This window comes from Lithobates pipiens, unplaced genomic scaffold, assembly GCF_037356315.1.
Source record: "Lithobates pipiens isolate NorthernLeopardFrog02 unplaced genomic scaffold, aLitPip1_a1.2 Scaffold_8, whole genome shotgun sequence".
In the NCBI taxonomy this organism is placed as follows: domain Eukaryota; kingdom Metazoa; phylum Chordata; class Amphibia; order Anura; family Ranidae; genus Lithobates; species Lithobates pipiens.
The window spans coordinates 564,542,337-564,614,425 of NW_027507903.1; the positions used below are offsets into that span (position 1 = coordinate 564,542,337).

The 72,089-nt window shown below is 45.2% G+C and overlaps 1 protein-coding gene across 1 annotated transcript; it reads right to left on the minus strand.

Annotated features, from left to right (window-relative positions):
* Window positions 1-1,025: 1,025 nt before the first annotated feature.
* PTGER1 (prostaglandin E receptor 1) lies at window positions 1,026-43,317 on the minus strand. The gene is made up of 3 exons (XM_077470096.1): window positions 42,998-43,317; window positions 39,872-40,765; window positions 1,026-3,504 (listed from the first exon to the last, which is right to left on the minus strand). Exons 2-3 carry the CDS (start codon window positions 40,676-40,678, stop codon window positions 3,259-3,261), a joined length of 1,053 nt encoding a protein of 350 aa, XP_077326222.1. The 5' UTR covers window positions 40,679-40,765; window positions 42,998-43,317; the 3' UTR covers window positions 1,026-3,258.
* Between the last annotated feature and the right edge of the window lie 28,772 nt (window positions 43,318-72,089).

The following is a 72,089-nucleotide window of genomic DNA, read 5'->3' on the forward strand; positions in this document are numbered from 1 at the left end:
ACGCTTAAGATTTGACCTCATATTATATGGTTTTGGTAAACTTGAAGAAAAAAGCTACAGAAAATTGTATAGTGTGTATCCAGTTTAAGGGCACAAAAAAATGCTAATAACAGCTTCTAGGAGCTTAAAAAACACTAGTGTGCATGGAGCTTCAAGCCTAATAAACAAAGCTTAACATTTTAAGCTTAGATTTTCACAATGTTTATTGGCCAACTTAAAGTGGAGGGCCACCCTGAAAAAAAAAAAATTAAAAATTACAAAAAAATCTAAAAAAAAAAAATTAAAAAATATATTTTTTTTTTACTTACCAGAAATGCCTGTTGCCAGGTACATAATCCTAATCTTCCTCTTCCTCCTCCACGGAGATCTTCTTTCTTCTCTCCTGGGTAATGGGTCGCGCTGTGTTCTGAGAACTGTGTGTCCCAGAACACAGCGCGTCCCATTCACAAAGCATTAGGAAACGGGCAGTGAAGCCGCAAGGCTCCACTGCCTGTTTCCCTTAGAAGGAATGGCGGCGCCGGGACCCGAGAGCCGAGGGACGGGTCGGCCTCGGGCGGCCGATATCGCGGGCGCCCTGGATAGGTAAGTTGGCTTATTAAGTTAGCAGCTGCAGTGTTTGCAGCTGCTGACTTTTAATTTATTTATTTTTTTAACGGCCCTCCTCTTTAAGTAAGCTCTTGCCATTTAGACGTTTTTCTGCATTACGTTGTGTTTTGTGTTTGTTCAGATTACTAGGGAATCGGAATGCATTATTATAATCTATCCTCCTAATCCTTCTTACCGTATTTTTTCTACCTGTCTTTCAGGATCTTATGCTCACAGCCAACTGCATACTACAATCTTCTTTTCACAGTTGGCTTCCATGAACCCTCTCACACTGCTTCCACTGATCTGCTTGTACAAATCCTCAGTGGCTCAGAGGAAAGCAATGCAACTTTGCAAGCAGCACCCCCTGACTTCAGTGCCAACACACTAACATCTGATACTCCAAGTCCAGGAAAAGATGGATCATAATGCAGAAGAGAGAAAGGAGACACCATAGTTTATTAATGTAATCTTGTATACAAAATGTCGTGCAAGGTGACTTATTTTTGGGGTTTTCTCTCTCTCTCTCTGATATAAGTTTGTGAGGTTCCATCAAATTTGTGAAGGCTTCATGTAGAGCTATCACAAGGCAGCATCTGTAACTGGATCGGATTGTAATCACAAGTGTGATCTTGTCATTCCTACAAAAGTTTGCTCACATTGGCATGGATATTTACCCAGCTTGCCTCTCCTGGTTGAGCTGCGGCATGCTCTAATAAACTCAGTGACTACCCAGGCCACAAGCGCAAAACAGTGTAAAAATGTAGTTGTATTCTATCTGCAGGAAATATACAGTATGCTCTGTATGCTTTAGGCCTCATTCACACGAGGCGTATCCGCTCAACGGAGTATGCCAGCTCAGCAGGAGATCACTCCGTTGATCTCCGCTAAGCTGGCGGATGACAGGTCATTTGTCTCCCCGCAGCAGTCAATGGATGGCCTGCTCGAATCTGCCTGAAAAATGGACAGGCGGATCCGAGCAGGCTGATCGTGTGAAAGGGGCCTAAAGGAAGTGTGTGATGTTTTTGTGTATATGTACAGTGATTATTTATTCTTTTTTTGTTTGTTTTAGGACTCAAAACACATTTAAAACCTTCTTAACTTCTTTAGAATTGTACAGTATTGCCTTTTAATATTTCAAAAAGACTTTTTCTGCCAGCAGGTGGAACTCAGGTTCTTTTTCACATATTTAGTGGGCTCATCCTAGCTGCTTTGTTGAAATAAAACCTGTTGTTTACAGTGCTAAAGTTCAAATTTACATACAGTTGTATGAAAAAGAGCAATGAGGACATCCTTAAAGCAGCCTGCAAATTCTGCCATTAGACTGGATTCACACCTATGCAGTTTTAGTGATTTTTGCATTTTTTCAGATTTGCACTACAATCCATTTACCATGGTTTCCTATGGAACACGTTCTGTAGTGCAAATCTGCAAAATGCAAAAAGCGCTAAAACTGCATAGGTGTGAATCCAGCCTAACACCTGATTTATCAACCATTCTGACAGGCAGAGCTGCTGTCCACCCCTGCAGTGTGGTAGCTTGACTGATCCATCCCCCCTCCACATATTCCTATTGGCTCTTTACCAAGATGGGCTATCTCACTGGAAGGTAGAAGGGAGGTGCAAACTTCAACAACACCATGGAGTGCCAGAGGTCTACGCATCAGAATGGCCTGGCATTTGGGCATGTGGACATAGAGTCTTCTGCAAGTATATGTAAGCATCTTTACATGTAAGCAGGTTTTTTATATGAAATATTTTCTTTAAGTCTCATCCTCTGGTATCTCAAAAAGCTATTGGAGCAGCCTATATTGTCACCATTATGGTCAATGACATGTGTTTTCAGTTTTGTCAAAATTGCAAGTATCTACATTGGATGGAGCAGGCCATAGGTCAGCTGGAGAGATAACACTGGTCAAACGTCCATAAACCCTAAAGGCTATCTATACATGGAGCAAGAACTATTACTATGCAATAATTTCACAGTGTATGGAGTACGAAACATCACATCAGAGAACCTCAGAAGAACATTGTCACACATTAATCTCCAGTATATTGGAGATTTTCATCAAATTACCCATTGTCCTCTGTTAAATGTGCAGAGATAATCTAGCACTGAATAGAAATAAGCCACTAGGGAAAGCTCTTCCAGTAGATACAAAGAAATAATGTGTATGTGAGGTGAGAAAGGGATCTTCTGAGGGTATGGTCATTTCATATATGACCTACTTAAGACTGCAACGAGCAGCAACATTTTATTTTCAAGTCATCAAAGTCTTATACTGTATGTCTCATCGCATGATCTGATTCCTTGATTTCTAGCATTCTCAAGACTACTACCATGCATATTCAAAGTTCTAATGAGGTGTCCAATAGTTTTTCTCTCAAGGATTTTTGCCTTCTTGCGCAAGATCCATGTGTACAGCAAGAGGTTGTCTTCTCTCCAGTGTTCTTGTATTTCGCCTTGTAATCATCCAAGGCCAAAATAGGACACATTCCTTGATTTGTAGAACTGGTTACTACAACCATTCATGGGAAAAATTCCAATGATGTGTGCAATTTTTATTTTTCAAAGATCTTTGCATTCCTGTGTAAGATCTTTATGTACAATGAGCAGTTTTCTCCTCCACAGAGTTTATAAATTGTTCCTGTATGATGTATTGGTGCAAGGACTCTATAGATGGCTCACTGCACTGCGGTCAGAGCTCTGGAAGTCTCCGGGATCCCAGCGGATTGGTTTTCCCCCTCGTACTCGAGCCACTCTCACAAAGATACTGCAGAGATGGTGAAGCACAGAGCGGCGAAGGAGAATATACACCCAGGGGTCTAGGATCTGGTTGCAGGAGGCTAGACGTACAGTCAACAGCAGCCAGTTGGGACCAGGGAGAGGGGTACCAGTCTGTAACATCACCACAGAGACCTGCGGGTAGGAAGACATTGAGAATATAAAAACACGTGATGGAATCTAACACCTCATTAAAAAACATGCAAATGTACTTTTAGAGAAAATTATATGCTATAAATAAACGAGTCTGGGAAGTGTTTTTTTTTTTTAATTATTATTATTTTACTAGGTTTGCTAGGTTTTTAGTCATTTGGAATGGTAATATTAAGCTCTTCTTTTTGCTCCACTTTTGTCATAGACAAATTAAGCCCCATTGCTCAACTTCAACCAAAACGTTTCCTTTTAGTTTTTACAGATTTAGGAAAGGGAAAAGTACTTATGGGGCTTTTATTATTCTCTACTTTCTCATTGGGAAGATTTGGGGTGTTGTGAGGACAGGAGATAATTAGAATAAATCATTTCCAATGGGAATAGAGGTAAAGTACATTTATTTAGTAGAATGGTCTGGGGTTAAAACATCAGTTGGGTTTTTATTGCTTTCTTTTTCCTGTCCTTGTGGCACCCGACCACTCTCATTTTTGTCCTGGTGTCATAAAGACAGGAAGAAAGGGAAATTTATCTAACTGGGACACAGGCAGCAATTAAAATCTGATTCTTATCCTCTTTTTGAAATAAAAAATTGTTTGGGTGGAGATGGACTTTGAGCTCCACTAAAGTTGTATATCGAAGCTGTAATTCATTTAGTTTGATCAGAAAAAAGATAGATATTGAGAACTACACCCAACCTGAGACTTGAGATAGGATACTGTGCAAAATCCATACCTGCTGAGTAAAACAATATAGTGAGAATTAGATCCTATATAGAGAACATGAGGCAGGATGATACTGTGCAGTATCCATACACGTGGAATTAGAACAGAATTAGACCCTGTGTACAGAACATCTAAAGTGGTACTATGCATTCTCCATACATACAGAATAATAACAGATACTGAGAACTATACTGAGTATATACAGAAAGCATGCATTTTCTATCCAGCACATATAACAAAATTTTCAGTATGCAACATTTATATCAGCCTTTTTCTTCCTTCAGAGGTTGCTAGCAATTCCTGGATAATGAATTTATTTCACTTAGATAAGTAACCAATGACACCAATGGTTACCACTTTTTAGAAATCTGTAAGTGGGCACTCTTCTTAATAACCACCAGTATAGGGGATATTCTTCGTCTTGATCACCAGAGTAATGGAATCCCTTGCCAATAAGAACCAATGCAAGGTGAGATTTCTCCCACTGACTGCCAATCTAAGGGGACCCTTCTCCAATCACCTCCAGTCTAAGGGGACCCTTCTCCGCTGACCACCAAAGTAGATGAGCTCTTCACTAACCACCAATGTAAGGTAACAGTATTTTTGGCCATTATTATTATTTGTTTATTTTCATTATTTTTACTGAAATAAATTGTTATATAGAGCAGACCTGAGAGTGAAACAGGTTATGTATGCAACATTCTTTATTTGTTCAGGCCAACAGATACAGATCACTGTAGATATAGTAAATATTAGCAGGGGGTCCTTGAGACCCAGAAGATAGTTCAAGGGTTCCTTCATTTTTAAAGTTTGAGAAAGACTAGTCTATACATAGTGTAAATGTTCTCACTCAGCCTTTTGAAACCCTAAACAGCACAGCAGAAAAAGACTGTCTTGCAAAATTAGGGTCACCTGGGAACTATGCAGGATAAGAGCAGAGTCAGACATCTAGTAAAAGTAAAAAAAAAAAAAAACATAAAAGATTAATCCAGCCGTTTCTCAGCCTTTTTAACCTGGGGGAACCCCTGAAATAGCTGTCATGTGTCAGGGAACCCCTGCTAATATTAATTCATTGGACTTTGTTAGGAAAACGACCCTTACATTGGTGGTCAGTGGAGAGAATGCCCCCCTTACAGACAGCTTTAAAAATCATTTTTGCCTTGCTACTGGATCTGCCAAGTGATGATGGACCTAGATCTATGAAGGCACCATGAGATGGGACGTCAATTAGCCACAGCTCAAGGAACCCTGGTTGAGAAAGGCTGGGTTGGTCCATTATGCGGAGTGACAGGGAGAGAGAACAATGCTGACAATGACTTTTAGTTAAAATACACACATACAACTTAGTGAACTAACCCTGTATGTGACCTGCTATGATCCAATGGGCAGTGCTAATGTACTAACAAATATTTGGGGCCTTTGTCTGCACTTAAAGTGGAACTCCAGCAAAAAAACTTTTTTGTTTATTTTTTTAGAATAACAAGGAAAATGTAAAACTTTGGTCACAAATGAACTATATGTGGCCTGGTTAGGGAGATTTCCACCATTGCTTCCTAGCAAGGAGACAAACCAACAACACAATTGTTTTTATATTAAAGCAAGGGAAGGTAGTAAAAGTGGATCTAATCCAGATAGAAGTGGGGCAAACACCAGAATCATCCCCGGCCAACATGTTGCCACTGCTGAAAGCCAAACCATTCACAAGTACCTTCTGAAAAATCATTACCTCAACCTGCCGTATATGATCAGTTAGCCAGTGTCCACTAATACCTTAAAGAGACAGATAGCGTGCTTTGGGTTTCTTGTGTTTTCTTGGGATATCCTGTTTAACACTCACCTTCCTGCCCACAAGTAATGTTGTTTGGATAATAAATTCTTCAAACACCCGGTTTCTTTAACCCATTATATGCCAAGGACTCAGCATGAGATGAAATAGTACTTGGAAGCTTCCAAAGCAATATGCCCTTAGCATGAAACTTATTTTTGTGTGAACTTAAGGAGTGAGTTTGCTCGATCCCAGATTCTGTTTCTCAAAAAGGCCGAAAGGATTCTTCCATTGAATCCAATGACTCTGCCTTAGTTATATTAAAGACTGTTTATACTACCTAACTCAGTTGTCAGAACTGACAATAAACTTTGTTGGTAGGCCTGTTGAAATGTTGAGTGTGTGTAGTCTATGTTTAAGACTATGTCCACTTGTAGGATTACCTAGTTATGAATCTCAAACTGTATTAATGTGCCTTCGGCCCATGTACATGGATTGTGTTCTACTTTGTTGTTACTAAACAGTGTGATTTACTTCCACTCTTACATTCTCTTTGTGAGGAAATGGTGTTTGGTTGAATGTTGGAACCGTTCCCTGTTATGATGTTTTGTCACAGTGATCCTTTGATGAAGGAATGCCTCTTATGATTATGTTGAAAATATGAACCATTATACCTTTGTCTCTATCGTATGTTTATTGAAGGGATGTTTTTTGATGCAGTACACTCAAAGGGACAGAGGAAATAGGCTCAGCCCACCTTACTTATTTAGGTTGCATTCTTTTTTCTTTACTGTGGGTCAGAGTTATATTCTTTATTTTAAGGGTTATGCTACTAAAATGAACTCAGATTTGTTACAGTTTCTCTTAGAAGGTCTGATGTCTCCCCTTACCACTCTGGACCTTCCAATAGTTCAGGGGTCGGTAATTAGTGACGCAAAGTTCAGGGGTTGGTGATTTGTGACCCAAAGTTCAGGGGTCAGTAATATGTAATGCACAGTTCCGGGGTCAGTGATTTGTGACCCACAGTTCAGGGGTCAGTAATATGTAATGCACAGTTCCGGGGTCAGTGATTTGTGACCCACAGTTCAGGGGTCAGTAATATGTAATGCACAGTTCAGGGGTCAGTAATTTGTGATGTAGAGTTCAGGGGTCAATAGTAAGTGACACAGTTCAGAGGTCAGTAGTAAGCGACACCAATTTTAGGGGTCAGTAGTTGGTGATTTCAGAGGTCAGTAATTTGTGATGCAGAATTCAATGGTCAGTACTTTGTGATACACAGTTCAGGGGTCAGTAATTTGTTACGCAGAGTGGAGGGGGCAGTAAGTTGTGATGCACACTTCAGGGATCAGTAGTTTGTGATGCAGAGTTCAGCGGTCAGCAATTTGTGACGCACAATTCAGGGGTCAGTAATTTGTTACGCAGAGTGGAGGGGGCAGTAATTTGTGATGCACACTTCAGGGATCAGTAGTTTGTGATGCAGAGTTCAGTGGTCAGCAATTTGTGATGCACATTTCAGGGGTCAGTAATTTGTGATGCAGAGTTCAGGGGTCAGCCATTTGTGACACAGAGTTCAGGAGTCAGTAATTTGTGACACACAGTTCAGAGTTCAGGAGTTTGTGACTCACAGTTCAGTGGTCAATAATCTGTGACACAGAGTTCAGGGGTCAGTAGTTTGTGACAAACAGTTCAGGGGTCAGTAGTTTGTGATGCAGGGTTTAGGGGTCAACAATTTGTGACAGAGAGTTCAGAGGTCAGCAGTAATTGAAGCAGAGTTCAAAGTTTAGCACTGACAAATCCAAAAATACTGTTATGTAAAAAAGATTATAGCTGACACCTGTTGCCAGTTAGCAAACAAGAGATTTCCAACTCTGTAACCTGTAAGCTCAGAGGAGTGCATATGCAGCCCTTAGCCAGTCTTCTTCATTTGTTTCTTGCACAGGCCAAGAGAGGCAAAGGAGGGACAACAAAGGAAGCTGTTTGGGCACCTGACCTGTCCTTAGCAACGGATGGTGTCTTTGGTTGGTAGGACACAGGCAATCGACCCACAGTGCTCTGAATACTATATTTGTACTCCAAGCACTGCAGGGACAGAGACAAGTGGCATGTGGCTCCACACAAAAAAAGTCTGATCCACCTGCTTGCCTTAAAAGTTGGGGCATCTTTCAAGCATTTTCCTGGGGCACCCCTGGGGACCTTAAACTGCACCCCAGGGTCCCATGACATCCCTGTTGAGAAAGGCTTTGTTGTGCAAGTGGTCTATTTATAAATGTTTTCACACAAGACTCCCACAACTTTCACCCAAGGTTCATACCTTTTTCTATTTTTATTCAGCTGGTAAAATGTGTGAATCCTGGGTGAACGTTGTGTGAATATTGTGTGAAAACATTTATAAATAGTTTTTATACTAGTTACTGTTGATTAGTTCCAGTAGACTTTGCGAGAACATGAGTTATAAATATTAATTTGTTTGCAAATCCCTTTTAATTTGTTGCGCTAGAGAACTAATACATATTAGTGACTGTAGCATTTCTAAACCTTCCAGATGAGCTTTCTTTAAAAGCAAATGTGTATTGTTTAAGCCTGCTTTTGGTCTGCATTTAGACTAAGGCCGCGTACACACGGGCGGACTGTTCGCCCAACCTTGTCCGCTGAACAGTGTTTGGGCGGACAGCCCGCTCGTGTGTGGGCTTTCAGCGGACAGTTTCAGCGGACAGTTGGACGGACAAAGTCTTTCGGAAATTCCGAAAAACTGTCCGCTGAAACTGTGTTTGAGCGAACAGTCCGCCCGTGTGTGGGCCTGTCCGCTGTACTTTCGAAATGAGCGGACTGTTCCCGCTCGGAAAGTCCGCCCATTTCGAGCGCGTGTACAGGTAGGCGGGGCCCGCGAAGGAGACGTCGCGGGCTCCGCCGCCTGGAATGGGCTTAAAGGGGAACCCCAACGCCGAAAAAAATCGGCGTGGGGGTTCCCCCCAAGTCCACACCAGACCCTTGTCCGAGCACGCTACCCGGCCGGCCAGGAAAGGGGGGCGAGCGAGCGCGCCCCCCCTCCTGAGCCGTACCAGGCCGCGTGCCCTCAACATGGGGGGGTGCCTTGGGGAAGGGGGGACCGCGCGGCCCCCCCACCCCAAAGCACCTTGTCCCCATGTTGATGAGGACAAGGGCCTCTTCCCGACAACCCTGGCCGTTGGTTGTCGGGGTCTGCGGGCGGGGGGCTTATCGGAATCCGGGAGCCCCCTTTAAGAAGGGGGCCCCCGGATACCGGCCCCCCACCCTATGTGAATGAGTATGGGGTACAATGTACCCCTACCCATTCACCTGTGGAATAAAGTACAAAAAAAAACAACACATGGAAAAAGTATTTTATTGCACAGCTCCGGGGGTCTTCCGTCTTCGGGGGTCTTCTCGCCGGACTCCTCCGCTATGTGTGTGTAGCTCTTTTACTAGCGGAGGAGTCCGGCTTTCTTCCTCCCCGCCGCCGGCCTCTTCTCCCGACTTCGGGGGTCTTGTCCCCCTCTTCGGTTCTTCTGCCGGGCCACCGCGCCTGGTCCGGTGGCCCGGTCTTCTGTCGCCGTCTTCCGTTCTTCTGTCGCCGCCTTCGGTTCTTCTGCCGGGCCACCGCGCCTTCTTGTAGCTCTTTTACAGGCGGTGGCCCGGTCTTCTGTCGCCGTCGCCGCCGCCGCCTTCCGTTCTTGTTCTTCTTCTTGTTCTTCTTCTTGTTCTTCTCCTGGAGATGTTGACTCGACGAGCTCTCCGGCCGGAATGCCAGGGACACGCTCCGCTGCCACTTATATAGTGACAATGGGGCGGTGTCACATGGTATATGTCACATGGGTTGGTCACATGGGTTGATGTCACATGGGGACTATGACATCGTAAGGGGGCGGGGTCACCATGTGACCAACCCATGTGACATATACCATGTGACACCGCCCCATTGTCACTATATAAGTGACCGCACAGCGCGGCTCTGGCATTCCGGCCGGAGAGCTCGTCGAGTCAACATCTCCAGGAGAAGAACAAGAAGAAGAACAAGAAGAAGAACAAGAACGGAAGGCGGCGGCGGCGACGGCGACAGAAGACCGGGCCACCGCCTGTAAAAGAGCTACAAGAAGGCGCGGTGGCCCGGCAGAAGAACCGAAGGCGGCGACAGAAGAACGGAAGACGGCGACAGAAGACCGGGCCACCGGACCAGGCGCGGTGGCCCGGCAGAAGAACCGAAGAGGGGGACAAGACCCCCGAAGTCGGGAGAAGAGGCCGGCGGCGGGGAGGAAGAAAGCCGAACTCCTCCGCTAGTAAAAGAGCTACACACACATAGCGGAGGAGTCCGGCGAGAAGACCCCCGAAGACGGAAGACCCCCGGAGCTGTGCAATAAAATACTTTTTCCATGTGTTGTGTTTTTTTTTGTACTTTATTCCACAGGTGAATGGGTAGGGGTACATTGTACCCCATACTCATTCACATAGGGTGGGGGGCCGGTATCCGGGGGCCCCCTTCTTAAAGGGGGCTCCCGGATTCCGATAAGCCCCCCGCCCGCAGACCCCGACAACCAACGGCCAGGGTTGTCGGGAAGAGGCCCTTGTCCTCATCAACATGGGGACAAGGTGCTTTGGGGTGGGGGGGCCGCGCGGTCCCCCCTTCCCCAAGGCACCCCCCCATGTTGAGGGCACGCGGCCTGGTACGGCTCAGGAGGGGGGGCGCGCTCGCTCGCCCCCCTTTCCTGGCCGGCCGGGTAGCGTGCTCGGACAAGGGTCTGGTGTGGACTTGGGGGGAACCCCCACGCCGATTTTTTTCGGCGTTGGGGTTCCCCTTTAAGCCCATTCCAGGCGGCGGAGCCCGCGACGTCTCCTTCGCAGGCCCCGCCTACCTGTACACGCGCTCGAAATGGGCGGATTTGCCTCCTCCCTACGTGGGCGAGTCCGTTCATTTCAAAAGTTGAGCGAACTGTTTGCCCAACCTTGTTCGTCAAACAGTCCGCTCGTGTGTGGGCAAGTCCGCTCATGCAAATTTTGAGCGGACTGTTTGCCCAAACTGTTTGACGAACAAGGTTGGGCAAACAGTCCGCGCGTGTGTACGTGGCCTAAGGTGCTTTATGCTGGATACTTAGGGGAAGTGGAGCTGAACTGTCCAAAACAAGTGAAGCAAACCACAGGAACCTTCACAGTTAGTGATATTTAGACCGTCTACAAGAACTTTGATGGACAATCACTGCATAACCCTTTGCTGTATGTACAGGGTGACATTACCTGCTATTCCCCTATGGAGACATAGACTACTCCTGGGTATTGTTTTAGGGTACCCTGTTTAACTATCACCCTCCTCTACAGAAGTATAAAAAAAATATACTTTTTTTAATAAAAAAATGTCGACATATTAAATTGTATTGGGAGGAAATGTTCACACACAGTATATAGGGTACTGATGTCTTTATATAAATTGGCACAGTCTGCTGGCAGCACAAATAAACTGTCCTTCAGCACTAGAATAAGTGTAGCACCCTCCTAGGTAGGTGCTAGAAGATAGTATAGTTTTTGATCTTTCTGCTTAACAGGAAGATGGTCAGGTAAAACGTAGAGTGCTCTCTACCTACCAGGGAGCAGGATCTATTGGTTAGGTCTGCTCATTGTGCTCAGCTTGCTTGACTGTCCCTCACTGATCCAGTAGGGAGGCATATTGGACAGTGGGAGGGGACTTGACAAGTGAGCGCACAGGCTTTGTTACAGTCCTGGCAACTGGTAGAGGAGTCCTGCATTGCATGCTGGGATACTGTATTAAAGCCCTGAGCACATGTGCTCATGGTTAGTTGAGCCGGGGAACAGAGTCCAGGAGGGAGGGGGCAGCTACCCTCTCCTCCGCGGAGGTGGTCATACGGCATTGAGTTGTCAACCCAAGGGCCCAGAGAGAAGCTGAACGCAGAGGTCCTGCAGAGCTGACTGGAAGGGAAACACCAGGAAGGATCTGATTATGCCTACTGTGAGTACAGATCTGTGTCTTTGGGGCCTGTCGCGTGAGGGCCACCCCTTTAGCTAGAAGAGTCAGTGGATGGGTGTCAGTAAAAGGGATGCTAGAGAGTGTCCTGAAGATAATATAGTGCATCAAGTCTGCTGCTAGTGAGGGCAAGAAGACTTAAAAGAGAAGTATGTTTTTTGTTTTTTTTTGAGATTCATACTTACCTAGGTGGATGTAGCATCAGACCGATGCTGCATCTGTCCCCCGCCATCTCTGGACTGAGAACCAAGCCACTGAAAATTGCTGATTGCTCGGTTCTCTCACCTCCCTGAGCAGAGAGCTGCTGACTGTCAGTGAGTGTGTCTCCTCTCAGCTCCTCCACGCTGACTGGAGCACTGAGCTGTGGAGGGGCAGGGAGCAGTCGTCTCAGAGCCTCTGAGACTGCCATCAGTCAGGGCAGCTGGCGGATCCAGACTTGGCAGTGATGTCAGCGGAGAGCAGACTTTAGACTGCTCTCTGCTGAAAACGGGTCACAGGAGTGCAAAACGAATTGTGACCCAGAGGAGAAGTCCAGCCTAAAAAGCTCAGGCTGGACTTCTCCTTTCATTCCTGCATACCCGTGGCTGTATGGTTAAAGAAGTGTGACTGCATCCACAAATAATTTGGTGAGGCCAAGTGAAAGTTTTCCTTATCCATTGTGAATATTTCCAGTTGGAGTATCCTATTAATCCCTCCCTGCTCCCATCCAAGTTCTAAAATAAAATACAAAAACCCAAATACCCTGGACTTGTCATTGAGTAACGAGCAAACGGGAGTAAGGGTGGGTCAAGTGGAAATGCCTAGCAACCAAGTGGAAAACCTTAGCAACCCAGAGAGAGGCCTATGGAGTCAACACTCAGTAAGCCTTATGGGGACAGTGCTGCATAAGCAAACCAGAGAATATACTGTCCCAGTATTTTACAAGAGATATTACTGGAGGATGACTTCTGCTACAACCAGGGATAGTGACCCTTCTTGGCATAGGCCGTAAATGTTTCTTCTATCTGTACTGACTCCCCACCTCCATACCAGAGTGTACAAAGTGAAAAAGAAGCCTTCCCTGAGCTATCACCCCTCATCTGGAATCTGACCCTGTGCCAAGCATTGTCCTTGACTGGAGGGTTCTTTTCCCTACCACACACTTGCCAGAAGCTTGCCAAAATGACATGGGGTCCCCTATTTAAAAGATTCCCTCACCCAAGATGGCAGCCAAAATCTCACAATAGTTGAGTGTCCAATCAGGCTACTCCCCTCTCTCAAGACACTATACGGAATCACTAAGCAATCAAATCCCTTATGAGACTCCCCTTACCATGCAATAATGGCATGAAGCCACCTACAGGTGGGAAGGCTTACTGCACCTGCTTACAGACCGGAACCCAGATTATTCAACCTACTGTATTCCGAGGACTTTTTCTAATGTTGAAGAATGCTGCTTGGGTGCTTCACAAAGACTTTTGAATGTAATCTGTTGAGAACCCTGGAGTGATAGTATATCATTTGTGTTTACATTGGCGTTCAGAGGCGTCTTACATTGTTCACTGGAGTGAAAGTGAAAGATTCCTTTGGTGCACCAAATTACCATGACAGATCCAAATATATAAATACATCCTCTGACAGTGTGTTACAAGTCACATTCTTGGGAATCCAAGGACAACGTGTGGTTCCCAAGACACTGAGTAGAGAGACGCTGTTCTAGAAGAAAGGGAAGTTTTAATCAAATTGCTTTTCAGAAATGTTTATGTATGAGAACAGAAGGAAAAGTAAGCCATAAACATCAAAAACATCTGAGAGAAGATGTGAAAACCAAAATAACTCCCATGGAATAGCACATAGGACGATACTTGATAAGCAGTTAGGTTAAAAAATTCCACCAAAAACTTTCCACTAGAATAAATTGAAGTACAGCAATGGATTATTTAAATAGAAGACGTTGATGCATTATTAAAATATTAATATGGAGTACAATTTAAAAAAAGATGTTAAATACAATTGTAGAGGCGGCTCCTGAAGAGCATGCGCTATGCGTTTTTCAAAGTTAAAGTTATGCCTGAACTACAGTTTGGCTTGGGTACAATTGTCTAAATTTAGACTTCAGCATCAGTCTGACTGGACTGTGAAATGTTCAGCCTGGCCACAGGGGGCCCTGTCTCTTCTGGCAGGCATGGAACTATGGTCTGGTTAGGTGCTTAAGTTACTCTCTCTCGGGACCCGCCCAGTGGGAGTGGCGCTCTCGCTGTGCTTTTTGGGGTTCCGGTCCAGAATGATGTATTGACTAGGGATGGCCGAACGGTTCGCCCGGCGGTCGGTTTGCGGCAAATTTCGGCTGTTCACGGTCCGCCCGATTGGCGGACTATTGCCGCTGTTCGCCCGGCGAACTTACGTGTTTACTGTGTAAAAAAACTTTGACCTATGATGACACATCCATTATGTGGTACAGGACAATCAATTGAGACATTACAGCACATGGACACTTGGACATTCCCCCTAACTTATAAATAGACCGGATCCGGCGGCCATTTTACATTCTTTCTACTGTCACTATAGGGAGAGGTTGCTGTGTGGAGCAGGGAGAAACTGCAGTGACCCAAATCGCTAGCTATTAGGTCCACAAAAGTTCTTTTAAGGACTGGTATGGTATAGGTGTAGTTCAGGATATAGGTTTGAGGCACTGCTATTCAAGTCATTGTTGCAGCAGATTGTCCTTTGACAGTGCTGAGAGAGGGACAGATAGGACGCTGTGTGTTGCAGACAGGGACAGTCAGTTTAATCATTAGCTGTTACTATTAGGTCCACAAAAGTCCTTTTCAGGACTGGTATGGTGTAGTAGTACAGGATATAGTTTTGAGTGCTATTCAAGTTATTGTTGCAGCAGCCTGTGTTTTGTCAGTTTAAATAGGGACAGACAGGAAGCTGTGTGTGGCAGTGAGGGACAGTCAGTTTAATCAGTAGCTGTTACTATTAGATCCACAAAGGTCCTTTTCAGGACTGGTATGGTAATAGGGTTGTACACGTATAATATTCTTTCTTCCAAATATAGAAAGAATATTATACTTGACTGCTGCCCTTCTGCTGCAGTAGTCCTTTATGAGTATAGGGACTCAGGTACAGTCTGCTAATCACAACCTACTAGTTCCACAAAGGTCCTTCTAAGGACTGGTAAGGTATAGCATAATAGAGTATATAGGGTTGAGTGAGGTACAGTCTGCTAATCCTTAAGGACTGGTATAGGTCCACAATATATAGGGTTGAGGTGCACTACTGCTGACTGCTGCCCTATTCTGCAGCAGTCCTTTATCAGTATAGGGACTGAGGTACAGTCTGCTAGTCACAACCTACTAGTTCCACAAAGGTCCTTATAAGGACTGGTAAGGTATAGCGTACTAGAGTATATAGGGTTGAGTGAGGTACAGTCTGCTAATCCTTAAGGACTGGTATAGGTCCACAATATATAGGGTTGAGGTGCACTACTGCTGACTGCTGCCCTATTCTGCAGCAGTCCTTTATCAGTATAGGGACTGAGGTACAGTCTGCTAATCACAACCTACTAGTTCCACAAAGGTCCTTATAAGGACTGGTAAGGTATAGCGTAGTACAGTATATAGGGTTGAGTGAGGTACAGTCTGCTAATCACAACCTACTAGTTCCACAAAGGTCCTTATAAGGACTGGTAAGGGTGTACTAGTTGGTGTGCAGTATATAGTTGTGTAATACACGTATAAAATACTTGCACATATAGAAAGCATAGTATAGTGCGTTTCCACTGTGCAGCATTGTGATTGCTGAGCGGTTCTGCAGCGATGCTACAAAGAGTGACAAACGCAATCCAAAAAAAAAGTATTGTAACTGGTGTGATAGACCAGTGGCCCCCAAAAACAACAGATTGAAGCAGGGTGCTATATACCTTCTTCCACATACATACTGCACGTCTCTAGAGAGTTTTGTAACAGGGCCATTTAAAAAATGACAGGCAGAGGAAGAGGCAGGCCCTTCCGCAGAGGTGGTAGGGGTGGGCAGGAGCAACAGGCTTGAGCCAAAGTGGGAAATTGCAGAAGGTGCGTGCTATTACGTCAAAGGAAGCACCAGACTTGGTTGAGTGGCTCACTCAGCCTTACTCTACTGCACCCTCCTCATCCTCTCGATCTGCACCCTCTTCTTCACTCTCTGCTATGTGCACCCCCAAAGACACTACCACCAACAACACCACCACCACCACATACCTTCCGCTTGAGTCACAGGAATTATTTTCCGATCCCTATCAAGACATTTCTGATGCGCAGCCACTCTTGGCATTGGATTAGGAAGAGGAGGTAGCAGAAACAGCCACTCAGCAGTCTGACGACAGTACCCAGATCAGTCCAAGGAGGAGGTTGGTCCCCGGTGTTGCTGCCTACTCCAAGATCTCTACTTATAGCGGTGGGGAAGGTGACGTCGATGATGACGTGTCTAGTGAGGTCACGTGGGTGCCCACAAGAGAGGAAGAGGAGGGGAGTTCAGAGGGAGATATGGACCATTAGATAGGGAGGAGAAGCAGGAATAACTTACATTGCACAGGAGGGACAAAGCAGACTGCTAATGTATCAGGAGCGAGTCATCGACCATGTACGGTCACATCTGGCGCTCCCAGGATGCCGACACATGGCTCCGCAGTGTGGGCTTTTTTTAACGTGTCCGCTGCTGACAATAGTGTTGGCATCTGCAATCTTTGCAGTCAACGCATTAGTCGCGGTAAGCCCAACACTCACCTAGGGACGACTGCCTTAAGAAGGCACATGAGCTGCCATCACCGAGCCCAGTGGGAGCAACGGAACACACAAAGCCACACTCCAGGCTCTCACCGTCCAGCCTCGTCTTCTACTTCTCCTTCTCCTCTCTCCTCACAATTGTCCTCCACTCCACCTTCCATCACGCCAAGCTGTTCGAGCATAAAAAAATGATGACGCCGGATAACTTGTAAGAACTGATAGCCCGCCAACTACTGCCATATAAACTGGTGGACTCGGAGGCCTTTTGAAAATTTGTGGCCATTGGAACACCACAATGGAAGGTCCCAGGAAGGAAGTATTTTTCACAGAAGGGCATCCCAGAGCTATATGGCCATGTTCATGGCAAGTGAATGCATCTCTGGCACACAGTGTCGGTGCCAAGATACATCTGACCACAGACACGTGGTCTAGCAAACACGGGCAGGGAAGGTATATCACTTTTACTGCCCACTGGGTGAACCTTCTGACGGCCGTCAAGCATGTAACCCGTGGCACCCATGTAGACTTGGTTTTACCGCCACGGATTGCATGCAGGCCTGGCTCTTCTTCTCCTCCTCCTCCTACTCCATCCTCCTCCCTCTCCTCCTTTTCCGCTGCTAGAGTCTCTTCCGCGGCGCCGCCCAAGCTCCCCAGAACCTATTCAACATGCCAGGTGAGACGTTGCCATGCCGTGCTGCGTCTGTTGTGCCTGGAAGCCAAGAGCCACACTGGCCCGGCACTCCTTTCAGCTTTGCGTTCACAGGCAGATCAATGGCTAACACCGCTCAATTTGACAGTTGGTAAAGTGGTGTGTGACAACGGTGCCAATCTGCTTAGCGCATTGAAACAGGGCAAAATTACGCACATGCCATGCATGGCACACGTCTTAAACTTGGTCGTGCAGGGATTCGTTGTCAAATACCCTGGGGGTCCAGGACATATTGCGACAGGCAAGGAAAATCTCGGCCCATTTCAGAAGATCTTACACGGCCATGGCTTGCCTTGCTGACATTCAGCGGCGACACAATCTGCCGGTCAGACGTCTTATTTGCGATTGTCCGACGCGATGGAACTCAACCTTCTATATGCTTGATAGGCTGCTCCAGCAGAAACGTGCAGTTAAAGTCTAAATGTATGAACTCTGTGGCAGAACAGATTCTGGGGAGCTGTTTTTTTTTTCACTGTGCCAGTGGCTGCTCATGCGCGACGCATGCAGACTTCTGCAGCCATTTGAGGAGATCACCAAACTGGTCAGTCGCAGCCATGGCGCCATCAGTGACATGGTACCTTATGCCTTCTTTATGGAGCGTGTCATTGATCAAGCTGTGGAGGAGCAGGAGCGGGAAGATGAGGAAGTTGCAATGCTGGATGAATTCCCAGGGGGGGCTACTCTATCTGAGACAAGTGAACAACAGGAGTCTGAAGAGGAGTCAGAGGAGGATGGTGCCGGGGCAGATGAGGAGGAGCAAGAAGAGCATGCTTTAAACCTTTCTGGGATCCCTGTTGTTGTGCGTGGATGGGGAGAGCAGAATGAAGAGGACGACATTATCCTGGATGATGAGCAGGAGCCAGGCCACCATACCGCTTCCAGTTTAGTGCAAATGGGGGCCTTCATGCTCCAGTGTTTTAATAGGGACCCCCGTATAAAAAGCATAAGGGTAAAGGACCAGTACTGGGTGGCAACGTACTTAGACCCCCGGTACAAACACAAAATGGCGGAAATGTTACCGCCGTCACAGAGGGCTGTCAGAATGGAGCACTTCCAGGCCTTGCTTCGAGAAATGCTGCATTCTGCTTTTGCGTGCGCTGGCAGAGGAGCAATTCCCACTCCCAGAGAAGGAGTTGCGGGTACCAATCCAACAGCGCCTGCAAGAAGAGGGCGGTTTGAAGATGTGTTGGTGACTTCTGATATGAGGTCATTCTTTCAGCCGACCCATCGACAGGTGTCATCCGGATCCAGCATCAGGGAACGCCTAGACCGTCAGGTGTCCGACTACATCGGGTTAACGGCCGATGTGGACGCTCTGAGGAGTGATGAACCCCTGGACTACTGGGTGGGCAGGCTTGAACTCTGGCCAGAGCTTGCCCAATTTGCAATCGAACTGTTGGCTTGCCCCTCATCCAGTGTCCTGTCCGAAAGGACGTTCAGCGCAGCAGGGAGGATCATGACCGATAAGTGTACTCGCCTAGCTCACGACAGTGTTAACTACCTCACATTTCTAAAAATGAATGAGGCATGGATCTCGGAGGAATTCAACACATGTGACCAGTAGACCATGTATATGTCTATAAACAATTTTTTTAATAGAGCACACAGACCTTCTTTCTTCATTTGGCTCACTTCCTTGTACAAAAAAAAGCACACCGTACTATATGCCCATACCCTCCTGTTTGAAGAGGTTGAGCGGTGTCATATTTCTCCTGGGGCTGCTTATTATGAGGGGCTCCCACCATCCCTGTGCTGTGCTGACTTCCTCCTGGGGCTGTACCTCTGCTGTGCATATTATGAGGGGCTCCTACCATCCCTGTGCTATGCTCATTATGAGGGGCTCCCACCATCCCTGTGCTATGCTGACTTCCTCCTGGGGCTGCTTATTATGAGGGGCTCCCACCATCCCTGTGCTGTGCTGACTTCCTCCTGGGGCTATACCTCTGCTGTGCATATTATGAGGGGCTCCCACCATCCCTGTGCTATGCTCATAATGAGGGGCTCCCACCATCACTGTGCTATGCTCATTATGAGGGGCTCCCACCATCCCTGTGCTGTGCTGACTTCCTCCTGGGGCTGCTAATTATGAGGGGCTCCCACCATCCCTGTGCTATGCTGACATCCTCCTGGGGCTGCTTATTATGAGGGGATCCCACCATCCCTGTGCTGTGCTGACTTCCTCCTGGGGCTGTACCTCTGCTGTGCATATTATGAGGGGCTCCCACCATCCCTGTGCTATGCTCATAATGAGGGGCTCCCACCATCACTGTGCTATGCTCATTATGAGGGGCTCCCACCATCCCTGTGCTGTGCTGACTTCCTCCTGGGGCTGCTAATTATGAGGGGCTCCCACCATCCCTGTGCTATGCTGACATCCTCCTGGGGCTGCTCATTATGAGGGGTTCCCACCATCCCTGTGCTATGCTCATTATGAGGGGCTCCCACCATCCCTGTGCTATGCTGACTTCCTCCTGGGGCTGCTTACGGTGCCGATGTCAGTGCTGTATATGACAGTGCTGGTGTCAGTGCTTTATGTCACGCTGCTGATGTCAGTGCTCTCTATCACGGTGCTGGTGTCAGATCACTCTATCATGGTGCAGTTGTCAGTGCTGTATATCACGGTGCTGGTGTCAGTGCTTTATGTCACACTGCTGATGTCAGTGCTCTCTATCACAGTGCTGGTGTCAGTGCTGTATATCACGGTGCTGGTGTCAGTGCTTTATGTCACGCTGCTGATGTCAGTGCTCTCTATCACGGTGCTGATGTCAGTGCTCTCTATCACGGTGCTGGTGTCAGATCACTCTATCACGGTGCAGGTGTCAGTGCTGTATATCACGGTGCTGGTGTCAGTGCTTTATGTCACGCTGCTGATGTCAGTGCTCTCTATCACGGTGCTGGTGTCAGTGCTGTATATCACGGTGCTGGTGTCAGTGCTTTATGTCACACTGCTGATGTCAGTGCTCTCTATCACGGTGCTGATGTCGGTGCTCTCTATCACGGTGCTGGTGTCAGATCACTCTATCACGGTGCAGGTGTCAGTGCTGTATATCACGGTGCTGGTGTCAGTGCTTTATGTCACGCTGCTGATGTCAGTGCTCTCTATCACGGTGCTGGTGTCAGATCACTCTATCACGGTGCAGGTGTCAGTGCTGTATATCACGGTGCTGGTGTCAGTGCTTTATGTCACACTGCTGATGTCAGTGCTCTCTATCACAGTGCTGGTGTCAGTGCTGTATATCACGGTGCTGGTGTCAGTGCTTTATGTCACGCTGCTGATGTCAGTGCTCTCTATCACAGTGCTGATGTCAGTGCTCTCTATCATGGTGCTGGTGTCAGATCACTCTATCACGGTGCAGGTGTCAGTGCTGTATATCACGGTGCTGGTGTCAGTGCTTTATGTCACGCTGCTGATGTCAGTGCTCTCTATCACGGTGTTGGTGTCAGATCACTCTATCACGGTGCAGGTGTCAGTGTTTTATGTCACGGTGCTGATGTCAGTGCTCTCTATCACAGTGCTGGTGTCAGATGACTCTATCACGGTGCAGGTGTCAGTGCTCTATATCACGGTGCTGGTGATCATCTCCTGCACCCTCTTCTTTGCCTACCCTGACCTTCCCTCTCCTCCATTGCCTTCATGCGCTCCACAGTCCTGAATTGTCACAATTTCACATATAAAAAAAGAATGCTTGTAGTTGTCTATCCCAGATTCACCTCATACATGTGTTATGTCATTGGCCATGTGGTGGGACTATGTGTGCACAGCTAGTAATTATTTTGTGGCTGCAAATATGACCTGTAGGTTTGTAAAGTTCGCCTCCCATTGAAGTCAATGTGGCCCGCCACGAACGTTACAGTTCGCGAACCATCAGCCTCGTTCGCAGTTCGCGAAACGTCCCGTCGGAAGTTCGTCCATCACTAGTACTGACTTCATGGTCCTGGTCCTTCTGACCAGCCACAAGGAAGGCTATGGACTGGGGTGCGGATCCACCCGATTTTGATGTCTCGGCGCTGGCTAGCCCGAGGCAAGGAAACTAAAGGTGGATTCTGAGGTGGTTTGGTGCCGTCTCTGGTTTGGGAGAGACCCAGTGACTTCAAGCATTCCAGGGGAGGACTCTTCAGAAGAAGACTACGTACAGGTTGGTTTCTTAGTAAGAGCCTGGAAGGGCTGAAGTACCCAAGAGAATCCGGTCTCGTGGATATCGCCAAGCTGGCTGAAAGATCCAGGTATCCTATGAGTGTTTTTCAAGTTTAGTTTCCCTACGTGTTCTACAACAACGTCTGTGGCAGAGACATATCTTGTATGTTCTACAACGTCTGTGGCAGAGACTTGTTCCAGAGTAAGCACCTTGTTGGCTGCTAGGCCTTGTGAGAGAAGGACTGTCCAACTTGAGTGAACATCCAGTTGCGAATGGCTATTCTCTGGATGCAGTCAAAGTAAGCAAGTTCTTCAACATTTTGACTTTGACACTAAGAGTACCTGAACTTCCTTTCCAACCCTCTGATCCCAATTTAAGAGACTGTTCATTGTCTACGTTTTTCAAATAAAATCCATTCAAGTGGATCTGTTGTCAGTCTCTCGAGTTATTGGGCCATTTACCACGGGAGGTGAAGTGAGGATAAAGAAGGTAACGGCAAGCCCAAAACTAACCAGCAGCTCCTTTGGGGGTAGTGCTACAAAATGAATAAAAAGGGGAGGTAGAAAAAGAAAGACATCTTGGTTTGGTAACTATCAAGCTAGACATACAAGATAGTTAACAAACCAAGATGAAGAGAGCCATGGATAACGCATAACACATACTTAAACATCAATACTGAGATCATTAGTACACAGACACATGGAGCTTTGGAAAGAATCCAAAGATTATGGGCGCAATGGCAAAGTGAGTGTTAGAACAAGGACTAAGGGAGAGTGATGGATAAAGCAAACAGAATGTTGGAAAGAGTCTAGACAAGAGATCAGAATGAACACAAACTATCAGTGCAATAGAGACAGCAAGCTGAAGCACTCAGTATTAGACAGACAGAACAATTAGAGTATGTCCCACAGGACATATATGAATGTGTAATGGGCTTCATGTACAATAGAATCTAAGGTCCCCAGCCATTTTCATAGCCACATCATAGGAAATTGGAGAACAACATGTGGCTCCCAAACCAGTAGTTTTGAGCCGTTGCTCTCAACTGCACTGGAGAAAAGACAGTAGAAATATGATTTTTTTCATTTACTTTTTTTATATGACAGGACTTTGATGTAAGGAGGACTCCTAAGGTGAACTCTGAAGTTGGGTAGTCTCTGATGTAAGGTGAACTCTGATGGTGATTCTGATGAAAGGGGGGGAACTTAAGGTGGACTGTGATGAAAGGGGAGCGCTGATGGTATCCAACAGTAAGGGGGAACTCCTAAGGTGGATTCTGATAGGGACCCTGGTGTAAGGGGGGCTCTGATGGGGACCTTGAATGGGACTCTGATTTTATGATTGTTTTTCATTACTTTTTATATTAGACAGGACTCTAATGTCAGGAGGACTGATAAGGTGGACTCTAGTGTAAATGGGGCTCTGATGAGGACCCTAATGTAAGGGAGTTCTTATGGGGACCCTGAAGTAAAGCCTGGTACATGCGGTTTGAATATCAGCAGGATCGGCCGACATTTGGACCATGTGTATAGCTGTCCTTCCAACAGAAACCCATCTAAGGATTGGCTTTTGTTGAAGGGACATGCTGGAAAACTAGCATGTGATCAGCCCTTGCAGCCAATGGCTGCGAGCGCTGATTATTGTGTTCTGGTGAGGGGGCAGTCCCACTGTCAGAACACAAAGGTACAGAAGGAGAGATCACTGCACTAACATTGCTTAGTTAGTATAGCCCACTGGGTTGAATGAAAAAAAAACTGAATGTGTGTACCAGACATGGTGGACTCTGTCGTAAAGGGACCTCTGATGGACACTCTAATGTGAGGGAGGCTCTGGTGGGAATTCTAAAGTAAAGGGACTTCTAAGGTGGACTCTAATGCAAGGTGAATTCTGATGGAGATTCTGATATAACGGGAGGGGGGCTCCTAAGGTTGACCTTTATACAGGTTCAACTCTGACAAACCCTCTTTTGGGGAGAGGGGGTATGAGAAATGACCCTCCTCGAACAGGATATTGCACTAAACCTGTAGGTAAACAATTGAACCAGAACCTTTGGTAAGTGGAATAGTATGTTTGATACTAAAGTTGGCTGTGCCTCCACCCAGGAGAGGGCCTCTGTGTACAGAGGGGATCCCCTTGTTGGGAAATGTACCAGTAATCTAATCAAAGTAATTGGGGGAAGAGACCAGCATTTTACCTTAACTATAAGTATAATAGATACACACCAATATGGAAGTAAAATTAGGTAGATAAAGAATAATAACAGTACATACATCCAATGTACAAACAGGTAATATCAGCAAAGAGCCCATCAGGAGTCCTGGTAGAATTGTGCACATATACCTGGGTATATATAGTTATTAACCACTTCCCAACCGGCACACGCCGATGTACGTCGGCAGAATGGCACGGGCAGGCAAATGGGCATACCCGGCCATGGGTCCCGTTGACTCGATCGCCGCAGGCATACCCGCAATTGTCTAACGGGGCGGCTGAATGGAGAAATACCATTGTAAACAGCATCTCCCAGCTCTGCCTAGCAACAAGTGACGCTGATCTCTGCTCCATGTGATTGGAACAGAGATCAGTGTTCACTAAAAGAAAGCCCAGCCCCCAACAGTTAGTAACACGCCCCTAGGAACACTTAACCCCTACACTGCCACCCACTGGTTAACCCCTTCACGGCCAGTGTCATTTACACAGGAATCACTGCATTTGTATAGCAGTGATTGCTGTATAAATGACAGTGGTCGCAAAAATGTGTCAAAAATGTCTGATGTGTCCGCCATAATGTCGCAGTCACAATAAAAATCGCTGATCGCTGCCATTACTAGTAAAACAAAAATTATTAATAAAAATGCCATAAAAATATCCCCTATTTTGTAAATGCTATAACTTTTGCGCAAACCAATCAATAATCGCTTATTGCGATATTTTTTACCAAAAACATGTAGAAGAATTCGTATCAACCTAAACTGAGGGAAAAAATGCTATTTTATATATTTTTGGGGGATATTTATTATAACAAAAAGTAAAAAAAAAATGCGTTTTTTTTTCAAAATTGTCGCTCTATTTTTGTTTATAGCGCAAAAAAATAAAAACCACAGGGATGATCAAATACCACCAAAAGAAAGCTCTATTTGTGGAAAAAAAGGACGTCAATTTTGTTTGGGAGCCACTTCGCAGGACCGCGCAATTGTCAGTTAAAGCGACGCAGTGCCAAATCGCAAAAAGTGGTCTGGTCTTAAGCCAGCAAAATGGTCCGGGGCTGAAGTGGTTAATAAAGATACATTCACATGAATGTTGCAGCAAAGTTCAGTTGCAGGGGCCCCTGTGGATGATTGCAAAGCAGTGCCTGTCTTGGTGTTGGAGACCTGAAGATAGTATCTGCAATGATGGGGAGATCCTTCAGCCGTTCAACCAGCCTGGAACACAGCTTCTCACAGCTTCTGCCAGCTTGTCAGAGATGTCTCAAGGTTGGATGGGAGAGCTGAGTGGTGCTTATGCACCTGATGATTTCTATGTGCTCTGCTTCATTTCGAGACATCTAAGTGACTAATTTTAAGCAGTTTTACTGATTAAGGATTGAAATTACTGCACTTAGCTGCACCCTCTCTTTTTATTTTTATTTTGTAGTTGCTTCTAATCTGTCATGAAACTGCAATTCTAACTATCAAGTGGCTGTCAAATCCCTAACCAGGCTCTAACCTATGCAAATTTTTGATCCCTAAGCTAAAACTAGTTATAGAATCTGAGACCAGAGGGGATAGGTTTAGCTATGTAGCACCCTGGGGTTTAGTCAGGGAGCTCCTCAGTCCTCATAAATTTACTTACCAGCAATATCTTGGTCGATTGATAGATATCTATTGATTTCTCCATAAGTTTGGCCTTGTTGCACTTTTCTCTTCTACCACTAGGTGACCAGGTACTTGGTGGTACTAGATATGAGCAGGACAACCCAAGGTCAGGTTATGAGTATATGGGGTATCTCAGCCAATGGGCAGGGGTTTTCTTGAATCCCTTGGCCTGCTGGGAGAACCTATATATTCGGGGGAGGTCAGGTGATCTATGTTCTGTGCCACCTGGATGGCTGTCTGGGTGGATGTGTGTCGTACGTTCCAGGCTGCTAGGCCAGAGATTGGGCCCATACCAGGGGCATCTGACTGTGTGAGGACATTTCCAGAAGTAAGCGGGCAGCACAGGGTTGCCAGCGGTTACAGCATATCATTACTGCTTACTGACTGGTTGCTAGAGGTTATAGCACACATTTCAGCTCACTGATTAGTTGCTAGAGGTTACAGCAAATGATTTATGCTTGTTAATTGGTTACTAGAGATTACAGTACAGTATTACTGCTCAATGATTGGTTGCTAGAGGTTACAGCAGATCCTCTCCTCACTGCAGGGCGGCATGATATACATATGAATGCCGCCTTTATTTACATATCAATGCCAATGGCCGCAGCTACTTACTTATGAATGCCACCACTATTTACATATGAATGCCTGTTATTTACATGTAAAAACAGGGTCTGCAGGTGAGTCATCTGTACACAACAATAGGGTAAAGCTGGGCAGCATTAGTACCAGCACTTCACACTGAGATATTGGGATACAGCAGAGGACTAAAACTTCAAAGGACAAGGGAATTTAAACTGGGATAGTTGGAAAGTATGAGGCAGCTGCTTTGGGCCCCACAACAATGACAGGGCCCAGGGCAGCTGCCCCTTTTGCCCTGGCTTAAAGAGGGCCCTGTATAGGGGGAGATCTACTAAAACGGGAACACTCAGAATCTGGAGCAGCTGTGCATAGTAACCAATCAGCATCTAACTTCAGCTTGTTCAATTCAGCTTTGACAATAAAAACTAGACGCTGATTGATTACTATGCACAGCTTCACCAGATTCTGTGTGCAGCAGTTTTAGTAAATCTCCCCCATAGGAGCAGAGACCTAGCTATCTGGCAATGTGCATGTAATATATTAACAATAAGACAGAGCCTTGCCTGTCACTAGGATTCAGATCGAGAAGTTATGGGCAGCTACAGTTAAACAGCCAGAACACAGGAACAATTACCGAATAGTCTCTGCTTCTGGCCTGAATAAAACACAGCGGCAGCTCCTGTATGTGGACATGTGGTCTCAGCTCATCTTTCTCTCTCACCAGTCTCTAGGTATTTCAAGCCAGCCTGGCAGTGACAGGAAGTGTTAATACATAATTACATAATGAATATATAGATATTATTTGATTTGCGCATAGCTTTTTTTGGATCTGAGCTTACAATTTGATTTGTTCTGTGTATCATTTATTGCAGAGCTGGGGTTATTTTAATTATAATTATACATAGCTAGTTTATTCACAATTAAAAAAGTGAAGGGCATCAGATCCCCCTACATGTGGATTCTGATTTGAGGGGGGGACACCTAAGATGGACTGTGATGTAAAGGAGCTCTGATGTAAGGGGAACCAAACCTGAGGTGTAAAATACCTATGATCCATTTATGGGCAGATATGTAATGAAAGATTGGATGATTTATTCAAATTTTGATGAAGATACAATTTTCATATATATTGGGGAGCTTAAGGCCCCTTTCACACATGCGGACAGTATGTCCGTATTTCATCCATCTGTTTGCGGATGAAATACGGACATACATGCACCCTATGGGATAGCGGGTGTCTGCGGATGAACATCCACTGACACCTGATATCGTCCGTCTCCGCTATGATCCGATTCTGCAGACAGAGGAAAATCCTATTTTTCTATCCGTCTGCAAGAGCGGATCGGTTGAGCACAGATAGACGGTCCGTGTTCATCCAATCCCCCATAGAGGAGAGCGGAGATCTGACAGGTCGGTCCCTGTCCCTGCCCACCTCTACACTCCCCTTATCAATATGCATTTTCTCCTGTGTATTTCTTACACTGAACTTCTGCTATGATCCCTAACATCCAGTCAAAACCCAGAAAAGCCCCCACATGACTTCAGTATGCCAAATCATGCTGATGTGTGGAACAGCCAATCCTTGCAGAGCAGCAGAAGAAAGGAGTGGGAGGGAATTAAAAAATAATGCATGTCTCTTAGGCTAGTACACGAGATATGTAAATCACCTGTCACTCACAGCAAGAGGGAGGATTTGACAAAGTTTTTCTCTGTTTGTCAAGATTTATCTCACTGAACAATAAGGCTCCATGCACACTGAAGCTCAAAAAAGCTATTTCTGGACGCCAGATTGCTGGCAGAAAACGCTGGTTGAAAAACCTGCTTTTAACAGCGTTTTATACTAGCGTTAATGAGCGTTAATGAGCGTTTTACAGCGTTAGCGTTAATGGGCGTTTTTTATAAAAATACACAGAGGACACTCCAAAAATCCCACAATGCATTGAAAAATAGAATGCCGAACACTAATGAACGAGCGTTAATGAGCGTTAGTCGTTTTTTGCCGCTGAAAAACGGCACTTTGAACGCGAATTTCTGGCGTTCAGAAAAAAGCCCATAAACTCCACTGCTCATTAAAGCTGAAAAACTTCCATGTGTGTATGGACACATAGGCTAACATAGAGTGGAGTTTATGGGCTTTTACAAAAAACGCCCAAACTCCAATAAACTGCAGTTTATCAGCTTCAGTGTGCATGGAGCCTAAAAGATGATTGCTCAGAGCTGGATTAACTCTTTGTGGCAAGACGGGGCTCAAATGATAGGAAATCTTATACTCTACATTATGACATAAAAAAATAAATAATTCGAGTTTATTACTGTCTATTAGTGTTCTGGGGACAGCCTAAAATTTTTGTAGCACTACCCACACTTAGTTAGCTGACAGTCACTGTAAGCACTTAAAAAACACCATTATGGATACCTTTAGCTCAACTGTGAATTAGTAGGAAATAGACACAAAACGATTTAGTGGTAAATTAACTCAATGCACTGGTACGGGTTAGAGTAAGTGATGGTAGAAGCATAAATGAGCATACAGCCTGCCAGACAATGTAATAGCTGTACCAAAGTAACTTAGAATAGAGTTCCGTACCACTAGACTGGGAGTTACTCATGATTCAACAAAGTCAGCAATAAACAGTGGATATAAGCATTAAAGCGGTAGTAAACCCGCAATTTTCTTTTTTTTAAACCTGCAAAGCAAAAGGCATAATGAGCTAGTATGCACCGCATACTAGCTCATTATGAAATACTTACCTTAGAACGAGGCCCCGACATCTGGCCCGATCCACGCCGAGGGAGCCGACATGCTCCCTCGGCGTCTCTTCCGGGTATCGCGGCTCCGGCGCTGTGAGTGGCCGGAGCCGCGATATCGTCACTCCCGCGCATGCGCGCGGGAGATTTCAGTCCGGCCGGACGAGCGCTGCCGGATTTTCACGAAGAGAACCCCCTTGTGCGCATGCGCCGCTGCAGTCAGCGGCGCATACCGAGGGGAATATCTCCTAAACCGTACAGGTTTAGGAGATATTTTTTTTACCTACAGGTAAGCCTTATTATAGGCTTTCCTGTAGGTAAAAGTTAAAAATGTGGGTATACAACCACTTTAACTGCAATGTGAATGATAAAACTATGACTGGTCTAGAGTGCACTCCAGGAAAATGCCAGCGATATGGTGCAATGCCCCCTGATAGGTACCTCTTTGTATGAGCATTAGGTAAAGGTCTCTGTGTAGCAGCTGTAAAGGGACAGTCTTTTGTCCGAACTCCTCAGCCAGCTAGCGTTAGGGCCCAGTTGCACTTCTGGCGCACATGAGAATAGTCCCAGTCAAGCATGCAGGCAGCAATAAGGTTACTAGATAGCTGTATGGTCAGTTCCTAAAGGGTTAAGTCCCTCTAGCAGCAGTTAGTAAATCTTCACAGCAGCAGCTTACCAGTCCTGCCGATATTGCAGCTCACCATCCAGTCACACACAGTGATTAGTCCACTCTATGCACCCAGGTGACTCTGTCAGCATTCCCAAACTCAGCAGATATGCAGCAGTGCTGGTGCACACTGCACAGCGATATGCACTCTCTGGTCTCCCTCACAACAAGAGGCTGTGTCCTACAAAGCCTGAGAAAATGCAGCTCTTTACCCTCCTCCTGGCAATCTTCCTCTGGGAAATGCAGTTCAAAAGCTCTTGATTACAGTAGAGTTTCTCCTCAGAACTACAATTACCACAGTGCGGTGCTTCCTGACTCAGTCTATTAAACTCTTCCTGCTCAGCAGCTCCCTCATTTTGCTGATATAACTGGTAACCACTTTAGCACAACGGGACAGCAGCTACAGAGAGCAGCTGCAGCCAGTGTTTCTGTCACTCTCCATTCTTAGCCAAGCACCTGTTTGCATTTGGGATTTTCTTTTACTTTCACTTTTGATAGAAGTAAACAGAACAAGAAGAGAAAGTGGATCTCCCTAACAGGGACACAGACAGCAATAAAAGCCTAACAACTGTTTTTCTATTCCAAACGCACCCTGTCTGCGCCTTCTCGAAGGTGTACGGAAGGGATCCTTAAACTAGGGGCATCCCATGAGGCATTGTAAAACTCTGACATTCACAGACATGACTAGGCATGATGGGAATTGTAGTTCCTGAACAACTGGAGGGCCATAGTTTGAAGACCCATGGTGTAGGCTGTAGTACGCTGTATGTGAACAAGGCTTTATTGTTATTATTTCACATGCACAGTACCAGATAGCTAGGTCGGTTTTACTGTATGTGTGTGGTTATCACCTTGCAATTTACTATTATGTGATCCTCCTTATTCAAATAGAGTTTATATGCAGCTTCTGTTACCATGGATAACGGTTGTCCTGTCTGGGATTCTTTAGCTAAATTTAGCTCAGGCCTCAGTAAACAACACAGGGCAGGGCCATGTTAGGCATCAGATGAACCATAGGTAGCTAGAGGTCCAGCTGCATGGCAGATAAGAAACTGTTAGGGACTGAGAAGCAGAGTAGATAGGCTGACAATGAGTTCCAGTGTCGCTCACACCATAGCCTTTGTCAGTAAGAACAGTGGCGGCCCGTGCATTGCGGGTGCACGGGCGCCGCCCCCCCGACACCTCTGCCGCCCTCCCTATTCATGTGACTAGCCCCTTTCAGGATGCCGGACACATGAAATACTATGGCAGGGATAGGTGTAGGTGTATTTTGAAGCACAGTATTAGAGCCAGAGGCTCTAATAAGCTTCAAAATAGGATGGGCTTGGGGCGCAGAGAACTGCTTCCCGATCCCACCCTGTTGTGTGGCATAGCAAATTAATTTTCACTATTTTCACACTAGCGTTCCTCCCTGCTAATCAGCAGGCAGGTCAGTGAGACCTGTCTCCCGATTGGCCAAAGCATTAGGTGATCCTGTTGGATGCCTAACGCTTTGGCGGAAGAGGAGACATGACGGAGGAAGCCTGAAGATGAGCCAAGCGGACACAGGACCCGCAGCCACTGCTTCCCACTGAGGAGGATCGCCACTGAGGAAGAGAGCCACTGAGGAGGACCAGTAACTGCCTGCTGGACTGGTTGCAGGGGGAGGTTAGTGAAGTGACAGCCGAGCCTAGCTGCATTTGATGGGTACAAGTGGCTGCAGGTGATGGGCACAAGGGGCTGCATTTGACAGGCACAAGTGGCTGCATTTGATGGGCACAAATGGCTGCATATCATGGGCACATGTGGTTGCATTTGATTGACACAAGTGGCTGCATATACTGGGCACAAGTGGCTGCATATGATCGGCATAAGTGGCTGCATATGATGGGCACAATGGCTGCATTTGATTGGCACAAGTGGCTGAATTTACTGGGCACAATTGGCTCCATATACTGGGCACAAGTGGCTGCATATGATGGGCACAAGTGGCTGCATATGATGGGGCACAAGTGGCTGCATATGATGGGCACAAGTGGCTGTGTATGATGGGCACAGTGGCTGCATTTGATGGGCACAGTGGCTGCATTTGATGGGCACAGTGGCTGCATTTGATGGGCACAATGGCTGCATTTGATGGGCACAGTGAGGCTGCAATTGATAAGGGGGGGGGGGGGTGTCAGTATTTTTCCAGTTTGTTTGCTTCCCCTAAAAATTTTGAGCACCAGCCGCCACTGAGTAAGAAGCTGCATTCAAGGTTGGTCGAGTGTCTGTTGAAAATCGCCACATCACCACTGACCCAGCATTCAGTTCTTCAAAACCAAAACATCCGCTGCACATGAAATCATCTCCCAGGGGCTCCTGCAACTAGACTTTTGTTGCCACTTTCATCTGCGGGTATCTTTTTTAACCGCTTCCTGTCTGCCATATAGCAGTTTTACGGCTACAGGGCGGCAACTGTTTATATCACTCTTCCGCCTGCACAGGCCATCGGCGGGTCGTTTCTGCTGTGATCATTCACAGCAGAAGCTGATCTGCGGGTGCCGGGCACTGGATTTCCTCTGACACCCACCAATCGTCTGTATTACACAGAGAACTGAGATATGCCTATGGAGGCATATCTCAGTTCTGACAGTGGGAAAGGAATGAATTCTGTGTTTTAACAGGGACTAGAATCCATTACTTCCCCTAGTAAAAACAGCACATATTTAACACACAAACACATGCTAGGCACACAGTTAACCCCTTGATCACCCTAAATGTTAACCCCCTTCCCAGCCAGTGTCATTAGTACAGTGATAGTGCATATTTTTAGCACTGCTCACTGTATTAGTATCCCTGGCAAAGTGTCAACAGTGTCAGTTAGTATCAGAATGTCCACCCCAATATTGCAGTGCTGTTATAAGTCACTGATCGCTACCATTACTAGTATGAAAAAAACAAATGGATAAAAAATTTTTGTAAACATTATAATGTTTGTGTAAACCAATCAATATGCGCTCATTGGGATTTTGTTTACCAAACATATGTAGCAGAATACATACTGGCCTAAATTTATGAAGAAATTTGATTTTTTTTTTTTTTTTATAGGATATGTTTTATAGCAGAAAGTAAAAAAATATTAATTTTTTTCCAAAATTGCTCGGATTTTTTCATTTATAGCTAAAAAAAAAAAAAAATGCATGTCTGAGAAACAAAAATCACATAAATGTTATTTGGGTACAGTGTCGCATGACTGTGCAATTGTCAGTCAAAGTAACATAGTGCCGTATCGCAAAAAATGGCCTAGTCATGAATAGGGGTAAATCATTCAGAGGTCAAGTGGTTAAATAAGTGTATAGATTCTCTCGGGTATAGTTGCACAACTTCCCCAAGACTCCTGTTGTGTTCATTTGCTAATGCCATATGTTTGTATAATGGATGAATGTGCTATTATTAATCTTTTTAGACTACAGCAAAATGTCATCTGGCTGCACAGAGGATCAGCAGACTGTAAAGCTAAGATAGTAAAAGATAAAGCGAATTGGCTTCTTCCACCCATAGAAGAACCCCCCTCCCACCAACGCACTTCACCCACATGGGGCTTAATGCCTCTGTGATCAACCTGCACATGGGCAAATTTAATGGGGGGTCCTCTATGGGTGTAAAACTGAGCCGAAGCCAATGTTCATCATTTTTTACTAATTCAGCTTTGCAGTCTGTTGATCCTAAGAGGGTCCGGGCACCATTCTCTTCTAAGGCCGCGTACACACGCGCGGACTGTTCGCCCAACTTTGTCCGTCCAACAGTTTCAGCAAACAGTCCGCTCAAAATTAGCATGGACGGACATGCCCACACACGACGAACGAACAGTTTGCTGAAACCGTGCGCGATGACGTGAACAGCACGTACGACGGGACGAAAAATACGACGTCCTATACACTGCATTATAGCTTTCGGCGTGAAAATCCTTTCTGAGCATGCGCGCAACTTTGTTTGACGAACAAGCCTACACACGAGCGGGCTGTTCGCTGAAACAAGGTTTCAGCGGACAGTTTTTCGGAATTTCCGAAAAACCTTGTCCGTCCAACTGTCCGCTGAAACTGTCCGCTGAAAGCCCACACACAAGCGGACTGTCCGCCCAAACACTGTTCAGCGGACAAAGTTGGGCGAACAGTCCGCCCGTGTGTACGCGGCCTTAGTCTAAGCTGAGCCTGACGAGCATTATGTCCTGTACACACGGTCGGACTTTCCGATGGAAAATGTGCGATCAGATTGTGTTGTCGGAAAATCCGTTTGTGTGTGGGCTCCATCTGACTTTTTCCGTCGGAATTTCTGACACACAGAGTTTCAGAGCAGGATCTAAAATTTTCCGACAACAAAATCTGATTGTTTAAATTCCAATCGTTTGTAGACAATTCTGAGGGACAAAGTGCCACGCATGACCACAGCTATTGGCTACTGGCTGTTTATAGTCCCGACTTACGTGTTCTACGTCACCTCATTAAGAACGATCGGATTTTCCGACAACTTTGTTCAACCGTGTGTATGCAAGACAAGTTTGGCACAAAATCCGAAGGTAAAAATCCAATGGATTTTGTTGTCGGAATGTCGGACCGTGTGTACAGGGCATTACATCCTGACCAACACCAGCATGCAGTGTCACTAGCCACAGGACTTACCTTCTGGAGCATTAAAGCGGTGCCGTTTTCTAGTTTAGTTTAACCTTTTATTATATAGACATTTTTTTTTTTTTTTACAATAGTCTATTATATAGGCTATAGCTAAAAAGCAATATTAGCTGTGCAGCTTATCTATTATCTGCACAGGAATCCCAATATGTTATATAGTCTGCAATGGCAGTGGAATAGATAAGTAGCTGTAGAGCTTTGGGCTTACCCATAGCTCCCAACTGTCCCTGATTTCGAGGGACTGTCCCTGATTTGGAGCAATGTCCCTCTGTCCCTCATTCCTCCTCATTTGTCCCTCATTTTGGTCTAATTGTATATGAAATGCACTTTTTATCTTTCAAAAGGTGTTTCCCAGTGCTAAATCTTTCATCTGATTTCTAAATTGCTGCATTTATAAATTCCAAAAGCCAATATAAAGGAATAGTAGTGGTAAATAAAGCAATTGTGGGTTCAACCAATCTTGTTTTTTTGTATAATTCTCCTTTATGGGGGGCGTGCCAAGGGGTGTGTCCTATGCCTGCATACTTTTGCTGATAGGCGTCCCTCATCCTCGTCTTCTGCTGTCCCCATTCTATACTGTCATATACAACTATTGCTGATTTTTCCAGAGTATTCCTTTCTCCCTCTAGGTAGAGAATACCGGTTATCAGAATAAATCACAGAACTTCTGTTGAGTATGTAAAGAATGAGAAAACCTCGAAAGACAGTTCAAGGATTAAAATGGAGAGAATTTTCAGTCTAGGAGGGAAGGGAGCACTGAGAGGACAAAGCAGAGCCCCTTCCACATTGAGGAAAAACAGACATACCGATCGGACAGACAGCGGGATACCTGGACTCTGAGGACAGAACTGATGTTGCTCCATGGTGGTTATCTAACAGTAATCCTACTTACCAAATTACTAAGTAAAGTTAGGTTTACAAGCGATCTGCGATTGGATTACTTTTCAGAAGCATTTGATGGGCAGTAAGTAGGCGATATGTTGCCTCCTCTCTGCCAGTATTAACCCTGCAAATGCCTCGTCATCACGCTGCAATCATATGCATTGCACATGGTTGCAGGCCAGGTGGTTGCGGTACAGCTCCATTCACTTGAAAAGGTCATGTTTGCTGGTGGTACTGACCACTAAATGCAACAGGTGGGACCACTTCTGCTGTGGTATATGTACAACCCCATCCGACTGCCTTTTCAGGTGTTTTTACTGCCCTCAACTGCAAGTGTAAATGAGCTCTAAATATGTTAATGACCAGTGGGAACCATTCTACCTGCGTATTCCTCCGTACATCATTGTCAGTCTCTCTATATATCCCTCCATATATCAGTGTCAGTCTCTCTATATATTCCTCCGTACATCAGTTTCAGTCTCTCTATATATTCCTCCATACATCAGTGTCAGTCTCTCTATATATTCCTCCGTACATCAGTTTCAGTCTCTCTATATATTCCTCCGTACATCAGGGTCAGCCTCTCTATATATTCCTCTGTACATCAGTGTCAGTCTCTCTATATATTCCTCCGTACATCAGTGTCAGTCTCTCTATATATTCCTCCGTACATCAGTGTCAGTCTCTCTATATATTCCTCCGTACATCAGTGTCAGTCTCTCTATATATTCCTCCGTACATCAGTGTCAGTCTCTCTATATATTCCTCCGTACATCAGTGTCAGTCTCTCTAAATATTCCTCCGTACATCAGTGTCAGTCTCTCTATATATTCCTCCGTACATCAGTGTCAGTCTCTCTATATATTCCTCCGTACATCAGTGTCAGTCTCTCTATATATTCCTCCATACATCAGTGTCAGTCTCTCTATATATTCCTCCATACATCAGTGTCAGTCTCTCTATATATTCCTCCATACATCAGTGTCAGTCTCTCTATATATTCCTCCATACATCAGTGTCAGTCTCTCTATATATTCCTCCATACATCAGTGTCAGTCTCTCTATATATTCCTCCGTACATCAGTGTCAGTCTCTCTATATATTCCTCTGTACATCAGTGTCAGTCTCTCTATATATTCCTCCGTACATCAGTGTCAGTCTCTCTATATATTCCTCCGTACATCAGTGTCAGTCTCTCTATATATTCCTCCATACATCAGTGTCAGTCTCTCTATATATTCCTCCATACATCAGTGTCAGTCTCTCTATATATTCCTCCGTACATCAGTGTCAGTCTCTCTATATATTCCTCCGTACATCAGTGTCAGTCTCTCTATATATTCCTCCGTACATCAGTGTCAGTCTCTCTATATATTCCTCCGTACATCAGTGTCAGTCTCTCTATATATTCCTCCGTACATCAGTGTCAGTCTCTCTATATATTCCTCCGTACATCAGTGTCAGTCTCTCTAAATATTCCTCCATACATCAGTGTCAGTCTCTCTATATATTCCTCCATACATCAGTGTCAGTCTCTCTATATATTCCTCCATACATCAGTGTCAGTCTCTCTATATATTCCTCCATACATCAGTGTCAGTCTCTCTATATATTCCTCCATACATCAGTGTCAGTCTCTCTATATATTCCTCCATACATCAGTGTCAGTCTCTCTATATATTCCTCCGTACATCAGTGTCAGTCTCTCTATATATTCCTCTGTACATCAGTGTCAGTCTCTCTATATATTCCTCCGTACATCAGTGTCAGTCTCTCTATATATTCCTCCGTACATCAGTGTCAGTCTCTCTATATATTCCTCCATACATCAGTGTCAGTCTCTCTATATATTCCTCCGTACATCAGTGTCAGTCTGTCTATATATTCCTCCGTACATCAGTGTCAGTCTCTCTATATATTCCTCCGTACATCAGTGTCAGTCTCTCTATATATTCCTCCGTACATCAGTGTCAGTCTCTCTATATATTCCTCCGTACATCAGTGTCAGTCTCTCTATATATTCCTCCATACATCAGTGTCAGTCTCTCTATATATTCCTCCATACATCAGTGTCAGTCTCTCTATATATTCCTCCATACATCAGTGTCAGTCTCTCTATATATTCCTCCGTACATCAGTGTCAGTCTCTCTATATATTCCTCCGTACATCAGTGTCAGTCTCTCTATATATTCCTCCATACATCAGTGTCAGTCTCTCTATATATTCCTCCATACATCAGTGTCAGTCTCTCTATATATTCCTCCGTACATCAGTGTCAGTCTCTCTATATATTCCTCCGTACATCAGTGTCAGTCTCTCTATATATTCCTCCGTACATCAGTGTCAGTCTCTCTATATATTCCTCCGTACATCAGTGTCAGTCTCTCTATATATTCCTCCGTATATCAGTGTCAGTCTCTCTATATATTCCTCCGTACATCAGTGTCAGTCTCTCTATATATTCCTCTGTACATCAGTGTCAGTCTCTCTATATATTCCTCCGTACATCAGTGTCAGTCTCTCTATATATTCCTCCGTACATCAGTGTCAGTCTCTCTATATATTCCTCCGTACATCAGTTTCAGTCTCTCTATATATTCCTCCATACATCAGTGTCAGTCTCTCTATATATTCCTCCGTACATCAGTGTCAGTCTCTCTATATATTCCTCCGTACATCAGTGTCAGTCTCTCTATATATTCCTCCGTACATCAGTTTCAGTCTCTCTATATATTCCTCCATACATCAGTGTCAGTCTCTCTATATATTCCTCCGTACATCAGTGTCAGTCTCTCTATATATTCCTCTGTACATCAGTGTCAGTCTCTCTATATATTCCTCTATATATTCCTCCGTACATCAGTGTCAGTCTCTCTATATATTCCTCCATACATCAGTGTCAGTCTCTCTATATATTCCTCCGTACATCAGTGTCAGTCTCTCTATATATTCCTCCATACATCAGTGTCAGTCTCTCTATATATTCCTCCATACATCAGTGTCAGTCTCTCTATATATTCCTCCGTACATCAGTGTCAGTCTCTCTATATATTCCTCCGTACATCAGTGTCAGTCTCTCTATATATTCCTCCGTACATCAGTGTCAGTCTCTCTATATATTCCTCCGTACATCAGTGTCAGTCTCTCTATATATTCCTCCATACATCAGTGTCAGTATCTCTATATATTCCTCCATATATCAGTGTCAGTCTCTCTATATATTCCTCCGTACATCAGTGTCAGTCTTTCTATATACCCCTCAATACATCATTGCCAGTCTCTCTATTTATTCCTCCATACATCAGTGTCAGTCTCTCTATATATCCCTGCATATATCAGTGTCAGTCTCTCTATATATCCCTGCATATATCAGTGTCAGCCTCTCTATATATCCCTGCATACATCAGTGTCAGTCTATATATTTCTTTTTCTGTGTACACACAAGCGGAATGTCTGACAGAAAAAGTCAGACGGAAGCTTTTCATTGTATATTCCGATCGTGTGTATGCCCCATCGGACTTTATACTTCGAAAATTCAGAAGAATTCTGAAATAGAACATGTTCTAAATATTTCCGATGGAACCAATTTCTATCGGGAAAACCGTTTATCTGTATGCTGTTCTGACGGACAAAAAACAACGCATGCTCTGAAGCAAGTACAAGACAGAAGCAATTGGCTACTGGCTATTGAACTTCCTTTTTCTAGTCCCGCCATACGTGTTGTACGTCACCGCTTTCTTGAGGATCGAACTTTGGTGTGATCGTGTGTACGCAAGACAGTTTCAGCAGAATTCCGTCGGTACTCCATCGAAAAAACCTCCAGTTTTTTCCAACGGTAAAACCGGTTGTGTGTACAGTGCATTACTGTTATCAGTTAGCATTGTTCTCTTCTCTCTCTGTGGACCATAGAACACTCCCCTATAAGTTATGGAGAAGAGGAGAGGTGGAAGTGTTTAGTAGTCTTGCCCTGAGGAGGCAACACTGCTTCTTCATATAGAGTCCAGTGAGGAAGCATTGTCACCATTGGACAGGAAATGTGTTACTGGCAGAAACACCGGGACAAATAGAGGAGAAAAATCCTGAAAAAAAAGCTAATACAGCCACCATGTGTAAGAACTGGTAAGCGACAATAGATTACATTTTTTCCTGGATCTGGATACATTTTAAATTACTTGCTAAAGCTTGGCCTGGGCAAAGAGAACGTTTTAATGACCTTTTGTTCATACCGGAACTGCCTTTCTTTCTAGAAAAGTCAATGGGAGCGCCGAAGCAGCCTGACGTAGAAAGGCAATTGCAGGTCAAATGCATCTATGAAGGAAGTCAAAAGCATCTCAAAATGGTCTGAAAAAGAAATGGAATGCACCTGAAAGTTTCCTGCATTTCCTCAACTACTACAAGTCCTCAATGTAAGCCCTTGTTTGTTCTCATTACCGCAGAAGTGGTTGTTTTTCTTTTTCAATGTTTCCTGCCAGACATAAATGTCATCAATAATCACGCAGAAAGTGGTAATTGCCTGCTTTTCAAACCATCTCTAATCCCCTCCAGCAGACATAGCAGATTTTCCTGTTTTATTCCAGTAAAACCCATACTCATTAAAAGTGCTTTTCCCCTTTCTTGATAAAGTGTAGAAAATTATTGAACCTTTGTTGGAATGGCCAGATCAATGGGTGGCTTATGAATTAATTTTTTGCAGTTTATTCTTTTTTTTAAATTACATGCAATTTTCCCAAAAATATTTGTTAAGTTCGTTTTTGGGTGTTGTAATTTTACCTTTTGGCACATTTATTTATATAGGTTCTATATCCATTGTTACAAATAAATTCTCTAGGAATCATGAACTACAATCAATCAAATCACAACTATTTTACAAGGGGAGTCAGCCAGTATATAATGGAAAAGAACCTACCAGCAGAGGGCTCCAGCACACACATGACACCAGAGTGATTGCCAAAAGCTGTACCATCATCTCCAAATCATGGGATCGGGTTCCACGACGGTGTCTCCTGCGTTCCCCTCCGGATGTTCTTTTTATCCGAGCTCTCAGTAAAGTAACTCCAACTATCATGTTGCATATCAAAGCAGCAGCCAGGGATCCCAAACCTAATCCAGAAAACAGTAAGCAAAATCCGGGGGGCTCCTGCAAAAAGCACCAGGTTCCTGAAGGTTGTAACCCATACGTTCCATAACCAATAAATGGAAGGGTGGACACCAGAAGAGCTACTGCCCAGGTCAAGGCCAAGCTTATCCGTGCTCGGTTGTGAGTGACCATAATAGAATGCCAGAGAGGTCTTGTAAGTCCTAGGCAACGTTCACATGCCATGAGAAGGCCAAGAAAGAGTGGAGAAAGGCCAAAGAACACCATACAGCATCCGAGAAACTGACATCCAGCCATTGATATTCCTCCATGGGAGTAGAGCCACAAAACGAAGGATCCTGCGATGACATGTCCAGCCAAATCTGTCAATAAAAGACCTGAGGCTAAAAGGAGGAACTGCGCTCTGGAACGTCGGAGGCGTCGAGAGTGGGAATATGCCCGAGCAAGGATCCAGAGACCAAGAGCATTGGATAACGCTCCTATTGCCATAGAGAGGGATGGAAGGAGTGGGGTAGATGATGTGGAACGAGATGGTGCGGTGGTATAGGAAGGAGAGGTTGGAGGCCAAGGAGAGATCATTGAGAAAAAAGAAGAGTTGGAATGTATAGGTGGGGACATTAGAGGGTGACAAGCTAAGGGGAAGCAGTGATGGGGCTGTGGAGAATGAAAGACGCGGCAGTAATTTTCAATATGTGCGGAGGCAAACTTTCCAGGGGGGTGGATGTTGGACCAATTCAGAAGATAGGTGTAGAGGTGTCATCAACATTATGAACATGAGGATGATGTTGGAGGAAAAGAAAAAAAAAGAAAAAACAAATTTTAATTATTTCTTAATTATTAACAGCAACTTTTCTCAACAAACATGGAATTATAACTAAAATCCATAAAAAACTATAATTCCAACGCTTATGCAAGTTTTTCCCGCTTTTGTGTTTATACAAAGTCAGCAGCTACAAAAAGTGTAATAAACACTCACCTGTCCCACGGTCCAGCAATGCGGCCGCCCAAAGCCTCAGCTATCCTCTCCACAGCGCCGGCATCACTACTGTGCTCACCCAGCTGTGACAGATTACAGCTTCACTTTTGGGTGAAACTCTGCTTTAAACCTCAACTCCTCTCATTGGGAAACCTGGCATACTATAATACTGGGGTCTTCAAACTGTCTAAGCAAAGGGCCAGTCCTTCAGACTTTAGCGGAACCAGTCTGTGGCCAGTAGAAGTAGAAAATGGCACAGCATCAATGCCCCATCAATGGTTTTAATGGAAGGAATAGTGCTCCATCATTGGTGTCAGTTGGTGGAATAGTGCCACAAGGGCCAGATAAAGGCAAGTGAAGGTCCACGCTATAACATGTCAGAAAAATGACACATTTCATAAACAGCATTATTCACATACAGGTTCTTCACACTGATACAAAATCTGATGTGATCCAAAAATCAAAGATTCGCATGTCATCTGAAAATACATTGTTTTCCATGACGGCATTCACATCGATGCAGTACGATTTTGATCCAGTTAAAAAAAGGGTCCTGTGCAAGTTTAGTGCGGGTGCTGTGCAATTTTAATCTCCAGCTAGTATGTCCAGTCCCCTCAGAAATCTCATTCAATTTGCACCTGTCAAAACACAAATTGCACTATAAAATCGAACCAATTTGCACTGCATCAGTGTGAACCGAGCTTAAGTGTCCAATGGAAACTATCTGTATAATGTTTTTTGTCTCAGGATATTTTTTAAAGTTGTGAATCAAATTTTACTATGGACTGTTCAAAGATTAAAAGTGTTTGTTTTGTTTTGGGTTTTTTTTGCAAAAAAAATAAAAAAATCAGATTTTAAAAAATAAAAATAAATAAAAAATAAAATAAAGATCCAATGTATTACTTTTATCTGTATCATGGGACCCCAAAAAATGTAATTACCCAGATAATCTGCACATATGACTGTCTAGTTCTAGGACAATGATCACCTTTGATGTAGATACATCAAAAGCTACGCTTAGGTGACCATTACACAGATAACTGATGTTAGTTGTGTTCAAATGTCCTTCATGATAACAAGGAAAATGTGAACCAAAGTTTTAATGTGGCCACTGTTCAAAGATTCAGGCTGGGTTCACACTATCTTCGCATGCGGTCTGGTGCATCTTCATTCACTGTTTCCGTTGCGATTTCAGCCTGAATTTTTGTCTGAATTTGGACCTGAAATGGACCAAAGGACACATCGGAGCCGCAACGGAGATATGTGAACCTGCTCCATAGAGAGAAGATCAAAATCTCCTGCTATTGTGAATTGGATGTGAGGAAATCCATATCCAATTCGCAATAGTGTGAACCTTAAAGTGCTAAAACATTTTTTATTTACTTTTTTTTTATTTAAAAAAAATAAATGTAAAAAAAAAATAAAAAAAGATACAAAGTGCTACTTTTACCTTCTTATTTGGGCTCCAAAAGATGTAATTCCCTAAATATTATTCTGCATCTACAATCATCTAGAACCCTCTCCTCTCTGATAAAGACACAATAAAAGCTAAGCTTAAGATGACCATTACGTAAATAACTTGCCTACGTTATGTTTAAATTTCCTCTATGACAAAAAGGAAAATGTGAATATATCCCTCAGAAAACAATAGATCCTTCTACAGCCTGAAAAGACATTATGAAACAAGTTATAAATACTCGATGATTATTTTCCTGTCATGCCTTACAATCCTAAAGATACTTAATAAAGAATATCATTATTTAATTGAATATTGAAGACCTGCTTGAGACCTCATAAACAGGTTCATTTATAAACGTCAGTTTTTTTTTCTGTAACCCCGTCAAATTTTGTGTATTATCCTGAAATGTCATATTTATCAAAATTGTTAGATTGTCCTTGTGGGTTACAGTATGTCACTTGCCATGCTTTTAAGTTTTTTTCAATCTGCCGGTAACACTCACCTCTTTTTGGGACGTCTCGGATCTCTGTTGGGTACGTCTTGTTCTTCCTTGAGTGACAGTCCTGGGGTGTGTCCGCTTTAGCCACAGTCCATGATGTATTTCTCTTATTTCACTTTTGCTGATTACAGAAAAGTCCTACCATGTTCTTCTCAGTTACACATGTGTCTCTTTCCTGTCAGTGGTTTCTTGCCAAACACCCCCTTCTTCTTCTTCTTCTTCTTCTTCTTCTTCTTCGTCTAGCCCCTTGGTGTCTCAACTCATTCCATTGTGTGTACTTGTATGTCCCCTTGTCTGAGCTCCACTCTTCGTATCTCAGGCACGCTATCTTCTTGTGCTTCTCTCATCCTCCCCTGGATGGTGCCTCCTCCTCCTCCTCCTTCCACAAGGACCAGGAGAAGGGTGAGAGAATGGGGCGAGAAAATACACACAAAAGGAGGAAAATAGTGATGAGATGGGAGATAAGAAAGAACATTTTAAAAGCTTTTTTACTTAAATCTCAACTCCAGGCAAATATAAAAGTCCCAAATCAGTGAAGCTCTCTATTAATTAACACATTATTAAATGTATTTTTAAAGCAATTACTATAACTATCTGAATTTTACAAAGTATCAGTCCCCTGTGCAGCACAGCCCAGAATTGGAGATGGAGAAGCTGCATAGTGCTCATGCACTAACCAGGAACATGCTGATAGGAGGAGAGAGCAAGTGATGGGCTCATAGGTCTGCTGCCTCTCTTTTCTGTCTAGGTACAGTCGGGTGATGGGACAAGATCTGTAATGCCGCGTACACACGACAGGACTTAAGTCCGGCAGACTTTCGACGGAGTTCTGAAGGAGTTCTGACAGAGTTCTGACGGACTTTCCGAATGAACGGACTTGGCCACACACAATCACACCAAAGTCCGACGGATTCGAACGTGATGATGTACGACTGGACTAGAATAAGGAAGTTCATAGCCAGTAGCCAATAGCTGCCCTAGCGTCGGTTTTAGTCCGTCAGACTAGCACACACACGAGCGGATTTCTGGGTCCGGCAGAGTTCTGTCGGAAAAATTAGAAACATGTTCCATTTCTAAAGTCTGTCAGACTTTTGCAAATCAAAAGTCCGCTGCAGCCCACACACATTCGAATAGTCTGCCGGAATCATTCCGTCAGACTTTTGATGTTGAAAAGTCTGGTCGTGTGTACGGGGCATAAGTGTTAATTACAGTCTAAATCCATTTTTCTAATTCTTATTTTAAAGAATAAGTAAACTTTTTTTAAGTTTTGTAAAAAAAATTGGAGACGAATTAAAACACCTGCCAGGTTTTTACTGCTGTTTGTTTCCCCGTTACAGAGATTCACCCTCTCTATTTTTTATGTTTAAAGTGATACTAATGTCTTGGTTTTTTTTTGTTAGAAATAATAAACGTGTTATATGTGCAGTGGTTTTGCAGAGCAGCCCAGATCCTCCTCTTTTCAGGTCCCTCTTTGGTGCTTCTGGCCCCTCCCTCCTGTTGAGTGCCCCCACAACAAGCAGCTTGCTATGGGGCACCTGAGCCGAGCCACAGCTCCCTGTGTGCATACAGCCACAGAGCCACAGCTCGTCCCCAACCCCTCTCTCTACTCATTGGCTCACTGAGCCAATGGCACCCGCTGCTATCTCAGCCAATGAGGAGGGAGAGTCCCTTGTGGACCGGCCGCCGCTAGTCAGCAGTAAGAGATGCAGATTTCAGGGGTCAGTAGTAAGTGAGGCAGATTTTAGGGGTCAGTAGTAAGTGGGGGGTCCGCGGGGGGATGATGACATTTTTGAGAAGTTATGGTTAGCCAGGAATGCCACTTTAATGAAAGAAGATACCAGCCACATATGAAGTGCATAGTTTCATGGGTCAGCAGACTAAAACGCTTCCAGTGTGACAAACAGGGCAGAATGAGGCATGTGTAAGGTGCTTTTACTGGGCAGGGGAGGGAGGTTTAGGTGGGTAAGGGAGGGGTGGACTGAGAAGGAGGTGGGTGGGAGTTGCTTTAACCTGGGGGGGGGATTAGGTCGGTGACAGGGAGGCGCAGTGATTAGGAAGGGATAGAGGGAAATGCTATACCTGAAAGAGAGAAGGTGAGGCAGTATGAGGGGTTGGTGAGGCGGTATGGGGAGTAGGTGAGGCAGTATGGTAAACAGTGGTGGCCCATAAATACAGGGCACATGGGTGCATACACGGTGCCGGACCATGGATTCCAATGGGGGAGAGTTTTTTGGAAGCCCATGATCAAAGCCAGAGGCTCTAATAGGCTTCAAAAAAGGGTGGGCTCCGGGCGCAGAGCACTACGCTTGAAGCCCACCCAGTTGTGTGAGATAGCGAATTAATATTTGCTCTTTTCACACTAAATCTCCTCCCTGCCAATCAGGAAGTAGGTCTGGGACCTGTTTCCAGATTGGCCAAAACGTCAGGCGATCCTATTGGATTGCCTGACTTTTCGCATAGTATCATTCTATGCTTTAGGCTGGAATACATACCGGGCATAGGCAAGACCAAAGGACCACCCAGACAGAGGGGTATTAGATGGTATCTAGAGGAAGGATTTAAAGGAATTAGTCTCATTGAGGCCAGGTGGTCTCAAGGCATCCAACCTTTCGATCTCGTTGCCAGATAATTTTATCTCGATCACCGCCTCTCGTATCCGGTGGTACCACTTCCAATACCAAAAACTTGACTGCTTGAAGGTCAAATTTGTGGTACAGGCCAATGTGTCGGCCGATGGTAGTCAATTTACCATTCGTGGAATAATAAACATGATCACCCACTCTCAGTCTGAGTTCCCTAATGGTCTTGCCTATGTAAAATGCTCCACATGTACAGAGCATTAAATATACCACTCCGGTGGTCTCACAGGAGGCTCTAAAGGGGGGCGTGTTAAGTTCACCGTTGGGAAGTCTAACTGTAGTCCCTGAAAAAATCCAAGGGCACAGAGGACATTGGTCACAGGGGAAAGTCCCTCTCTGACTCAGTAAATTAGTGGTCTGTAGTGGCTACTGGTAAGACTATCCCTCAGGGATTTGGCTTTACGAAACACTATTTCCAGTTTCTCGCATACATATTGTGTTAAAATGTGATGGTCTGTAAGAAAATGCCAATGTTTAGTCAAGAGGTTTCTGAATTGATCATGATGAGCTGAGTATTGGGTGATAACTTTAACTGTGTTGGTATTGGAGGTTTGTGGGTTAGAGTATAATAACGATGTTCTGGTGCGATTTAAGGCTTTATTAAAGGCCTTGCGCAGACAATTTTTGGAGTAGCCTCTCGAGAGTAATCATTCCCGAAGGGCAGCCGATTGAACAAAAAAGTCTTCATCCCGTGCACAATTGCGTTGAAGCTGCAGATATTGCGCATACGGGATGCTTTGTATTAAAGATTTTGGATGGGCACCGGAAACGTGCAATAATGTATTGCCTGCCGTGGGTTTACGAAATACATTGGTGCAAAGAGAACCATCAGGATTTTTTCCAATGAGCACGTCCAAAAATGGAATCTGTACTTGGTCTGCATTGACTGTAAAGCGTAAATTCATGTCATTCACGTTAATACACTCAATAAACTGATTTAGTAGCGAGACAGATCCCGTCCACACTACAAATAGGTCATCAATAAATCTATACCAACACAAGATGTACTCAAGATAAGGTGAATACCTATCGTTGGAAAAAAATAGTTTTTCCCAGGCGCCGAGATAAAGATTGGCATAAGATGGTGCACATGACGTGCCCATCGCGACGCCCTGTGTTTGTAAGTAGTGTTGATCTTCAAAAACAAAGACGTTATGTGTAAGGATAAAGATTAGTAGCTTGAGAATTAATTCATTGAGAGGCCAAGATGTATGTTCCTGTTCCATCAGAAACATCCTGGCCGTCGCGACTCCCCTCTCATGAGGGCTGCTCAAATAAAGAAGCCTCCACATCAATCGCCACGAGAAGGGAGTCGGGAGGGACCAGGATGTCTTCGCTGTGCCTGAGGAGGTCAGATGTATCTTGAATGTGTGAGGGTAAACTTGAGACATGAGAAAGTAAAAAGCTGCTCACAAATTTACTTGCGTTATCTGTCAATGATCCTATGCCCGACACAATAGGTCTGCCCGGTGGTTTACCAAGATTTTTGTGTGTCTTTGGTAGGGAATAAAAGTAGGAGTACGTGGATGTTTAGGAATTAAGAAATTGAGGGTGTCTCTATCAATCAGCCTTTGCCAAAAGGCCCCTGTACAGAGTTCACCAAATTCATTTGCGAACAACATGGTGCAGTTGGGTGAAATAGGTTGGTACCAAGTCGTGTTCTTAAGTATGTCATGGCACATAGATAGATACTGGGCATGGGACATAATAACTATATTCCCGCCCTTATCGGAGGGTTTGATGACTATGTCATCCCATTTTTGTAGAAGTTTAAGGGCCTGTTGCTGACCAAGAGTTAAGTTAGATGTAAATTCAGGTTTATTTTGTCTCTTCAAATCTTTAATACATTGATGAAGAAATGCCCAAATCGACGGGCATGTCATCAGATCTGGGAATTTCTGTGACTTGACTTTGAATTTACGGGATGGCGCCAAAGTCGCACTTGGGGGTGTCAGACGGGGGCAGCCCCGACCCAGTAACTGGATCGGTGGAGTCATCCATCTGGCCCTCATCATATAATAACATTAAGTCGCGCAAGGCGCGAAATTCGTCCATTGAAAAGTGTCTTGTACACTCACTGAGCTGCCGTTCCAAGTTGACATTTTGCCGATTGGTATAAAAAATAAATGTAAAGGTTACGTTTCTTGCAAATAAATATAAATCTTTAATGGTTTGTGTGACATGTAGAGGTTGAAGTGGGCAAAAACCAAGGCCCAATTGTAAGACTCATCTGGAGAAATGGAACATGCAGCCAAATTAATAATATTTAGGTGTGTGGGCTGGGAGTGCTGGGTAAGGGAGTGGGGGAGGTTTTTGAATGAATGTGTAGAGTTTGGTCTGTTGTGACTTCTTTAAGTCCGGTGAAGTTAGATCTAAAAAATCAATGTCAACCAAAGTTTTTTCAAATTACCAGCCATCGCCCCTAATTCTTGGGGATGACATTGTGTAGTGTTGAGGAACCCGTCGCACCAGCTTGTTGTGAGGGAGGAGGAGATGGGTCTTCCACTGTGTGTGCTGATTTTTGTCTGGTAGATGTTTTCTTACCTTTAGTGGGGGCTACTGGAGAAGTGCCTCCACTATAACGATTACGTTTGCGTGTGGCCTTGGAGGTAGACGGATTAATGGAATGGGAGCCCACCGAGTGAGAGACAGAAGATGATAAGGATGAGTCTGACTCAACATAATTTGACATCGGGTCAGTAGTAGATACACCCTGTGGGGCTGCTTTTCTACCCCTCATGCGTCCTACCCATTTGTATGCAAAGCTTTCGGAAAAGGCTAACTTGTCTTTAACAAATTTGGTTTGTTTATTTATTTGTTTAATTCCTCTAGACGTTCCTGAATCTCCCTCCATTGATTGGAGAAAGACGGGGAATCAAGGATGTGTTGATATTGGGTACTTAATCTATTAATTTCACTATCATGAGAGATCATGTCCAAGGTATATTGCGTAATTAGAGTTTCCATTAGTTCCAAACTGCAATGGGTTCAAAAATTTTCCCATGCAGTTTTGAAGGAAGGAGATGGATCTTTAATGGTAGGAAATATTTGAATTCTCAGCCCCATAGGGCAAGTTTCTTCTTTAATGTATTGTTGGAAGTACTCTAAATGCCAATGAAGGTGTGATTTGCGTTTTAATAGATTGTACATACGGTCAAGAAAAGTTTTAATTTCCTCCTTGGATCTATTATTAATATTTAGACAAGAGGTTTGTATCTGGGTCATAAACCCAGTCCAAGCTGTGCCAAGAACATCCATGTTAGGTGACTATCTATTGTACCTTTGAGTCAAATCAACCATAAACTAAGCAACAAAAATACTTATAAGTAATACAACTATACAAAAATAGCGAAAGATCTACAAAGAGGCCCTCCCACCTTAAACAAGGTAGGGAGATAAATGAAAAAAGCTTGGTGCTGATAGACACCTGGGAGTCACCAGATGAGAGGAGTGAGCCCTCAGGCTTAAAAACCTTCCAGGAGCGAGACCCAGATTCGAATCAGCGCACCTGGTGTGTTATCAACCTAATTATCAAGACACAGGAAGTAAGTGACCTTATAAATTATATCAACTACGTATACAGATTTTCTATCTGTATACGTAGTTGATATAATTTATGAGGTCACTTACTTCCTGTGCCTCCCAGATAGTGTCTGTTAGTGCCACCCTATCACAGTCACACTACAAGTCGCTGAACACTGCTTTTATAGTATAGCGTCTATAGCTGCGTAAATTCCAGTATATATATATATATCATAGTTTGTAGATGCTATAACTCACCAAACCAATTATTATACACTTGTCGGGATCTTTTTTTTTACCAAATACATGTAGCAGAATACATTTTAGCCTACATTCATGAAGAACTATGTTTTTTTTTTATTGGATATGTTTTACAACAGAAAGTAGAATTTTTTTTCAGCTGAAATGTTTTTTGGTTTTTTATTAGTTTATATAATAAATAATAAAAACTCAACCAAAAGGAAGCTTCATTTGTGTAAAAAAAAAAAATTATATAAATGTAATTTGTGTACATTGTTGCAGGGTGCAATTGTCAGTTAAAGTAGCGCAGAGATGAATAGCAAAGAATGGTCATGACTTGGATAAAACTTTCCAGAGATCTAGTGGTCAATAAAGAGCTTCTTCCCCCAGTACATGTTTTCCGCCACTAGATGTCCTCAGTCTGACGACCAGCATCATTTATACTACTTCCTCTAATCCAAGCTGCCTGGGACCCGCCCACAGCCTGTGACTGGACACTGATGTAGAAGCAGCACAGTGATGAGCTCATCTGCCTGTCACTCTGCTCTCTCCTCCTATTAGCATACGCAATGTCAGCACATGAACTGATTGTCTCCCATTCAATGCCTGCAATAAATGTGTATTATTTTTTTTTATACTAGTGTAAGAACCTGACTTTGTATCAGCCTCTTCAATCCCTTCCACAACAGATCTTAGACTGAGAATGAGAGAAGCAGAACGAGGAATAAATCAACTGTGCTGCAGTGCTCAAGGGGCATGCTGATAGGGGGAGAGAGGATAATAACAAAGAGGTGTGCGCATCAGGCCGCGTACACACGGGCGGACTGTTCGCCCAACCTTGTCCGCTGAACAGTGTTTGGGCGGACAGTCCGCTCGTGTGTGGGCTTTCAGCGGACAGTTTCAGCGGACAGTTGGACGGACAAAGTCTTTCGGAAATTCCGAAAAACTGTCCGCTGAAACTGTGTTTGAGCGAACAGTCCGCCCGTGTGTGGGCTTGTCCGCTGTACTTTCGAAATGAGCGGACTGTTCCCGCTCGGAAAGTCCGCCCATTTCGAGCGCGTGTACAGGTAGGCGGGGCCCGCGAAGGAGACGTCGCGGGCTCCGCCGCCTGGAATGGGCTTAAAGGGGAACCCCAACGCCGAAAAAAATCGGCGTGGGGGTTCCCCCCAAGTCCAGACCAGACCCTTGTCCGAGCACGCTACCCGGCCGGCCAGGAAAGGGGGGCGAGCGAGCGCGCCCCCCCTCCTGAGCCGTACCAGGCCGCGTGCCCTCAACATGGGGGGTGCCTTGGGGAAGGGGGGGCCGCGCGGCCCCCCCACCCCAAAGCACCTTGTCCCCATGTTGATGAGGACAAGGGCCTCTTCCCGACAACCCTGGCCGTTGGTTGTCGGGGTCTGCGGGCGGGGGGCTTATCGGAATCCGGGAGCCCCCTTTAAGAAGGGGGCCCCGGATACCGGCCTCCCACCCTATGTGAATGAGTATGGGGTACAATGTACCCCTACCCATTCACCTGTGAACTAAAGTACAATAAAAAACACAACACAGAGAAAAAATATTTTATTGCACAGCTCCGGGGGTCTTCCGTCTTCGGGGGTCTTCTCGCCGGACTCCTCCGCTATGTGTGTGTAGCTCTTTTGCTAGCGGAGGAGTCCGGCTTTCTTCCTCCCCGCCGCCGGCCTCTTCTCCCGACTTCGGGGGTCTTGTCCCCCTCTTCGGTTCTTCTGCCGGGCCACCGCGCCTGGTCCGGTGGCCCGGTCTTCTGTCGCCGTCTTCCGTTCTTCTGTCGCCGCCTTCGGTTCTTCTGCCGGGCCACCGCGCCTTCTTGTAGCTCTTTTACAGGCGGTGGCCCGGTCTTCTGTCGCCGCTGTCGTCGCCGCCGCCGCCGCCTTCCGTTCTTGTTCTTCTTCTTGTTCTTCTTCTTCTCCTGGAGATGTTGACTCGACGAGCTCTCCGGCCGGAATGCCAGGGACACGCTTCGCTGCCACTTATATAGTGACAATGGGGCGGTGTCACATGGTATATGTCACATGGGTTGGTCACATGGGTTGATGTCACATGGGGACTATGACATCGTAAGGGGGCGGGGTCACCATGTGACCAACCCATGTGACATATACCATGTGACACCGCCCCATTGTCACTATATAAGTGACCGCACAGCGCGGCTCTGGCATTCCGGCCGGAGAGCTCGTCGAGTCAACATCTCCAGGAGAAGAAGAAGAACAAGAAGAAGAACAAGAACGGAAGGCGGCGGCGGCGGCGACGACAGCGGCGACAGAAGACCGGGCCACCGCCTGTAAAAGAGCTACAAGAAGGCGCGGTGGCCCGGCAGAAGAACCGAAGGCGGCGACAGAAGAACGGAAGACGGCGACAGAAGACCGGGCCACCGGACCAGGCGCGGTGGCCCGGCAGAAGAACCGAAGAGGGGGACAAGACCCCCGAAGTCGGGAGAAGAGGCCGGCGGCGGGGAGGAAGAAAGCCGGACTCCTCCGCTAGCAAAAGAGCTACACACACATAGCGGAGGAGTCCGGCGAGAAGACCCCCGAAGACGGAAGACCCCCGGAGCTGTGCAATAAAATATTTTTTCTCTGTGTTGTGTTTTTTATTGTACTTTAGTTCACAGGTGAATGGGTAGGGGTACATTGTACCCCATACTCATTCACATAGGGTGGGAGGCCGGTATCCGGGGCCCCCTTCTTAAAGGGGGCTCCCGGATTCCGATAAGCCCCCCGCCCGCAGACCCCGACAACCAACGGCCAGGGTTGTCGGGAAGAGGCCCTTGTCCTCATCAACATGGGGACAAGGTGCTTTGGGGTGGGGGGGCCGCGCGGCCCCCCCTTCCCCAAGGCACCCCCCATGTTGAGGGCACGCGGCCTGGTACGGCTCAGGAGGGGGGCCGGCCGGGTAGCGTGCTCGGACAAGGGTCTGGTGTGGACTTGGGGGGAACCCCCACGCCGATTTTTTTCGGCGTTGGGGTTCCCCTTTAAGCCCATTCCAGGCGGCGGAGCCCGCGACGTCTCCTTCGCGGGCCCCGCCTACCTGTACACGCGCTCGAAATGGGCGGACTTGCCTCCGCCTTACGTGGGCGAGTCCGTTCATTTCAAAAGTTGAGCGAACTGTTTGCCCAACCTTGTTCGTCAAACAGTCCGCTCGTGTGTGGGCAAGTCCGCTCATGCAAATTTTGAGCGGACTGTTTGATGAAACTGTTTGCCGAACAAGGTTGGGCGAACAGTCCGCCCGTGTGTACGCGGCCTCAGTCTACTTCTTCTTCTTTTGCTGTCTGAACAGAAGCTGAGTGAGGGACTATCCTGTAAGTGTAACTTAAAGTGTTTCTAAACCCACAACAGTAAAATCAGTCTGTATATGCAGTAAAGCATGCTTGTTATACTCTCTGTGGAACCTAAAGGGGTTAATCATCTGCATTGTGTACAAAAAGGCTGTTTGATCCTGTCTTCTCTGATCCTCTCCTTCTTCCATTGTCCCCAACTCATCTCCTGCTAGAACAGTAGCTAGGGGACAAGCTGCACATGCTCAGTTTGGTGTGTATTGCTTGAGAGTTTTCTTTTCTTTTCTTGGGAGTGTGCATGTGATCAGCACAGGGCCAATTAGCATTGTCCAGACAGAGGGTCGGGGGCCTTGCAGCTTCAGGCCTCAGGACAGTCAGAGGAGAATGAAAACTTCTCCTTCAAGCTTTAACCATACACTGATACAAGTCACAAAACTGCTATATACTGCTGATGAGAAAAGGTATTTAGCAGTTTATATTTACTAAAATAATTGCCTTTCCATGTTCTGTGTACTGCGGAGACCGGATATATTGAATGCAGGCTCCTGGGTTTAAAACTTTAAAACCAAAAATGTAATATAGCACAGCTTAGTAGTCTTATGACGCATACACACGATCAGACTATTCGGCGGACTTAGTCTGGCGGACTTTCCGCCGGAAAGTCCGCCGGACTTTCCGCCAGACTTTCCAAACGAGCGGACCTGCCCACACATGTCTGGACTTTTCCGACGGACTAGGTGGGAGTCCGCCGTACTTTTGAAATGAACAGACTTGCCCACACACGGAGGAAAGTCCATTCATTTTGAACGCGGCTTCAGGTACCCGGGACTAGTGAAGGAAGTCAATGTCGCCGTCATCGGCGGCGAGATTGACACGTCGCTGGCCCCGTCACCTGAAGCCATGGGGGGTCCCCTCCAAAGTCCATATCAGACCTTTATCCGAGCACGCTACCCGGCCGGTCAGGAAAGGGGGGTGGGGACGAGCGAGCGTCCTCCCCCTCCTGAGCCATACCAGGCCACGTGCCCTCAACATGGGAGGGTGCTTTGGGGAAAGGGGGGCCGTGCCCCACCCCAAAGCACCTTGTCCCCATGTTGATGAGGACAAGAGCCTCATCCCGACAACCCTGGCCGTTGGTTTTCGGGGTCAATGGGCGGGGGGGGCTTATCGAAATCCGGGAGCCCCCTTTAATAAGGGGGCCCCCAGATACCGGCCCCCCACTCTATGTGGATGAGTATGGGGTACAATGTACCCCTACCCATTCACCTGTGAAAAAAATGTAAATAAAACACAACCCACAAGGGTTTAAAATAATTTATTGCACAGCTCCGGGGGTCTTCTTCCGTCTTGGGGGGTCTTCTCGTAGGACTCCTCCGCTATCTTCTGCTAGCTCTTTTACTAGCGGAGGAGCCTGGCTTTCTTCTTCGTCGCCGCCCGGGAGTCTTCTTCCGACTTCGGGGGTCTTGTCCTCCTCTTCGTGGGTCTTCTTTGGTTTTTCTTACCAGGCTCCCGCTTCCTTCCTTTAGCCCTTTTACTAGCGGTGGCCCAGTCTTCTGTCGCCACCCCCTTTTTTTCCGACTTCGGGGGTCTTGTCCCCCTCTTCGGTTCTTCTTGCTCTGCGCCCTGAGCCCACCCTTTTTTGAAGCCAATTAAAGCCTCTGGCTCTAATCACCTGCTTCTAAAACAAAACCCCATTGCAATCCATGTGTCTGGCACCCTGCATGGAGATTAGGGGCCAGACACATGGATTATGGAGACGGCACCTCTGCGCCCCTAATGGACGTGCTGCCACTGCTAGGAAGGAAGACATTCTTCAGTTCAGCACACAGGAAGTGACAAGGACAAGGCATTTCTGGTAAGATCAACAGGGGGTTTCTGTACTTGCTGAAAATGTTCTTAATGTTAATAAAAACAATGAAATACACATGGTTGTTGTGCAATAATGTGGTTTTTTCAGGGTAAAAATGGGCCATGAGTAAGCGACATAACACCTACCAGCTGCCTTTCAAACGCCCTCTGAAAAGAGATCCACCACAGATCACTCTTGAGAGGGTGATGCAAGTATAAACTAACCTGAACAGTGAAGACAGTGATACAGAGGAACGTTCCATTAAAAATAAAGGATTACTCAGGTCAGCAGCACCATAAACAGGTGTGAAACTGCACAGACAAAAACCAGTTGGAATGTTCTTTTTATCATGAGCAGAATAGATGTCACTTTGATCATGGTGACAAAAAGCAGTGACGTGAAAAACACAAAAATTTTAAACAATATATTAATAATCCTCATATCCTTATGTGTTCTCTGCGCTATTTACAGCCTTATGAAAGATTATCTGTGGCGGGTAACCGACTTTTTGCAGGTATGTACATAGAGTAACATGTCTTTATAAAACATTACCGCATGCGTTTCCTTGTGCTATTAATGCTCATTGTGGTGCACATTTGTTAAAGCTGAACTCAGAGAAGCTATAAACAGCACAATTTAATGCAGTTCTGTAACAATGAATACATCATTAAGGCTGCTTTCACACTGGGGCGGTATTCAGGCGTTACAGCGCTATAAATAGCGCCTGTGTAACGCCTGAAAAAAACCGGCCCCTTTAACTCCAGTGTGAAAGCCGGAGGGCTTTCACACTGGAGCGATGCGCTGGCAGGACGGTGAAAAAAGTCCTGCCAGCCGCATCTTTGCAGCGGTGAAGGAGCGGTGTATTCACCGCTCCTATACCGCTGCTACCCATTGAAATCAATGGGACACCGCGGCAATACCGCCGGCAAAGCGCCGCTGCAGCGGCGCTTTGCGGGCGGGTTTAACCCCTTTTCGGCCGCTAGCGGGGGTTAAAACCACCCCGCTAGCGCCCGCACACCGCCGCTAAAACGACGGTAAAGCGCCGCTAAAAATAGCGGCGCTTTACCGCCGACGCTGCTCTCGCCCCAGTGTGAAAGCAGCCTAAATGTTTTTCTTTTAATGCAAGTGTAGCCCGGTCCCCAGTGCTGCCAATACAGGAGTAGCTGCATGGACTGCACTATTATTTCTGCTGCTTTCCCGCACTATCTCTGTCCCCTTGGGCAGCTGCAGAGCAGAGGAGCAGCTATGGGAAGAGATAAAGGACCCGGGGGGGTGCGTGATCTGGACATGGCCGAGTGAGGAAGCATGTCTATTGAGCTCCTGGCCCTTCTCAGTGTAGCCCGGGCTATACCCATCGGATTTTCCTGGCATGTACTCGGCTGGAAAGCGGAAGAGTAAGGGGAACAAGAAGAAATCACCCAAGCCACAAACCAGAAATCCTCCATTAGTTCTCACAAATCCCAGAGGCTTCCCCGAGCACCAAGATGGTGGATCACATGAAGCCCCACCACAAGGGCCTACACTCACAGGAACTCTCCACCTCTCCTGCAGCCTCGACTACATCGGAGGCCTACTCAGATATGTTCACGCTGATCCACAGGAGGCACATCACCTGCCACTCACCCTGAGAACGGATGCGGAACTGAGGGCACTGCTGCAAGTACTACCCACGAGGACAGACATTGAGGCCCTCATAGGCAAGCTCAAGGCTGGCCACCGCAAGGAAATAGCCTCCATTAAACAAGATGTGTGTTAACCTATGGATCGGATGGAGACAGGCGAACCTGCATTGATGTCCCTAGAGAAAAGGATGCTCGCAGTGGAGACACAACAGACATCTCATGCGCCGGCCTTACTTTCACAACAGCTCCATACGGAGGAACAATCTACAGCTCGGGGGCCTTCCGGAAGCCACAGGAACAGAGAATCTGGCGGAATCTACCCAATGTCGTGGGGGAAGCATTCCCTGCTAGTCTGACCTTCGACCGGATCCATAGGGCCCTGGGCCCCCGTTCATCGGATGTGGACAGACCGCCAGATGTGATCTGCTAGGTGCACCATTATCCCCATAAGGAGATCATCCTTCGGAAAGCATGGGAGAGGAGAGAAATTGATTTTGATGGTGCTCCGCTCCGGATCCTGCCTGATCTATCCATAGCAACTCTGCAACGCGTAGTATGCTGAAACCGGTGCTGGAGATGGCCCGACAGCTGGGGATTACTTATCTTTGGGGTTTCCCCCTCTCTGTGATCTTCAGGAAGGCTCAAAAGTTCTTTACCCAGTGCACCCCTGCGGAACTTCCTGCCTTGTTCTCGTTCATGGAGACCAACCTGATCGAGGTGCCTGATTGGCTTCAGTTAATTTAAAGCTCCTTTGCTTGCCCCGGATTATGGAGGCTGAGGAGATCCCGATCACCCAGACCACGGCGGAGTCGGCAACGCTCGCGTTTTACCAAATCCGTGGAGGCACGGGAGACCTAATGAAGGCCAAAGGAATAGTGAGCTTCTGTACCCTCCGCTGCTATCTTTTGCTGCTCTTTCACACCTTCTCCTATATTACCTCCTATGCCCCTTGTTGCTGCCTACATGCTAGTTCTTCCTCAGACTTTGATTTGATCCCCACTGTTGGCTGCACGCTAACATGACTGGCCACCCAGTCTGTAATATTGACATTCCTTGTCTCACTACGATGGCCAACTGCTACCTGGAACCAGCTTTACTGTGAGCTCTAGCCCGGCGGCCCCTGAAGACTATGGGGCTGATTTACTAAGATGAATGCGCTGCGCCAGTTCATACCTCAGTTTGTGCTCCAGATAAATTATTAAGTGAGCGCATGAACCGGCGCACGCATAAGCACAACAGATAATATGCCAGCGCACGCGATAATAATCTCCCATTGATAATAGCGCATGCCGTATCATTAACAGTCCATTCGCACAGGGGCAACACGACTTCCAGCGCGACTTTGGGAGGCAACTTGGACACAACTTGAGTGTGAATCACAGCGCGACTTGGGGCGTCTTACAACACGACTTGGGACGACTTACAACACGACTTTAAGTCACCCCCAGGCCAGGTGACTTTCATTTTTAAAAAAAAACGGCATGGGCTCCCCTCCAAGAGCATACCAGGTCATATTCAGGTCTGGTATGGATATTAACCATTTCAGGACCAGGCCTCTTTTTCAGACTCAGTGTTTACATGTTTAAAACAGTTTTCTTTGCTATAAAATTACTTAGAACTCTCAAATTTTATATATTTTTTTCTAACACCCTAGAGAATAAAATGGCGGTCATTGCAATACTTTTTTTCACACTGTATTTGTACAGCGGTCTTACAAGCGCACTTTTTTTGGAAAAAAATATCACTTTTTTGAATAAAAAAATAAGAAAACAGTAAAATTAGCCCATTTTTTTTATATTATGAAAGATAATGTTACACCGAGTAAATTGATACCCAACATGTTATGCTTCAAAATTGCGCCCGCTCGTGGAATGGCGTCAAACTTTTACCCTCAAAAATCTCCATAAGCGACATTTAAAAAATTCCACAGGTTGCATGTTTTGCGTTACAGAGGAGATGGGGTGTTTTTAAAAAAAAAAAATCTGGATCACTTTTATTCCTATTACAAGGAATGTAAACATCCCTTGTAATAGAAAAAAGCATGACAGGTCCTCCTAAATATGAGAACTGGGGTCAAAAAGTCCTCAGATCTCATATTTGGACTTAAATGCAATAAAAAAAAAAAAATGTAATTTGAAAAAATGACATTGAAAAAATATTCCTTTAAGAAGTATGGGTAGAAGTGACATTTTGACGCATTGTGCGGTGACTTATATAGGGACAATGGACGGGGTCACCGGGTGATGTCCCCACCCCTTATGATGTCACAGCCCCGGAGGATTCTGGGACTGTGACATCATAAGGGGCGGGGTCATCATGTGACATCACCCAGTGACCCCACCCATTGTCCCTATATAAGTCGCCGCACAACGCGTCCCTGTCATTGCGGCCAGAGACAGCGACGAGGCAACATCTCAAGGAAGAAGAGAAGAAGAAGAGAAGGCAGCGGCGGCGGCAGCGGCGGCGGCGGCGGCAGCGGCGACAGAAGACCAGGCCACCGCTAGTAAAAGAGCTGGGAGAAGAAAGTGGAGGCCCGGCAAGAAGAACCGAAGAGGGGGACAAGACCCCCGAAGTCGGAAGAAGACCCCCGGGCTCCTCCGCTAGTAAAATAGCTAGCAGAAGATAGCGGAGAAGTCCGGCGAGAAGACCCCCCAAGACGGAAGACCACCGGAGCTGTGCAGTAAATTATTTTAATACCTTGTGTTGTGTTTTATTTACACATTTTTCACCAGGTGAATGGGTAGGGGTACATTGTACCCCATACTCATTCACATAGGGTGGGGGGCCGGTATCTGGGGGCCCCCTTATTAAAGGGGGCTCCCAGATTCCGATAAGCCCCCAGACCCCGACAACCAATGGCCAGGGTTGTCGGGAACAGGCCCTTGTCCTCATAAACATGGGGACAAGGTGCTTTGGGGTGGGGGGCCGTGCAGCCTCCCTTCCCCAAAGCACCCCCCATGTTGAGGGCACACAGCCTGGTGCGGCTCAGGAGGGGGGGCGCTCGCTCGTCCCCACCTCCTTTCCTGACCGGCCGGGCTGCGTGCTCGGATAAGGGTCTGATATGGACCTTGGGGGGGACCCCCACACCGTTTTTTTCCGCCCAGGGCTTCCCCTTTAAGTCCATACCAGGTGACGGGACCAGCGAGGTGTTAATCTTGCTGATGTAGGCAGCGACACTGACCTCCTTCGCTAGTCCCGTCTACCTGGAGCCACGTTCAAAATGAACAGACTTTTCTCCATGTGCGGACAAGTCCATTCATTTCAAAAGTCTGGCAGACTAGCACACAGATGGCCGGATTGTCCGCCGGTCTGCCAAGTCCGGCAGACAATTTTGAGTCAAAACTTCTTTCTAAGTCTGCCGGACTTTTGGGGGAAAAAAGCCAGCCGGAGCCCACACACGGGCGGATTGTCTGGCGGACTCTGGACCAAGTCCGCCAGATAGTCCGATCGTGTGTACGGGGCATAAGTGTCAAAGACAGTATGAAAGAACTCTCTTACTTCCAGAATAAATCCAGAGAATAGCCATTCATAGCTGGATCTTCACCCTAGTTGGCTAGTCCTTTTCTCACCAGGCCTAGCAGCCAACAGGGTGCTTGAATCAAGAACAAGTCTCTGCCACAAACTTTGTTATAGAACACGTGTAAGGAAACTGGAAAACTTGTAGAACGCTCGTGTGGTACCAGTATCTTGCAGCCAGTCCGGCGATACCGCACGAGATTGGATTCGCTTAGGTCCTTCAGCTTTACCAGGCTCTTGTTGAGAAGCCAACACTTGCGTGGCCTTCTCCCGAAGAGTCCTCCCCTGGATAACTTTGAAGTTGCTGGGCCTCTGAGACGGCACCGGACCACCTCTGAATCCTTCCTCTAGATTCCTTGCCTCGGGCTAGCCAGCCCCGAGACATAAAGTCAAGTATATCTGCACACCAGACCATAGATGTCCTGGGGGCTGGTCAGGAGGACCAGGACCATGTAGTTAGAACATACTTCTGGACCGAAACCCTGCAACATGTGACATCCGCATCTTGAATACCCTCTCCCAGAAGGCACAGCAAGAGTGACACTCCAACTGCGCTGACTCCGAGAGAAAGTAACCTTAAAGCACCCAACCAGACTGTGTTACCATGCCTGCCAGAAGTGACAGTGCCCCCCATGGCCAGGCAGAACATCTTGTAGTCTAGTCAGACTGATGCTGTGGTCAAAATTTGGAGTAATTAAACCCAAACCAAACTGCGGTTTAGATTAAACATTAAATTTCAAAAACACATAGCGCGTGCTCTTCAGGAGCCAGCACTACACTAGTATAACATGTCTGAGACTACTGTGGGAGGCGGTGTGCTGGAAGGGGAGGGGGTCAGACGGTGCACATATATTAAGTTTATAAAGGTTTTAACGCCTTAATGTTTATTTATGAACTTGCATACCGGTTAGCACTTCATGCTGACAGGTGCACCATGACCTCTTATTGAGGCCACCAACCGGCTCCTCCCTAGCACAGCGCTCTCCAGGAGGCTACTGTGATAAGGGTACATTCTGCTTGGATTGCCAGATGTCAGTTGCAGACCAGATATATATATACATACAGGTTGTTCTCCTAAGCATGGGTTATGTCAGCGGGATCCTATGGCCCATTCTCCTGCACCTCATATGTAGCCATGGGACAGGAACTATGCCTGGCATGGGGGAGGTTACCCTCGGGTGCATCCCCCCCGTATGGAAGCAGAGAAGCTCCTGCGGCCCCTGATAGGGAGACATGACCCCTTGAAGTAAAGGGACAGTGGTATTTCCCCCCCACATAGGATCTTAACAGGAAGGGGGCACATACCATAGTCCTGGTTGACTGAAAGAGGGTGCTATTTGTTAAAAGTACCAGGTTGGCCAGCTGTACTTAGCTCTTTCCGTTTGATTTTTTGATGTTATTTCTTTTTGGGGAATCTTGGTTTGGCTTATGTTTTATGGGCCGAGTTGGCTGAGAGGGGTCAGGAATTCCCATCTCGGTTTAGTATGCCCTCCTCCCCCCATAGGTTGAAGTACTACTCTCACTACTGGTTGAGGTATGATTTTTTTTGCAGGATCTCCTTGCAATACTTAGTTGTAGGCATGGTAATATATCACCCCCTCTTTTCTGCTCTACTCTTTCTCTACTTCTCTTCAGATCTCTTCTTCTCACTAGTCGTCTTCTTACCTTCACCTTTTCCCGCCATCCCCCTTTTTTTTTTTTTTTTTTATTCGGAAGAGATGGACTCTATTAACATTTTTTCGCTCAACAAAAAGGGCCTGAATAGACCTGAAAAGTGACACATGCTTTTGAACGACCTGGAAAGATCACACGCCGATGTGGCATTTATACAGGAAACTCACTTCAAAACAGGTAACTTTCCATGCCTTAGTAATAAATTCTATCCTGTGTCATATCATGCTACTAACCCGTCAGCTAAATCCAAGAGTATCTACATAATCATTTCAATCAGAGTACCCTGGACATGTCATGATACCTTGCTAGACACTGAGGGCTGCTACCTGTTCATTAAGGGATCTATCGGCGACATGTGCATAACTCTGGCCACTGTATATGCTCCCAATGATCATCGGGATATCTTTCTAAAATGGGTACTGAGTGTACTTTTGGATTTTGCAGAGGGTCAGTTGATTGTAGGAGGTGAGAACCTGATTCTGGAGGTTGAATGAAAGCCTAGTACAAACCCCCGTAGGTACTGACAGACATTACAAACAAGCTGAAGCGCTACTTCCAAACTAATGACAGCCCAGAGTGCGACCCAGGCATCCTATGGGAAGCCCATAAGACAGTCATTAGAGGAATTCTAATTAAACACAGTGCACGTATCAAACGAGAAAGGGAACAATAACTATGTTTACTTCTTAACAAGATACATGAGGTTGAATCCTGGTATAAACAGAAATACACTGTCCCTACTTCTTTTTGCCCTATCGTTAGAACCCTTCCTCTGCACAGTACACGTGAACCCCAAAATTTCAGAAATAACCATGGGTAATGCCCAATACAAGATCTTGGCCTATGCGGATGACTTCCTCTTCTCCCTGCCTAACCCAGTGGTGTCCCTCCCGAATCTTCTGAAAGAATTTTATAAATACGGAGCAACCTCTAATATAAAAATCTATTTTGATAAATCGGCAGCAATGGGTATCAATGTAGTCCAGACCACACTAAACACCTTACAAACTAAGTTTAACTTCAAGTGGTCAGATCGCACTCTCCAATACTTGGGGACCTTCTTCCCTGGGGACCTGGCGCGCACCTTTTAACTTAACTTTCCACCCCTTCTGCCCAAGATCCAAATACTCTTGAAAGGCTGGAATAATGGATTCCACTCTTGGTTCGGAAGGCGTAATCTTCTTAAAATGTGTATACTACCAAAGTTTTTGTTCTTGTTTCAGGCCCTACTGGTAAAAATCCCTGCTTCCTTAAATGAGTGCACTCGCTTTTCTTTAAATTTATCTGGGCACACTCAAAACCTCATCTATCCAGACAGTACCTCACCTTGCCAAAACATTATGGAGAGCTAGCTCTCCCAGACCTGCAAAAGCATTACTTGGCTGTGCACCTTGGGAAAATTATCGATTGAGACAGGCACTATAAGACTAAGCTCTGGGCACAGCTAGAACAAGCAAAAACTAGGGTCACACTGAAAGGGGCCTTGTGGTGCTATGACCGTCTACCTCCGCAACTGGAATAACACCCCATAGTAAGTGCTACCCTCCAACTTGGTGCATCAACTGTATTTAAAGCTTCTCTTACTACTAGGGAATCACCTCTTCTGCCTGTACTGGGCAACTCGGCCTTTCTCCTGGGACTTGGACATTCTGAATATGATACCCTTATCCAGGCAGGCAGAGACCGTGTTTCTCATTTTCTAGATGGAAATCGTTGGCCCTCAATCCAGTTTCTGACCAATGAAACAGGTCACTTTCAACTTACATTTTGGAAAGCAATACATATCCATCACTCCCTACATTCTCTGACGAACCCAGATCAGTTCAACCGTACACTGACAACCTTCGAGGACTGCTGTTTGGATGAGGGGACCTTACCAAAGGTATTATCCAAAACTTACGCTCTACTTAACACACCGTCAGAACAAACACACTTACCGGTATCTTTCCTACAGAAGTGGGAAACGGACCTACAATGCTCCTTTACACCAACCCAAAAATAAAACACAGGAATCTAATTATAAGATCTTGACCAGATGGTACTACACACCACAGTTGCTACATAAAGGTTTTCCAAATGTCAAAGACAGCTGCTGGTAATGCCAGGTGGACAGGGGAACTCTTTTCCTCATATTCTGGACTTGCCCTCTGCTGAAGCAATTCTGGACAACTGTTCAGTCGGTTACCCACAAGTTAACAGATCACAAGATTCCTGACGAACCTGCTTTCATCTTACTCCATGACACCACTATTTCGGAGAATCAATTATAAGACACCTACTGAATGTCGCCAAAGCTTGCATTCCACTATTGTGGAAAAAAACACGCCTCCCACTACAGGGACCTGGCTACATAGGGTGGAAGAAATCCAGAAATTAGAAGACCTAGTTCTTACGGCCCAAAATAAGCATGGAGACTATGGAATATGTTCATTCTGTCTAATGAAGGTGTGTCTCGACTGGGATCATGAACAGAACATATTGACCGTATGGCTCCATGTAGTAGGAGCACCATCCATCTCCTCTGGGTTTGACCCCCCCCCCCCCCTTTGCTCTCTTCTAACTAATTTTAAGACTCCCATCTAGGCTACCTACTGCCTTTTCCCTCTTTATCCTCTAGGGAACTTTGGTGTTCCTCCCTTTTCTTCTTTACTTTTCCTGTGTCTCTCAATTTTATAATGTTCGGAGACTGGGCAGTTCAGACGTATCTCTTGTTATGGAATAAATGTGGGATATCTCACTTAATGACCACTGACACTGAAATTATACTTTGGAATATGCATTCTATGCTAGAGATGGGAACCTCATGATTACTACTGACACCAGCACCAATTACTGGAAGCATAGTATGATGTTATTAAGTTAAACTCACATGTTGGTATTATGTCACAGCATTATTTGAATTGTACCTTCCCTAGAATTGAAAAATAAAAAATTTATATTTGAAAAAAAATAAAAAGAATGGACCCCGATCAGTGCTGAGCTATGGAGAAACAGAGAGCTGGAGGGAAGTCCTGCCCACCACCAGGAGAATACAGAGGAAGGGGATATGGACTTCTGTGCATCCTGGGACAGCAACAGCCTGCTGGGAGAAATTGAGACTTGTGGGAGATGTAGTCCCCACACAGACTGAGTCTGTATATCATATTTGCAATGGAGCAACACATTCCAGCATAGGACTATCTAGTATGGGGTTTAGGGGGCGATTCTCTGGACCATCAGCTTCTTATCATCATTTCAGTATATCATATTTGCTACCGTTTACATATTTGATTACCAATGGTACACCCTATTTGGTACAGTTTTATACATATTTGTTTTAGGGGTTGTTGCTCATTTCATTTCTCTTGTTACTGTATATATACAGTGCCTTGCGAAAGTATTCGGCCCCCTTGAACTTTTCAACCTTTTGCCACATTTCAGGCTTCAAACATAAAGATATAAAATTTTTATTTTTTGTGAAGAATCGCCAACAAGTGGGACACAATTGTGAAGTGGAACGAAATCTATTGGACTTTTGAAACTTTTTTAACTAATAAAAAAATGAAAAGTGGGGCGTGCAAAATTATTCGGCCCCCTTGCGTTAATACTTTGTAGAGCCACCTTTTGCTGCGATTACAGCTGCAAGTCGCTTGGGGTATGTCTCTATCAGTTTTGCACATCGAGAGACTGAAATTCTTGCCCATTCTTCCTTGCAAAACAGCTCGAGCTCAGTGAGGTTGGATGGAGAGCGTTTGTGAACAGCAGTTTTCAGCTCTTTCCACAGATTCTCTATTGGATTCAGGTCTGGACTTTGACTTGGCCATTCTAACACCTGGATACGTTTATTTGTGAACCATTCCATTGTAGATTTTGCTGTATGTTTGGGATCATTGTCTTGTTGGAAGATAAATCTCCGTCCCAGTTTCAGGTCTTTTGCAGACTCCAACAGGTTTTCATCCAGAATGGTCCTGTATTTGGCTGCATCCATCTTCCCCTCAATTTTAACCATCTTCCCTGTCCCTGCTGAAGAAAAGCAGGCCCAAACCATGATGCTGCCACCACCATGTTTGACAGTGGGGATGGTGTGTTGAGGGTGATGAGCTGTGTTGCTTTTACGCCAAACATATCGTTTTGCATTGTGGGCAAAAAGTTTGATTTTGGTTTCATCTGACCAGAGCACCTTCTTCCACATGTTTGGTGTGTCTCCCAGGTGGCTTGTGGCAAATTTTAGACAAGACTTTTTATGGATATCTTTGAGAAATGGCTTTCTTCTTGCCACTCTTCCATAAAGGCCAGATTTGTGCAGTGTACGACTGATTGTTGTCCTTTGGACAGACTCTCCCACCTCAGCTGTAGTTCTCTGCAGTTCATCCAGAGTGATCATGGGCCTCTTGGCTGCATCTCTGATCAGTCTTCTCCCTGTCTGAGCTGAAAGTTTAGAGGGACGGCCAGGTCTTGGTAGATTTGCAGTGGTCTGATACTCCTTCCATTTCAAAATGATCGTTTGCACAGTGCTGCTTGGGATGTTTAAAGCTTGGGAAATCTTTTTGTATCCAAATCCGGCTTTAATCTTCTCCACAACAGTATTACGGACCTGCCTGGTGTGTTCCTTGGTCTTCATGATGCTCTCTGCGCTTTCAACAGAACCCTGAGACTATCACAGAGCAGGTGCATTTATACAGAGACTTGATTACACACAGGTGGATTCTATTTATCACCATCAGTCATTTAGGACAACATTGGATCATTCAGAGATCCTCGCTGAACTTCTGGAGTGAGTTTGCTGCACTGAAAGTAAAGGGGCCGAATAATTTTGCACGCACCACTTTTCAGTTTTTTATTTGCTAAAAAAGTTTAAAATATCCAATAGATTTCGTTCCACTTCACAATTGTGTCCCACTTGTTGGTGAGTCTTCACAAAAAATTAAAATTTTATATCTTTATGTTTGAAGCCTGAAATGTGGCAAAAGGTTGAAAAGTTCAAGGGGGCCGAATACTTTTGCAAGGCACTGTATATATATATATATATATATATATATATATATAGTTACAATAAATATCCCCTCTTGATCCTGTGTGTGTTAAAGAGTGTGATGCTGCTTACAGAGGTGGGCTCTGTGAACAGGAGACCCAAGAAAACAGTGGCTTAATCAGGGGCAAGTGCTACAGAAGTATTGTAAGTACTTTAGTCCTGGTATCAGCTACTTGCAGTTACTGCAGCAGATCTAAAGTGTGAGAGGAGGAAACAGCACAAGAAGCCAATCAGCTCATGTGTTGGCAAGAAGCATGCTGATAGGAGGATAGAGCAAAGTGACAGAGAAATTAGCTCATAACTGTGCTGCTTCTCCTTTCATGGTTCAGTCACAGGCTGGGGCAGGTGCAGAACACCCTGGGCTCAGAGGATATAGATTGAATGATGCTGGCCATCAGACTAAGGACATCTAGTGGCAGAAAATCTCTGGAAATCTCTGGATTGAAAATTAATATTGCTTCAAAAGTGGTTTTTGTTATTTTGTCCTTTAATGGGCTATTTATTATTATTATACAGAATTTACGCATCGCTTTACAATATAAAAGGGAGACAATACAGTTATAATACAACAAAATACAAGAGGATTAAGAAGAGCTTACAATCTAATAGGGTGGGGTAGGTGGTAAAAAAGGTTATTTGTATCTTTTTATACTTGGCTGGAGCTCTTTTGTAAAAATACTTGCATTAACTTTTAATGTTAATGTGCGAATTGAAGCAGAAATATCCAAGAAATATTTAAGAAATTTTCTATGATGAAGATGTGTTGGAAAGCATAATGCATGTACTATAATTTTTCCATTCATTCAAATCAGTTGGTAAAATCAATGTGTATAGTAAAAGGCTCTCTGCAAAGCAGACATGGAATATTTACCTCTCATCTCTGGAAAGGAACCTAAGGGAGATGATGCTGAATCTCAGACTTCTGGTTGTGCTGACTTTCTGGTCTCCCAGAACATGCTGTGGTTCCTCCCACTGGCCCCTACATCACTACAAGACACAGTGGTGACGTAGGGTCCTGTAGATAGTACCACTATCACCACCACTGGTCCAGGAGAGGACCAGGAATCTGACACTCCTGGAAGTGTCAGATTCTACAAAATGTTCAACTTAATCTTCATCCTGCAGAGATCAGTGGCACCAGCAGCATCAGAGGTGAATATTCCATGTTTTCTTTGCAGGGAGAACATTACTGTACAGTTTTACGTGAGCTCTTTATCTTTTAATCCTGGTCTGTGTTGCATTTTAAGCTGCTGCAATGACCCAGGTTTCCTCTTTTAGGGTGGCTTTCTTCTCCTGCAGTACCCTATGGAGCCACCATTGCATGCAGGGACTAGAGATGTGTCTCCTACACTGTGTGCATCAATAGAAACACACATAATCTAGGATGGCAATGCATCCTCCTCCCCCTCCCTTATCCAAGCTTGCAGACCGGTTGGAGACTGTACTGCCCACTATTAACTCTTTCCTGTGCACTAAGAGAGCAGTTCAAATGTTATTCTCGAAACAGAAAAGAGTTTAAAGAGATGTGTGGGTTTTTAAAAAAAACAAACATTTATACTCACCTATTTAGATGCAGCATTGATGCTATGCTACATTTGTCCCCCGCCGGCTCCACACCAAGAATGAAATGATCACTCCGTTTTTTGATCTGCTCTGAGCACAGAGCAGTGGCTGTTAGTCACAAGTTCTGTGCTCTCCCCCTCCAGCACTTACTGAAGCTCTGGGGAGGGAGTAGGAGCGGCCGGCTCGGGATCTCAGTGGCACACTGAGAGGATGAGCCAGCTGACGATCAGGCGTCTGGGTGGATCCTAACATTACTGTTGCAAAGTTTGGAATGGCTCTGTGACGGTAACCGACAGCAGACTTTAACCCGCTTTTGGCTGAATCTGGATCACAGAAGTGCACTCTTATGACCCACAGGAGAACTATGACCAAAAGAGCTTCAGCCCTACTTCTCTGTTAATCAGGAAAATACTTAATTATGGCCGCTAGGTGGCGCTAATGATTATAGGAAATATTTTCTATAATCATCAGCTCCATCTAGTGGCCATAATGCAATATTTCCCCATTTATTATCTCTGTTCTGTATGAAGAATAACACTCAACCTGGAGAGAAAATAGTTTAATAACATTTGATTTTGGCCCCATTCACAGAGGACAAATGTGCATGCAGTTACACAGGATGATTAGCTCTGCAATTTACAAAGACAGAAGCTGGTGTATTAGTTTTATCTCAAAAGGCACATTACCTAATAAACAGAGATCTTTCACCCATTAATGATGCATGATTGGATGCTTGGCTTGTCTCCAAGCGCTGTGGCTTTCAGCCAGTTTGCATAGTTTTTCTATCATGTGGTTTTCCAGACAGAATTTTGATGATATTTACATGATATTTAACTTTTACCTTCTGTTTGCAGACTAGACTTGTTCCAGGTTCACAGCCAATTGCTATTTAAATGTGCAACACCAACTGCCGCAGATGGATGAATGTGAGAAATCCTTAGGGCTTTACAGTGAACTTGTGCTTTTCCCATGGGGAGCAACAGGTTCACTTAAAGTATATGTAAACCCTAAAGTTGCATTCACACCTGAGCATCACATTTTAGAGAGTTTTTCGGGGTTTTGTTCAAACGTTTTGTATAGGTGTTTTTGAGCATTTTTGTACAGCATTTTCAAAGCGTTTTTGAGCCTTGGTGTTTTTTATTAGCCAATTGAGAAAAATATCATTTGTTCCATCATTTGTTGTTATGTTTTTCAGCTTTTAATCCACTTTTATTTATTATTTTTTTTTTTTTTTTTTAACCTTTTTTTTTTTGAACGGGTTAAGGATTAATATTTTTATTTTTTTATTTTTTTAGGTTAGGGTCAGGATTAGGGGTTAGTATTAGGATTAGTAGTTAGTGTTAGGCATTATTATTAGGGGTTAATATTAGAGTTAGGGGTCGGGGCTAGGTTTTTTTTTTTTATTATTTATTTGTATTAATATGTATTATTTTGTTTTTATTTGTGATTATTATTTATTTAAGTGTTTTATTTATTTACTATTATTTATTTTTATTTAATTATTGCATTTGAACAAAAAAACACTCAGCAATGTGAAACAAAACACCTTAAAACACTTGAAAAAGTGCAAATAAAGTGTTTCCATACATTTCTATGGAAGAAAAAACGCTTCAAAAACACACCAATCTGCCTGATTCAAGCTACGAAAAAAGCTCCAGAACTTTATTGAGTTTCAGGCGACTTGAAGTGGAGATGTGAATCATCCCCATAGAGCAGGGGTAATGAATTAAAATTCAAGGAGGTCCGGTCGCCAAAATTTTCTTTGGGCCGAGGTCCGAATCTCAAGTCTGTGCTATGACTCAGAAAGATTGTAGTCACTGTATATCTATCAAAAACATGAGAAATGTAAAATTTCCTTAGCATTTCAACAATATTTATTGTCAAGTTTCAGTTACAATATTAAACATGTGGACAGTTGGAACTAGGATAGCTTTACAATAAAATATGCCCATCAGCGTGCCCCCATCACAGTGCGCCTTTACATCAGTTGTCCCCATCACAGTGCCCCATTACATCAGGTGCCCCCATCACAGTGCCCCTTTACATCAGGTGTCCCCATCACAGTGTCCCTTTACATCAGGTGTCCCCATCACAGTGCCCCTTTACATGAGGTGTCCCCATCACAGTGCCCCTTTACATCAGGTGTCCCCATCACAGTGCCCCTTTAAATTAGGTGCCACCATCACAGTGCGTCTTTAAATCGGGTGCCCCATCACAGTGCCCCTTTACATCAGGTGCCCCCATCACAGTGCCTCTTTACATCAGGTGCCCCCATCAGTGCCCCTTTACATCAGGTGTCCCCATAACAGTGCCCCTTTACATCAGGTGTCCCCATCACAGTGCCCCTTTACATCAGGTGCCCCCATCACAGTGCATCTTTAAATCGAGTGCCCCATCACAGTGCCCCTTTACATCAGGCATTCCTGTCAGAGTGTCCCCTTACATCAGATGTCCCCATCAGAGTCCCCCTTAACATAAACTGTGCACATCAGGGTGCCCCTTAACATAAACTGTGCACATCAGGGTGTCCCTTAACATAAAATAAGGGTCATGCTGATGGGCACATTTTATATTAAGGGGCACTCTGATGGACACAAAACGCGCCCCTTAACTTAAAATTTGCCCATCAGAGTGCCCCTTTTAATATAAAATGTACCCATCAGTGTTGCTCTTAAAATAAAATATGCCCATTAGTGTGCCCCTTAACATGAAATAAGGGTCACACTGATGGCCGCCTATTATGTTAGGAGGCTCTCTGATGGACACATTTTATTTTAAGGGGCATGCTGATAGGTATATTATTAATATGCACAATGCTGGGCTTTTTTTGTAAGGAGCACATGGGTATATATTTTATGTGCACACTGATGGGCATGTTTTGTTAAGGTGCCCCTTAACAAAATATGCCCATCGGTGTGCACAATAAAAATATACCTATCAGTGTGTCCCTTAAAATAAAATAAGGGTCACGCTGATGGGCACCTTTCAAGTTAAAGGGGTACTCCGATGGACAAATTTTATTTTGCGGGGCACGCTGATGGGTATATTTTTAATGTGCACATCGATGGGCATATTTTGTAGGGCACATTTTGTTGTGCCCATCAGCGTGCCCCTTAACAAAATATGCCCATTGATGTGCACATTAAAAATAAACCCATCAGCGTGCCCTGCAAAATAAAATTTGTCCATCGGAGTACCCCTTAACAAAGGTGCCCATCAGCATGATCCTTATTTTATGTTAAGGGGCACGCTGATAGGTATATTTTTATTGTGCACACCGATGGGCATATTTTGTTAAGGGGCGCCTTAACAAAACATGCCCATCAGTGTGCACATAAAAAATATACCCATGTGCTCCTTACCAAAAAAGCCCAGCATTGTGCATATTAATAATATACCTATCAGTGTGCCCCTTAAAATATGCCCAACAGTGTGCACAATAAAAATTAATGAATAATCCACAATGTGCCCACATACCTTTACTGCAGGAGCGAGGGCACAACTGAAACGGCCTGGCAAGGATGGCTCTCGGATGGACCCGGGAATAGGGAACCGCGGGCAGCAGGGGGGCGGGGCGCGCATGTCACGTCACACCCTTACTGCTCGTGAGCGTGTCTCTCTTCAGCTTCGAGAGACGCGGCCAGGAGCAGGGGGCGGGCGCATGCGCGCAGTGTCACTGGTTGCTGGGGAAACCCACGGTCCCAGCAAACCAGTGATTGCTTCAGCCTAGTAGTATGCTGGCGGCACGGCGGTCCGGGCAGAAGCTCCGTTTCAGTCCGGACTCGGACCGCGGGCCGCCATTTAATGACGGCTGCCATAGAGTATAATTGATTTTTCTGTCCTCCAGCATCTTGAAACTTCGTGCTTCAAGCTTTAAAATGCTGAGGTGTGAACCGGGCCTGACAATGAATGATGAACGTCTCTTATTGGCCTTTAGTTTGGTAAATATGCCATTGAAAGTGTTTTTATATCAATAAGTACAAAAAAGCTGTTGTTGTAGCTGTTCTACAGTATGTCCTTATGTTATTTTAGGAAGTCTAATTAGTCCTCCCAGTTCTTATCTTGGAACTACAGAATGATTCCTTTGTATGTTATAGATTAGGGAAGATTTGATTTGTTTAGCGAAAGAAAACGGGACAGGGCTGACGCCACTCAGGCCAGTATTTCCTTTACATA

Bases quoted from the DNA above. Each gene is read 5' to 3' on its own strand.
- PTGER1 (XM_077470096.1), bottom strand. From the start codon at position 40,678: ATGTCCCCACCTATACATTCCAACTCTTCTTTTTTCTCAATGATCTCT. The intron at 3,505-39,871 runs GTAGGTTCTTTT...TCCTACCCGCAG, and splicing joins TGTGCTGGAGCCCTCTGCTG to GTCTCTGTGGTGATGTTACA.